Consider the following 72,089-nt stretch of genomic DNA (forward strand, 5'->3'; position numbering starts at 1 on the left):
AGTGAGCTTCTCAAGAAAAACATACTGCAGCTTTATGATGTCTGTTTGGCCACTCAGGCCTCCTCTTATTCACGGGGGTTTAGCCGTTAGTCTAGACTATGGTTAATAGGTAGATATCCCATTGTCTGTAAACAATGAAGACAGGGATCATGTGTTCTCTTCATCAGCAGCCAGAAATATCACAAGAGGGAGTGGGCAACATGGAAGAGTGTACTCCCTAAGAAAAACAATGGAAGTGCTCAAAACATATAGGTTTGACACAGTGTCGTGAAAGCATCACTGGCAGGATAAAAGGATCCTGAGATTTTAAAAGGAAGGGAAGAGAAAATTCGCCTGCTAAGGTTCTAAGAGTAGAATCAATGAAAAAGATGTACTTGGAAGATACCTGAAAGGGGGAAAGTAAACCCAAAAGCCTACCAAGGCATGAAGTGACTGTAGCAGGTCACAAACTATGAGAAGAAGTACAGGAAATGGTGTGGGGACTTGGACTCTTAAAACGTCAACATAAGGTATGTTTAAATTGTAACCTAGGCCAGAGAGTCATGAATAATCAGTTTGTCTTGGAGAATTCTGGAATTATAAACAAAAGGATACAAAACATTGCCCAAGGTAAATATTGACATGACTGAAGAGGAACTAGAAAAACTTTTAATGAAGCCAAAAATACTGCATCTGGGAAAGATGTTTCACATTCTTATAATAAACACTCGGATACAAGAAGTTTAAGGACGATGGGGAGGAATGATTGTCTGGTAGGTTGAAAAATTGAATTAGAAGAAAGGCTTTTTCCCATTTAAAACAGTAATACTATAAAAACATGAGCATTCATTTTTGTAACCATGTTATTTCTTAAAATAAAGATAATTTTCTCTGCCAGACACTTATTAGCCCAAAATACGAGAGGATTAGTATTCACGTCCTGAAAGAACCACCCAATCTATGGGTGGCAGATGTGCTGTGGCTTTTTCCTCGACTCCCAGCTGCCCCCTGGGATCAGGTGGGCTGGGAAGTCCCTCCTCACCAAGGCCCAGGACCCCACCCCAACACTGGCAAACCTTCTCCTCGGCCCATCCCCATCAAGGAGAGCAAGGGAAGGACTCCCCTCGTTCCTCCAGGTTCATACCTTCCTTCGTTCCAGAGGACGTTCAGGTGGGGTAACCTGAAACCTAGAATAAACAGAAGCCCATTATTGCTGCTTAGTGGGAGCCGGTGAAGGATCTTGTCAGCAGAACAGCACCATGGCAACCAAATCTTCAAAGCATTTTTTAAAAATACAAGTCAAATTTCATCTGGAAACATCCCAATTACCCAATTAGACTAAGCTGCGAAGTCTTTTTAGAATAATCTCAGATCATAAGTGAGTGAACAGCTCAAACCCAAACCATTGTTTTCTGATACTCAGAAAATGCAAGTTGTGGGTCCTGGATTCTGGGAGGAAGACAGTCCTTTATTAGCAGGAGAAATGAAGCCAGTCTGCATTTCCACGGGGTTCTCAATGCTAACGTAATATATAACTATATCCCGTTGGGAGCCATGAGCTTCTGGTTTTATTTTTCTCACCTTACAGATGGGAAAACTAAGGAACTCTAAATAGTCTCATCCCCAGTGGGACACAGAACAAGGCTGTGTTGGGGTCAATCTGTCATTCTCTTGCTGTGTGTGTGTGTGTGTGTGTGTGTGTGTGCAAGGAGTTGGGGGAATCAGGCCCCAAGTTCTGTAGGTTCCACCTCTGAGACGTCTCTACCCTTCATGCCTTCTCTCCACCACTTCCTGTGCTGGTCGGACGTTCAGTATTGATAGCCTGGACGGATGCAATCTTCTTGTGTTGCTCCTGGACGTGCCCACCAATGCCCAGGTCAGAACAAGGGCTCCCCAATACTCAAAGGATCTCAGCTTCCCTAGAGCCTATAAAAAAAAAAGTTCCCTGTGCTAAGGATGGCAGTCAAGGTCTCCTTGATGTCACAGATTAATAGAATTAAAAGAATGGTCCATTACACCCTCCCCCACCACCCAACACACCATGAGTCACCGACACTCTATTATTCCTCAGACGTTCTCTGTCAGCCTAGAATTAACTTACCTACCTTGGCTTCTTGGCTATCACTCAGCCCTCAAGACCCAGGCCCAGACCATGAAGTGTCTCCCTAATCCCTCATGAAGAGGAGTGTAGCTAAGACTTGAGAGATGCTTTTCATATGCCAGGCTCAGTGCAAAAGCATTTTCCACACACTGCCTCATTACATCCTCTCAGCAATCCTATAGGATGGATACTCCCGCTGATCTCATTTCATGGAGACAAAAGACAAGGTGGCTGTCATCGCAGCTAGTAAGTGGCCTCCTCACTCCAGAGCACCTGCCATCCCTTGGCTCTGTTCTCCCTCTTTGGGGGTAACGTTTGCTCTGCATTCCCACTCTACTGTGACCCTCGAAGGGAGCACGTTTATTTCGCTCTCCCCCCCTTTGAAAGGTGCAAGGCACTGTGTAGGCTGCTAAGCCTCTCCGGTCCCAGCTTCCTCATCTGAAAAATGGAGATAATAACTAACTATATGGTTATGTTTTCTAAAGTCCACACGAACTACTACATTACGAGGAAATGCTTGGAACTATGCCTGGCACACAGCAGGTACTGGATGCATGACAGGTATTAATTGATCAGACTCCTGGTTCTCCAAAAAGAATTTGGGCTCCTGCATCCAACTTATCTTGGTATCTCCAAACCTCTAAGCCGAATGGAGTGCTCTGCACGAGCTGGGCACTAAGTGAATAGCTGTTCAAATATTCATGGAATTTGTCACTGACAATGGATACAATGTATGGATCTACCTTTTTCCCATCACTCTTTTTTTAATAATTTTTTAAATTTTTTTATAAGCATATAATGTATTATTAGCCCCAGGCGTACATGTCTGTGAATCGCCAGGTTTACACACTTCAGAGCACTCACCATAGCACATACCCTCCCCAATGTCCATAACCCCGCCACCCCTCCCTACCACCCCCCCCACCCCCCCAACCCCGGCCACCCTCAGTTTGTTTCGTGACTTTAAGGGTCTCTTATGGTTTGTCTCCCTCCCGATCCCACCTTGTTTCATTTATTCTTTTCCTACTCCCCAAACCCTCCACACTGCATCTCCCCTTCCTCATATCAGAGAGATCATATGATCATTGTCTCTCCCCGATTGACTTATTTCGCTAAGCATGATACCCTCTAGCTCCATCCACGTCATCGCAATTTTCCCATCACTCTTAAAATGAAACCCAAGGTCTCCACCATGCCCTGCCTGGGGGTCTTCCCTGGGGCTCTTCCCACTGGCATCGAACTACTCGTCCCACCTCATTTCCTCCTTTTCCCCCTCTCCCTCCATCACTTCACGCATCCTGTGATCACCTCGCCCTTCCTCAAACACACCTAACACATTTCATTATCTCCTCATTAGAATGGCAGCTCCATGAGGGCGTCAGTTTTGTCGGTTCCACGGCTGTGTTCCTTGTGCCCAGACAGCGAGGGGCATGCAGCAGAAGTTCTGTAACGAATGGAAGACCCCACGGGTGAACAATTAAATCTCTGAACCCAACACTGTTGAAAGGTGCACACCATTTTACAGATTTTAAAAAAATATATAACTAAACTAAGATGCAGAGATATTAAGAAATTTTCCCAGAGGCACGCATTGAGTAAGAGGCAGAGCTTGAATTTTATCCACGTCTCTCTGATTCCAAAATTCGTTCCCGTGTCTCCTGATCTTAAGACACTCAGATGCCACCTTCAAGAGATTTGCCGCATTCCACACAACATCTGAACTAATATTTACCTTGCATTTTTATTTAAGTCACTTATAGCTTATGCAAATAATTTTATTTTAAAAGAAAAGCAATCATTCCCATGGAATAAATCACACTGAAATAGCGGTGTATCCATTAAAATTCAAAATATTCATCAGTGTATTTTGAAGCATGGATATGCCTGCTGCATTTGAAAACACAGACACTGTCTTCTTCTGGGTGCCCCTGGGGCTGATCCTGAACCTGACGGCCCAGGGGTCAGACTCCTCTACACCCCACAATCTGTATTCTCAGCTCTCCTTCACTCAGCTTCCTGCTCACAAATCATTCTTCTTTCATGGGACATTCCTCATTGAGAGAAAGACACCAAAAAAGCCTTTAAAGTGCACACACACACACACACACACCCCATGTGGGAAATTCAGAGAGCCCAGGAACACTCCAGCTCCCCAAATGAAAGCAAAAGCAAGATGCAGGAGGTGGGAAAAAAGAAATTAATTGAAAACTTGAGGTTGTCAAGCCATACTGAGGAAAAGCTCTGTGAGTTAAAGATCGGGGACATAATCAAGGAAAGTGGCTTCTATAAAAGCTTGATTGGTTGATCGAAATCTCCAGTCATCCTGAAAATAATTGCCTGGAAGAAAGCACCGAGTGACCTGTCTGCTTGGGAAGGAGCATCCGCGCCGACAGCAGCCGGCCTCCCTCCAGCCGTCCTCCCCTCCAGCCCATCGAGGCCCCGACCAGGATGCACGGAATCTGCTCGAGGAAGCGTAGCGCCTCATTATTTTCGGCTCTGACATGCATGCATATTTCTCATGGATGTTAATGCTCAACAACATAGAGGAAGTGTTTGTGCTCTTTGTTTCTGCAGCTTTTTCATCTCTCTGTCAGTGTTTTATAAATATTCAGTCTGTACTCCTCTTGGGGTAGGAAGAGGGAAAAGGAAGAGGGCCGCCTGAGGGCGAAGCTCCTGGAAACAGGCTGGTGCCGGGGACTTTCCTGAGTCCCCAGAAAGTACCCCCCGGAGGGGCTTTCTCTGCCTGTACACACTTCTCTCCCTTCTCCTTCCTGGCACCATGGTGCCGTCAAAAATGCAGACATGACCACAACTCCTTTTAAGCAAAAAGCCTTTGGCATGCTCTACAGCCAACGGAAGATACTTCGTGGTCCTCCATGTGGAGGTCAAGGCCTTTCAGGATCTAGCCCTGGGCTACCTCTTCTGAGCTCTTTTCCCAAATCATTCCTGTACGAACTCAAAGACCTTCTAGTTCTTTCACACCTCTGCACCTCCCTGGGTTGTTCCAACAAGGCCTACTTACCCCCTCTCCTCACACCTCTTGTCCACCTTGGAAACTCCTTTTCATCCTGTAAGACTCTGCTCTGTGAAGCCTTCTCTCAGCAGCCCCCTGCCCAAGTCCACTGACGTGCAGAAGAGAGATGCCCAGAGCCTTAGAGAAATGTCCCCACATTGGGGCTCCAGCCCTGCATCCAAGACCATCCAAGACCATCTCATACTCCACCCACTTCCTTAAGGAAGTCTTCCCTGATTTTTTTTTTTTTTTTACCCAGCCCACATAGATCTCCAACTTTTCTGAGTTTTTATGTGACTTAAATCTGTGACACACATCTGAATATTTTTCGTCTACCACAGATTTGAAGTCACGCCAAAAGTTCTGACCAAGTCATTCTCTTCCAGGAATCTGTCCCAAGGAAATAATCAAAAAGCTGATTAAAGATTCATGGACACAGAGGCTCATTGCATCATTTTTTATAATTACAAAAAAAAAAAAAAAAAGGAACAACCTAAGTGTGTAACAGTGGGAGGTGGTTATATAAAATATATCCATACGGCCATTAAAAATATTTTGAAACATATATAAAGGACATGGAAAAATACTCATGAAATAATGCTAACCATGGACTCCAGAACTTGGCTGCCTGCACAGGTTTCATCTTTTGGTCTTGGAAATATTACTTAGTCATTTTTTTTCTAAAGATTTTATTTATTTATTTGACAGACAGAGATCACAAGTAGGCAGAGAGGCAGGCAGAGAGAGAGGAGGAAGCAGGCTCCCTGCTGAGCAGAGAGCCCGATGTGGGGCTCAATCCCAGGACCCTGGGATCATGACCTGAGCCGAAGGCAGAGGCTTTAACCCACTGAGCCACCCAGGCGCCCCTTACTTAGCCATTCTTTCCTTCAGTTTCCTTTTCCACAACTTTGGGATAGTAATAACACCCTTCATGTAGGGTTACTGTGATGATTAAATTAGTTAATGTATGTGAAGTGGGTGAAATTGCTCTTGGCATATCACAGGTGCTATATACATGGCAGTCATCTTTGTTCTTAGCTGCTGAAAAAAATACCGCCTTCTCTGGATGATGGAATTATAGTGATTTTAATTTTTACCTTTACATTTCTCCTTCTCCCCTTCATCACCATGACTTTATAGTCATTTTTTAAAGATTTATTTATTTGAGAAGGAGAAAGAAAGAGAGAACAGAGCACAGAAACAGGGGGAAGGGCAAAGAGAGGAGCAGACTTCCCAGTGAACAAGGAACCTAACGCGGGGCTCCATCCCAGGACCCTGAAATCACGACCTGAGCTGAAGGCAGACATTTAACCAACTGGGCCACCAAGGTGCCCCAAGATTTATCTATTTTAGAGAGAGAGAGAGAGAGAGTGTGAGGTGCGGGGAGGGGTAGAGGGAAAGGGAGAGAATCTCCAGCCGACTGTCCACTGAGTAGAGTCTGATGTGGGGCTCTATCCCAGGATCTTGAGATTATGACCTCAGCTGAAATCAAGAGTCAGACACTTAGCCAACTGAGGCACCCCAGAGTCATTTTTCAATCTAAAAAATACAAGGTGTTTTTAAAGAATAAAGCTCCATTCAAAATCTGTTATTCTTGACTCAGCGTTCAGACACTGAATCTTTTCCTTCTCTCCTTCCTTCCTGCCTTCTTTCCTTTCTTCTTTCCTTAAGACATAGAGACAGGGGCACCTGGGTGGCTCAGCGGGTTAAGCCGCTGCCTTCGGCTTGGGTCATGATCTCAGAGTCCTAGGATCGAGTCCCGCATCGGGCTCTCTGCTCAGTGGGGAGCCTGCTTCTCTCTCTCTCTCTCTCTCTCTCTCTCTCTCTCTCTCTCTCTCTGCCTGCCTCTGCCTACTTGTGATCTCTGTCTGTCAAATAAATAAATAAAATCTTTAAAAAAAAAAAAAGATATAGAGACAGAATGTGCCGTCAACCAGTCTACATTGCCTAAACGTCTGTTCCCGGGAAAAACACAACCCCTCAGACTCAGGGAAGAAAGTTCAGCTATAGAATCCAGCTGCTGAGAACAAAAGCACTGGGGAGCAAAGAGAAAATGGTACTTCGTCACCTGGGCAAGTTGCAAACTTAAGTCTCAGACTTAAGTCTCAGATTTCTTATCTGCAAAATGGGGAAAAATAATTCCTGTAAAGTAGCTAGAGAAACACATAAGCTTGAATGGGCCTGGCCCATACTAGGGACTCAGGAAATGTTAGTCATCAGAGTCATGATCAAAACTTAAAATAGAGTTCCCCAATTGACACAAGTATAATGGAAGGAACAGCTTTGGGGACTTCACACTTGGGTGTGAACGAAGGCTTTAATCCTCTTACACTATGCATTCAAGGTCAAGGTCAAAATCAAGGTTTCTTTCATTCTGCACCTCCAATTATTCTCTATCTTAACACACTCTATCTTAAATATATATACATACACATACACACACACACATACACACACACATATACATACATAATCTCAGTGGGAAATAAATGATAAGTGCTCCAAAGGCTTTAAATTTAAGATTTTATTTATTTGAAAGACAAATACAATGAGCAAGTAAGAGAGAGAACATAAGAACATAAGCCAGGAGCAGAGGGAGAGGGAGAAGCAGGCTCCCTGCTGAGCAAGGAGTCCAACACGGGGCTTGATCCCAGGACACTGGAATCATGACCTGAGCCAAAGGCAGATGCTTAGCTGACTGAGCCACCCGGGCACGCTTCTCACTAATATATTCTTTGTTTAGTTATATTCTATCTATCCTCCCAATTAGGTTGCAAGCCCCAGAAAGGCAGGGATCAAGTGTATCACATTCAGTATGGAATCCCCAGGGCCTAGAGCAATTCCTAGAACAGGATAGCACTCTTTAAATTATTTTGTTGTAAAAGAATAAAGGGGCAAGTGAACAAATTAACTAGGGCAAGTTACTTTATTTGATTTTGCCTTTATGAAAACTAAATAACGGAAGGCAAACATGGTATCTAATATATACTAGGTGCTCTTTCAATATTAATTTCTTCTTTCCGGCTATTCACAAGGATAACTTTTATCAGACCCATACATTTTCTAAAATTGCTTTGACTGTCTGGACAAATGCTATTCGGACACATCTTAAACTATTATCCCTTGTGCCTGAACAATTGCTATCTGATAAAGGGAATTTTTCCCACAGAACAGAGCAAAAGAAGCTTTGAAACCAGAATTTTTATAGTTCACACCCCATGCATGCCAGACGCAAAAATCACTTTGAGGTGCTAATTGGTGACGTAAAAAATGAAAAATAAAAATGTAAAAAATGCAACAGTGGGTTTTAGCAGCAAGGCAAAGAGGTTCTTTTCAATCTAAAAATGGTTGTCATCTCAATTCTTACTGCCTTAATTCATTTCTTAAGCAGCAGGCAAAAAAAAAAAAATTGATGATTAAGATGTGTAATGGAAAATTTTTAGAGCAGAGTGAGGAGGTGACTAGAGACCATATGTTGCCCAAGAACGAAGCCTTCAGCAAACATTGGAGAAGAACGAATGTGCTGATTTGCATACTATTAGCGATTATGTCCTAGTGAAAGAATACATCCCATTAGTACTAATGGGCATTATATACACATATGATTAAAACACCATATAACCTTTCCTGAGACCAAAAGCAAAGGAAAAGCTGGTAATACATTGCTAGGGGAAGAAAAAAAAAAGAAGAAGAAGAAGAAGAAATAAAAATAAAAAATAAGCTGCTGGATAAGAATATTTCACACAGTCTACATTAGAAAAAAAATTTTTTGAACCAAATTCTTAATATTATCAAAGCAATGAGTCTCCTAGAATCCTATGTGAAATCATCCCCCTCTGTCAGAAATGCAGACTGCATCGTGGCTGTGGCAATGAACAAACCTACAAAATAAGGTATAATGGGCCTTGTCATTTACCTTGATTCTTGGAGGTCAACTCAAACAGTAAAACTTACATTAAATCATGCAGTAAATATAAGCTCAACACTCACTAGAATATTCAGCAAACAATACCAGCACAAAATGCCAGGCAAAGTTCAAGGCAATTCACCCAAGAGTGGTTTGGACAAAGTTTTGAGTGTCAGGAATAAAAATGTGGCCGTGTGCTTCCATCAGTCAGTGGTATAAATGCCAACAGTCCTGGGCCATAAATTCCACCCAAGCCAATGGTCAAAGTCTTTGGCAGTCAGAAGTTGAGAAGTCAAACCCAAAGTAAGTCAGGCCAAGGGCCACAGGGCGGCTGCCCTCCGTTATTTCTGAGACGAAGAGGGCAAATTCAGTGACACAGGTCACAATAAGTTGCAATCAGTACCTGAGGAAGGTGTCCCAAGATACATAGTGTGGAAACAGTTGGAACAAAGCTATGGCTATCCTTGGTCCTGGAGAAGGGCACTTCTGGCCTCAGGACAGTCGGCAATGAGCTGGCTCCATGATGTGGTTGTAAACATTTAAAACATTATGTCCAAAGGAAAGACTTGCTTGAGGACAGAGACCATCTTGTAGTTTTGAGTTTCCCATAGTGCCCATCATTCTACTTTGGTGAGATTAGGAAGCTTACTGTTCACCAAACACCTATCTCTTCTCAGCCATTGTCTATCCCCCGACAAGTGCCGAGTGCCTTTAAAAATGTCACTTAGAGTCACCACAAAAGCTTTAGGCCCAGTCAGATCCATGTTTAAATCTGATTCACTACTTAATAGTAGTAAACACATCTACTATGCCACACCTATTTCAGGCACTATTCTAAATTCTCATACATAATAACTCCTTTTATCGTCACAATAACCCAGAGGTAGATACTATTATTATCCCCATATATAGATGCAGAAACTAAGTTACAAAGGACAGATGTTAAGTATCTGGCCAAAGTCACAAAACCAGCATGCTGGAGCCTTAAACCCCAGCCTCAAACCCCAGCTGTAATACTAATTAACTATGTGACCTTGGACAAGTTACTTAACCTTGCTGAGCCCTATTTTTTCATTCAACAAATATGTATTGAATGCATACTATGTGTCAGGAACTATTCCTAGCACAAGGGATAAAGCAGTGAATAAAACAAAGTTGTAAAGACTTAGCAAAGACACAGGCAACATACAATAAATAGGATTATTTAACAAAAGACCAATGGAAAAAATAAAACAAGGTAATATGATAAAGTAGAGGGGGCAAGCCCTTAGTTAAGGTGGTTGAGAAAGTTCTCTCTGAGGCAAATAAGCTGAAATCTAAACAAAAATTCAGCAAACCTATTGGCCAAAGCCCAGGATTCCACAGTAAGACGGTACTTGGTTACTAGTGTTGGTTTGGGGATAGGTGCTCTGAGATGGGCATTAACATATCATACAAAGACCTTTATAGTTCCTGCCCCCTTTCTTAAGTCCCTCCATATGCTTCTTGCCCAAATCTTGTCCCCTGTCTTGGAATCTTGCTCCTTCCAGGCTTCTCTCTAACCACGCCAACCATTTGCCATGACTGAGTCTGTGCATATGTTTTCCATACAAGTTCTTACCTTGGGCCACTCATCCTTTTGCACAAAATAGCAGTCTTGTCTACCCCTGACACCCTGCCCATTGAGCGCATCTCCAACTGCTGTCTTTCTTGAGCAGGACTGTCATGCAGCAACAGCTTGTTTTTGGTTTCTACCCACGTATTGAGCAGACCCACATGTGAAACAAGCTCTGATCTTTCCTCCTCTGACAGTAATAACGAACCCTCCATGTGGACATATGTGTGCTGAAAGAGACTGATTGGGGCAAAAGTGAGGACGGTGCAAGGATCTGGCCACTCACTTGTAAGACTTGCTCCTGCCTTCTGACCCTGCCATGTCCAATGCCAGCTGATGATGTTGACAATGATGATGATGGATTGCTGATAGGTCCACCCAACCTTTGTGGATCTGAGAGAACCCAGCTTATGATGGGTCACTCTGGCCACAAGATCTCTTGATGGTACAGGGTCAGATGTTCTGTTCTCCCAAGGACAGGTATCATGTAAGGAGTCGCTTTCTGAATGCTATATAATCCTCTATGAATGGAATGACCTTGCTTTAGAATCCCAGGGGTCTACACTGTTATTTTCCTAGGAGAGAGTGCCATAAACTCCACATGGAGGTGTTTAGCATCACACATACTTCTATTATCATAGGGTCTGCCAAGCCTTATGGTGCAAGTGGCAGGGCTGCTTGCATTGTAGCGTGGATCTGTTACAGAGCCCTTTTGTGCTGTTGGCCCACACATAGTACAGAGACCGAAGCAGTATTCTCAAGTGTGGAATACACTGCAGCAGAACCCAGAAATGCCTACAAAACACAGTTCTTCTTTCTTAGTGGTGGGAAAAGAAAGATGGGATAATTTGTTTGTTTGTTTATTTTTTCTTTAGAGATGATGCCTTGGCATGACTTAAGACTTTTTTGGTCTTGAAAAGCTTCACAGATTTAATGTCTTACCTTCTTAAAGTTTGTCTCTCACCCTCTGGAGCACATAGATCTTATTCAAACGTCTACTTAGTTGCTGCTTTTGCTTATCTGATCCAATAAACATGACATCACCAAGGTAAGGGACCAATGTGATGGTCTATCTCTGTTGTAAAGATAGCCCAGAGCCCTTTAGATTACTTGGTGACAGTGAGAAGGAGAAATAACAAAGCCCTGGGACAAGAATGTCCATTCTCCAAAAATGAGAAATATTTCTAATCTTTCTTATTGATGAGGCTGGAACAAATACATTCATCACCGATGACCACACACTGGTCTACTCATCTGAGGTCATGGTAACCTGCCCTAGCAATGACATCATATCCAGCATCACACTGCCATTGAGACTACGGTTTGTCTACAGCTGTGTGGTCCACTGTTGACCACTGGAATCCATTCAGTTTTTGTTGGGGTTCGACTGGTAAACTGGGGGGGGGGGAGGTAGATACCACCAATCCTGTATCTTTTATATATTTAAGGATATTTAAGGATAACCCTAATTTCTGCCATCCCTCCAGGGTACAATGTTGGTTTTAATTCACAATTTTGAAGGGGACTAGGGAGGCAGTTCCAGGGGATTCCACTTGAAATTCTGCTCTAAGATAACTTTAGCTTCTAGACCAAAGAAACAAACGTGATGGTTCTGCCTACCACCAAGTACATCTGTTCCAGTTATATATTCAATATCCAGGGGAATGACCACGGGGTGGAACTAGCAGACCCACTATGGGTCACACAGAGATAAGATTCCATATATTACCTGCTCCCTAAACTCATGCTAATCCATGAAGCTACTTTTTTCTTCTGAGCCTAGATAAGAAACTTAGAATCCTTCTCCACAAAGTGCTCTGGGAAATCACTAGGAATTAAAGCTGATACTGAACATAAAACCTATAGACCACCTCTAGACTAAAAGTTCCCTTCTTGTAGCCACAAGCCATGACTGCTCAGAGCCACATATGGAGAATCACAAACCCACATTGACCCAGTGATTCTTAGGTATCACCAGCAGGACCATGAGGACAACTGCTCAGGCAGAAGTCACAAACTGTATCCCAATTTTTCCAATGCCTTCATCCTCTCTGCCTTTTGGCAGGCTAGGGCCAGGGTCCCAACCATAAACTTGGGCTCCAGCCCCATTTATCCCTAACCTGGCCTAATAAGTAACTCTTCGGTAGAGGTGGCCCTCAGGCATGCTAAGCAATCAGGCCGGTTGAAACTATCACATAGAAAACCAATTTTAGCACAAGTCATCATCTCAGTGCAAATGAGCTCTGATCTTTGCTTGTCCTTAATAGCCCTTTTGTTTTATAGGAATTAAGTCTTTTATTTCCACAAGCAACATAAAGACAAACCACCCTCAACCAACCTCTCGTGCCCTCACCATTTATCATGATCACTTCCCCTCTTCCCAACAAACACACACTAATAAGAAATCACCTGACCACTAAGGACAAGAGTAATAGTCCTCTTGCACAGCCCATCTGAGACTTTCCCTCCCAAAGCTCTCCCCTCCCCACATATCCCCTTATGCCACCTCCCTGTCTTTCAGTAGCTCGTTTTATATAATGAGGGTTTTGCAAGACCAACCCCATGGTTCTTAAAATAATCTACTGTCCTCATTAGGGTCTACCTTTTAAGGCCCTTTAACTGTTTTGAAATTCTTAACACTGTCCTTGTTCCCTGATTTGTCAGTAATGCTGCCAGATACAACATATCGTTCAATAAATCCTACTGCTTGTCAAAAATAGCAACTGAATTCTCCATATTGCCAACTCAGAGCTTGATCTCCTGAAGCCCAGACACAAAAATACATTAAGCTCCACCAGGTTCAAATTGCATTTGGAGATCTTTGGCTGAAGCTGCCCGTTCCCAGGACCCTAAGGCCTAAAGTCAAGCATTAGGTGAAAAGTATGCCAGAATATAGGACATCAGGTCTAGAAGAGACCTCAAAGATCATGTAGCCCAGCCCCCTTGTTTTACAAAAAGAGAAAGTATGCCCAGGAAGGTTAAGTGATTTACTCAGGGTCATCCAGCAACTTAGTGACGAGGTAAGAATTAGAACGCTTGCCTGGTGGGCACCCTACACACATGCTTGCACCTGCCTATCACCTTTTGTTATTCCAAATATTCACAGCACATTCTCTTCAGAGGGCCTAAGGGAAAAATGGGGCCAAATTTCCAATACCAACTCTCCTCTGGTAATGTTATAGGTTATATGCTAACATCCTACCCAATAAGCATTTCCATTCCACCTTATTTTCCCTTATCCTGAAAGAATAAGAAAATCCAGTTGGGGCAAATTTTGTTTGTTTGTTGTTGTTGTTGTTTTTAATTTAAGTATCAGGTTTTGTTAAGGTCATGGGCAGTGTAGAAGTTACAAGAATAAGGGACAGGCTGCTGAATTCATGTGGCTTGGGGCACCTACTGAAATATCTCCTTGGCTCAACATACTCCCAATTGCTGGCTATGGTGTCTACAGAAAAGATGCTTCAGGAACTAAGGAGTGTTAAGGGAGGACCTCCCTGACAAAGCAACAGTTGAACAGAGACCCAAAGGAGGTGAGGGGCCAGTAGGGTGGGTATCTGGAAGAAATGTTTGTTGCAGGCAGAAGGCATGGTATCTGCAAAGGGTATATGGCCAAACTGAGCAGAAGGAGCCAAAGGGAACATGGCGGTAAGAGTAGGATTGGGAAGGGTGGGGAGCAAATCACACAGGGCCTTAACAACCACTTGAAGAACTTTGGATTTTACTACGAGTGATGAGCCATCTGGGTACTTAGAAAAGGGAGGGGGCGTGACACGATTTGACTTACATGTGTAAGGAACATCTAAATAATGAGAGATCACTTCACACTCACTAGGATGGCTGGCTATAAGCAAAAAGTCAGATAAAACAAATGTTGGCAAGAATATGGAAAAAGTGTAACCTTCATACATTGCTGGTAGAAATGTGAAATGATGCAGTCACTTTGGAAAACAATCTGGCAGTTTTTCAAAAGGTTAAACAGAGAGTTACCATATGACTCAGCAATTCCACTCCTACTTATATACCCAAGAGACATGAAAACATATGCGCATGCCAAAGCTTGTACATAAATGTTCATAGCAGCATTATTCATAATAGCCCAAAGTGGAAACAACACAAATGTCCATTAACTGATGAACAGATGAATAGAATGTAATCTATCTATAGAATACAATATTACTTGGTAATAAAAAGAAATGAAACACTGATCCATGTTATAATATGAACCTCAAACACAGCAGGCTGGATGAGAAGAGCCAGTCACAGGGGATCACATACTGCATGATTCTGTTTATACAAAATATCCGAAATAAGAAAATTAATAAAGACAGAAATGAGATTAGTAGCTGCCTAGGGACTGGGGGTGGGCAGGGAAGGTGACAATGAAATAAGAAGCGGCCACGAAATGGTTTGGGGTTTCTTTGGGGGGGGTGGGCAATGACAATGTTCTAAACTTTATTGTGCTAACAGCTTCATGACTCTGTAAATAAACTAAAAGCCATGAAATTGTACATTTTAAATAGGTGAATTTCACAGAATAGGTGAAAATATTTCAATTAGGCTGTTATAAACAGCAAATCAATCTATCATTAGGATAAGGGTGGCTTGGGTTAAACAGAGTGTCACAGTCAGAAGTGCAGAAAACAATTAAGAAACAATCTCTGAAACAAGGTATTAGATGATTGTAGCTGGGACCAAGGTAAGAAGCAAAGGTGGGAGAAATCAGTAAGTATTATATACCTTCTGAAAGATGAGTCCATATCTTTCATTCTGATGGATTAAATATGAAATAGGAGTTAGAGGTAAGTGTCATTTTGGAGTCTAAGCAGATGATAGGGAGAGTTAGTATGGACTCTGAAGGGGTCACTGCTGGAGGAAAGCCTGGAAGGTCGGGGAGACCCATGAGACTGGAGTTTACTCTGGGCTCTGTTAGCTTTAAGATCCTATTAGACACCGAAGTGGAAGTGTTGAGTGGGCACCTGAATCTGACATCCGAGGAAGAGGTCAAAATTGGAAAAATAAGATAGGGATGGTCAGCATTTAGATATTATGAACGATGAGATGGAATATCACATGGAGCATGAGATCAATACAGAAGCTAAGAATTCTAAGGGCTGAGTCCTGGCACTACGCCAGCATTCAACAGTTTGGGAAATGAGGAGAAAGCCTCAAAGGATATGCAGAAGGAGTGACTATTGAGACAGGAGGAAATACAGATAAATAAGGAATCTTGGGGCCTAAGAAAGAACGTATCTCAATGAGAAGAACTGATCGTCATGTCAAGTACTTCTGAGAAGTCCAGGAAGTTGAGGACTGAGAATGGACCAATGGGCATAGCAGTTAGAGAACATGAGAGTGACCTTCGCAGAATTAGTTTCAGTGGCCTTAATCTGGAGGCAAAAAGACTGATCAGAGTAACTTCAAGAGAGAACAAAAAGAAGAAAAAAAGCATAAAGACAAGTTGTTCAACTAGTTTTTTCATAGAGAAGTTCTAAAAAATGAAGTGGCAGGTGGAAGAAGTGTGTGTCGGGAGAGTTTCTTTTTTTAAAATGTGAAAACTTACAGCATGTTTGTATGCTGATGGGAAGTATCCGGCAGATGAGTAAACAGGGAATGTTGGTGATATAGGACAAGAGGAGACTCCGTGACAAGAGTCAACTTCTCCCTAAACAAGAGAGAAAAGTGGAGGTCTGGCACCCATGATGGGGATCCATCATGGATCCAAGCCATGGATCCAAGAGCATGGGCTGCCCATCTACCGAGAAAAGAGGCCAGAGAAGGCAGCAGCCAGAGTTAGGTAGATGTAGAAACTGGAACGTGAAGACATCTTCTATTGATTGCATCTGTGAGACAAGAAGCAAGGTCATTAGCTGAGAGGGAAGAGGAGAGGTAGGGATACAGCATTTTGAGGAAGGAGAAGAGGGAAAAAATCTTCCTCTGGGAAGAGAGGGAATGACCATACCAGATATTTCAGTGGCTATGAATTAAAGTGTTACTGTTCATCATGTATGTTTTCACTGGCCACATGTAATTGTATGGGTACAATCAGAGAGTGGAACTTAATCAAGGCTGAGGTTTTCCAGAAGTACTCTCTCATTACTCTATGAGGAGGAAGAGGGTGAAGTCATTAATGGGATGTAAAAAAAAAGGATTATAATGATGGCCCAGGGACTCTAAGCTAGTAGAGTGAACTGAGGACATGGAGGAGATTGAGGGGCAGTGAAATGTTGGTGGGAAAATGGAGTGTAGGTCCCAGTGGGGAAGAAAAAATTTGGAAGCTTAAAGGAGGGAGAAACACATTAAGCCATTATCAGATATCACCACCTCTGCCTGAATTCATTGACAGGCACTTGTTAAATTAAATTAAACTTTAATGCATTAATACCATCGGCAATGTTACATGGTGTATTAGTTTCCTGGGGCTGCTTTAACTGGGTGGCGTAAACAACGGAAATTTATTGTCTCACAGATCTGGAAGCTAGAAATTCTAAATCAAGGTGTTGTCAGAATTGATTCCTTCATAGGGTTGTAAGGGAGAATCGGTTCCATGTCTTTCTTCTGGCTTCTGATAGCTGTAGGCATTCCTTGACTTATGGATGGTATACTCCCTGTGTCTTCAATAGTCTTCCCTTTGCATGTCTGTCTCTGTCCAAATGTCCCCTTTGTATAAGTACATGTCTTATTGGATTAGAGCCCATTCTCATGACCTCATTTTAACTTGATTACTGCTGGAAAGACCCTGATTCCAAGCAAGATCACATTCTGAGATGTGGGGGAGTTAGGACTCCAATGTATTTATTTGGGGGGACATAATTCAACCCTTAGGATACCCATTGGTATCCTAAGAAGTAATATACATAAAGAAAAAGAAGTAATATACATGTTGAGGACATACAAAGCAGGTGTATGTGCCAGCGGGATATTTTAAACTGAGAGTGGTCAAACTTGAACCTAAAAAAAAAAAAAGACAGTCTTTTCCAGTTGTTGGATGTTCATTTGAACAGGTACCAAGTCATCCATTACCATTTACCTCTACTGGTGGCAATAGGAGGGGAGGGTACAGAAGTGGGGAGTGATGGAATAGGGAAGCCAGAAAAATTATCTGGATAATGGTCCAAACAGAGGCCCTGGAGAAAAATCACACAGAGGCTTTTAGTCCCCAGCTAGGGACCCAAAAAACATTTCTCCACCAGAGTCTGAAGCTCCTTTTCCTTCCTCATCACTGTCTATGAAACAGGTTGGCCATTCTGTTCTACAGGCCCATGGATGGACTGGCATTCTCCCAGCCTTAGGAAATGTCATGCTCACCACTGAGTCACAGCAAACCACATAAGCCCTCAACACAAGGCACTCCTCTCTCTGAACTAAAGCACCTGGCAAAACAAATGCAGCCCCAGGGTGCCTGGGTGGCTCAGTGGATTAAGCTGCTGTCTTTGGCTCAGGTCATAATCTCAGTGTCCTGGGATCGAGCCCCACATTGGATTCTCTGCTCAGCAGGGAGCCTGCTTCCCCTTCTCTCTGCCTGACTCTCTGCCTACTTGTGATCTCTCTCTCTGTCAAATAAAATAAATAAAATCTTAAAAAAACAAAACCAAAAACAAATGCAGCCCCAGAAGTGACCAGTAGATTTCCAAAGACCTTGTTGAAAATATACAGGAAGCAGACACCCAGAGTCTGGACCCCTACTTGTGGAGGTATTTGCCAGAAAATCTACCTAAATTGGGATCTCATTGGAAAAAGTCAGGCAATCTGGTTCACCAGACTTCTAGAATTATGATTATCCAACTAAGACCAATGAGACCCATTGATCGGCTGCCATTTCAATGGAAGAAAACCGGTCCTGATTTAATTTATAGCCATACGGATTATTTATTACTATGTGGACTATTAGAGGTCACTAAATTTTAGTCTTCATAAATTAAAGTCAGCGCATTACAAGTGGATCGAGGATGCTAATTCATTGCTCTGCTAACAAGTTTGGCTCCCAGACAATGCTTGGCGACATTGCCAACTCCAACATAAGCCAGGCGCACACAGCTGGAATTCCCACAGGTTTCAGGAAGGATCCATTGTTGTCAATGTACTAGCAGTGCTGTTTTGGGTTGGTTGGTTGTGGTTTTCAAATTGTTGCTATTCTTGTTTTTTAATTACAGATTACTGTGGTTTCATTATATCATTATTAATTGTGTTTGTTGTCAGTTGTTTGGTAAACCCTACTGTATGTAATGGTGCACATTTGCACCAAGAGTATTTTAGGTCTATAATTATCCAATAACTAAACTTCAAGGCAAATATGAATCATCCAGACTATTGGATGAAATATTGGATGAAATATGAATCATCCATCCATTACTTCTATAGCAGATTATATACATACATATTTATAATATGTGTGTGTTTTATATATATACATGTATGAATACATACACATAAATATGTGCATATAAGCATACATATGTAATATATTTACATAATAAGTATTCCTTCCAAATTTGCTTGTACAGTGTCATTTTGTTGGTGATAAATATTTGTGCTTTTTATTTATATAACTTCCATTATTGGGTTATTTTTGTAGGTGTAGGGCTTTCTTTTATAATAAGGAATCATATATTTATGTATCTTATCTTCTCTTTTATGATAAACAGTAGGTTTTTAAGTTGTAAGGAATGGATTAGTGACACTTTCTTATTTTGTTCCTCATATAAGAGGATATAATGTCCTGCTTTTGTAGGTGTATTCCTTGCCAGGATTTATATCTGAGGCATCTGAGAGTTGGAAGCCTTGGCACTTGTGTGGGATGACAGGTTGGCAGAGTTATTGAGATGGATATGTACAATAAGGTGAAGCAGTTTAGAGCAAGGGCCAGATCAAATCCTGACCCTACATTCTAGTGATATGACCACAATAAACTTTTTCAATCTGAGTTCCAACTTCCTCATCTGCAAACTGAGGAAACAGATCTACTTCACAAGGTTGTTACCAAATTAAATGAGATGGAGCATGCAAAATCCTTAGCACAGGGCTTAGCTCCCCCAAATGGCAATATTTTTATTGCTGGGGTTATTACCATCATTAACATATCAGCCAGGATGGGCTAGTTTATACAGGCCTAACAAACAGCACACAGAGAAAAGCTCAGTGATTTCTAATAGCAAGATTTATCTCTTGAATTCACTCTGTATCCATTGCAGGTTCGCTGCGGCTTTGCTCCAACTCACGTGTGCTCGGGGACCCAAACTAGAACATTGCTAGATATTGTGGCAGAGGAAAAAGAAAAATGTTGCTGGCTCTTAAGGCTTTTGCCCAGGAGCCATGCATCACATTGGCCCATATTTCATTGGCAGATGCAAATCATATGGCCACTTGTACGTTTAACAAGGTGGAAACATGTAACTGCCCTGAAGGTCCAACAAGGAAAAGGGAATATTTGGGGAGCAGAGATATCATCAACCATACTATTACTAACTCAAAGACAAGGGGAGGCAGTTAAATAATGAAATGACCCATCGGAGGTTTATTCATGGAACCATGAGTGGAAATGAATGGTATCAAGTCTTGGTTACCGAGGGCATGATCCCCACTTCCTCAGTCTGGGAGTTGACCCAGGTTAACTGTTAGGGTCCAAACTCTCTGCCAGTGCAATACAAGCTATACTGAACAATCATCTGAAAGCAGACCCTACAATGAGGGCACCTCTCCAAATCTCTCTTATATTCAGATCTGCCTTCTGCTGCCATTTCACAAATGCTCAGAGCAGTGAGTTCCGGCTGTCCTCACCACTACTGCCTCACTTCAGCCAGGTTCTCCCCATGCCAGAGCTACTCCAACACCTTAACAAATGTAAAGTGCTCTCCCCCTCTCAGTTTCTCTCCTCCCCTGCTTCCTGAAGTGGCAGGTCTTGTTGAACCATAAATGTCCCCAAGGAATAAGTAACTAAATTATTTGTGTGGAAGAGGGAGGAGACACATAAAAAGGTAGTACAATTTCCTGAGAGCTGAACTTAGAGAAGCAAAATTATGTCCACTCTCAGGAGATTTGTTTCTACATCCATTATGGGCCTACCACGAGCTAGACTGGAAGCTAGACTGGGCATGTTCACATCTCAGTCAGCTCACAGTCTCAGAGTTAGTGGCCAGTAACTCAAAGGAAGGATTTAGGGATGGGAAAGCCAGGGGATGGGAAGCTGAGTCAGGAAGCAGACCTATACTTAGAGCAAATCAAAATTGGATCTTATGTCAGTTAGCAAACATAAAAAAACACACCCAACCATGATGACCCTTCCCCCAAAGCCACTCAGATGCAGGCCCATATTTAAAGACTGATACTTGGGGGTCTGACATTTCCTGGTCTCTCCTGAATGATGAGGATGAATAGATTAAATCCCCCCCAAATTCACAAGCCAACTTGGCAAACTGTCTAAAGAGTCACCTGGACAGCATAAGAGATCTAGTCTAGACCTCACTCCAGGAAGCCAAGATGGTATTTTTGTACCCCTTTAAAGTATGAAGTTGAGACCCATTGAGATAAAGACATGTAGAGAATGAGTGAGGCTCTGGCCTCCTGTCTCTATGCAGGAGCTTCCAACCATTCCTCTGCTACCTGCGGAAACCATGCCACAGCTATGTGCCACCTGCCGTATCATAACCTAATCCTTTTAATATTGAATTACTCTTTTTAAACCGAACTTAAATGTAATCTTTTCCTAAGCAGTAGTAGCTGTGAACTCACAGTTTTGATGTGCTAATGATTTTGCATGATATACTTGAAAATAAATAACTATTAAAATATTTTTTAAATGAGTCCATAAACCCCAGGCCCCACAGGTGATGTGCACACTAAGCTCAGAGGATGAACTCTGCAACCTGCTGCCCATGCAGAGTCCCACTGTGTGTCTCTGTGAGGCTGGCCATGCCTTTATTCTTTCTCCTATTCTTCCTTTATCCGTAACACAGACCCAAGCCAAGATTGAATGATTGATTGATTGATTTTTAAATTTATTTATATTTTACTCAGAGGTGCTTCAAGGAATGATTTTGACAACTTTGGCTTCTCTGGTAGACTCCTGAATTTCTTTTTGAATGTTTGGCTCACCTGAACACCAACATGTACGTTGGGGGATTCCACATCTTATCAGCCCCTCTCACCACAAAGTTGATACAAACTCTACTGGACTTCCTGCAGTGAGGGCACAATCATGTAGTTCAGACTCAGCTCATCTGATGATCTCACATGAGAATATGAATTCAAAATCTGGTCACACGAAGAAGTGCCACCAAGAGCCCATCTACAGAAGGTGGCAGACACCCCCATCCCTCTCCTCAACAAGTTCATGATCTAGAGCGTTCCAAACAGATGTCATTGGATAATTGTAATATACTTAAATAGCTATTCTAATTAGGACAGGGGCAGAGCACTCGATGCAGAGGTTATGGGAAAAATCACCAGGGAGGAGATGTTTGTGTTGACTCACGAAGGATGGGGTTTCCTAAGACAATAAGGAAAAAGGTAGCTCAATTCATGTTACCTATTATTATTACCATTCGTACAAGATTTGTGTCACACAGGCATGGATTCAAGTCACAACTCCAGTAGGAAGGTTACTTTCTTCATCTGTAATCTTGCCCTATTTGGTTCTGCAAAGAATAAGTAAGATGATTTAAGTAAAACACAAACTAAAATACTTGATACATAAGTTCTTCATAACTGTTCTTTCTCTTCCCAACTCTACTTTTGGTTTTGGTTTTGGTTGGTATTTTATTTTTTTGTTTTTTTCTTTATTGGAATACCTTTCTCCACTCCATTTCCAACCTAGAAAAAAATCTACCTATTATTCAAATTGTATTTGAAATACTGCTTCTTCTGTGAAGCGATTACTTACCAAGAAGACATAATCTTTCCTCCTTTGAAATTCCTTTAAAGTTCATCTTGACCTCCATAATGCTTTGTTTGTCGTTGGTACATGTTTGTTGAGATAAATTAAATTGCCCCCCATTCTGACTCCTATTCATAGTCTTAATGTCTGCTTAGTTGTTTTGTTCATTTGTTTGTTTTTTCAGTTCTTTCCATGTGCCCAGCTAGCATTATGGCCATGACAAGGCAAAACTGCTTTTTTAAAAATACTTGTCCAGCAGTTGGGATAACTAAACTACAATGTGTCTTTGATCCCAAGATTCTGCATGTCCCTCCACTCTTAGCCGGTCTTGTTCCAAACCTGTTTTCTTCTCTCCACATGATACATAGCTACTGCTCCTTCCACATACCAGAGAGGGTCATAGGCACTTGGGATATGTCAGTGAATAACACAGACCTTGTTCCTTGTCCGTGCTGTGAAGGAACTTATACTCCAGTGTGGGGAGAAGGTGAGCAATCAAATGATAACACAATGACAATGACAATGGTGCTACAATGGAAAAGTACAGACAGACTTGTTCTAGGCCCAGTCTGTCTCTTGTCTTGCTTCACCTAGCCACTCCACCATCTTTCCTTCCTCTCCACTCTCATCCCAGTATCTGTAGGTCTGAATTCTTATCTTTAAGGCTCAGCTCAGTGCCATCTTCTTCATGAATGTAGAGAAAAACATGTGCACCATGTAAGCATACAGAGAGCTTTTCATATGCAGCTTCTCACCCATACTACAAGCTCCTGAAGACAGGTCTTCACACAATTCATCTGGGTGCCAAGACCTCCCAACAGAAAGCCAAGAAAGAAGCACTCAGTAGCTCTTTATGAAATGAGCAAATGGTCCTCCCCTTGTCCTGCCACATTGTACCTAAGGAACGCCCCCATCCATACTCTTTGTAGGAAACCTGTTCTATTTCTGCCTCCATTCAGGAATATATTCTTTACAAAAGGTAAATAAACACTTGCCATCCAGAGATGCCAAGAACTTAGAACATTCTACATCATGATTTCCATGGTAACTGAAGTTGTGCGTAAAGAACTCTGCCATGACAGCATCTTAATCCAGAAAGGCTGAGCATTTTTCAAATTAATTCTGCTACTCTGGCCATAATGGTTACCTGGATTGCAAGCTACTGCATACATCAATACTCTGCATTTTTAAGCCCACATTCACCATTCCACTGCATAGCCACCACGAATGTTAAGTACTACTCACCAACAGATCATCTGAAGTTGTTATTGGGGCCCTGGACCATCAAGCCAACACTTATTGCCATTAGGAAAGAAACAGAAACTTATAGGACATTAGGCTAGGCTATACACACATTATTCCTCAGTTCCTACAGAGCTCACGACTTTTCACCATATATTTGATTTTTATCTTAGGTGCTATGCATAAACAGAACCATAGGCACTGCCATGAGAGCTGGTGAAGGTGCACGCCTCTGTTTATTTGGGAAATGTCAGAGCTGTAGGGTTTTAATTACCCTGAGCTGGTAGAGATCAATTTGAAAAACAAACATATTAGTAAAAAATCAAGTGCTCTTTTGCTGCCAGAGGATTACAATTGAAATCATAGCATCCTAGAGCTTTACAGCTAGAAGAAACAAAAACCAGGGGGAGCCAAGCCCTTCATTTTATGGGTTGGAAAACAGAACCCCAAAAGTTGAAATAGCATGAACCTTGTTTAAGATCTTGGATTCTACTATGAGATCTTGCTCAAATCCCAGGTCCATGACTTAGCAAATGACCTGGAAAGTCACTTGACCTTTCCGGGCCTCAGTGGCCTCATCTGAAAAATGGGAACAGTGATAGAGTTGTGAGGATTAAATGTGATAATGGATGTAAAGTGCTCAGCGTGGTACCTGACATAGTCAATAATCAAAACTATGAACTTGGAGGCTTAAGTGGGTAGAAGAAGAATAAATGAAACAAGATGGGATTGGGAGGGAGACAAACCATAAGTGACTCTTAATCTCACAAAACAAACTGAGGGTTTCTGGGGGGAGGGGGTTTGGGAGAAGGGGGTGGGATTATGGACATTGGGGAGGGTATGTGATTTGGTGAGTGCTGTGAAGTGTGTAAACCTGGTGTTTCACAGACCTGTACCCCTGGGGATAAAAATATATGTTTATAAAAAATAAAAAAATTAAAAAAAAAAAAAAAAACTATGAACTTGAGTCGTTATCATCATCATCATCAACATCAACATCAACATCATCATCATCGTCGTCGTCATCACCAAGGTCACAAGGCTTATTAGTAACATTGTTTTTGCCTGAACTAATATGTCCTTACACATACTGAGTTTGTTTTTATAAAGAGTAAGAAATAAAGATAAGTCTTATCCCAATAATCATACGGTCCAAATTAGTTTCCAAATCAACTTTTACAGTAATTCAGTGTTCTCCAGTGCTCACTGAATCTGCCAGTAATTGTACGTTCTACATTGTCACAGTTCTGGAAATACAGTTCACTCAGCATGAATATATTCTTGTCCTGAATGTGTAGCCACTCGATAACTATGATTTGCCAAGATGTTTTACTTTAAAGAGTACAAAATCTCAGTATATTTGGCTACAATTCTTTTACCCTTTCCAAAGGCCCCAACTTAACAAAACACGATGCTCTTTGTGGCTTGATCTAAATGGATAATCCGTGACTCAGAAAAAGATGATTTCAGAGCATGACATGCAAATGCAGAATTCATGGCTGTTTGTTTAAAATCTGGGCCCTTTTCCTTGACTGCATTTACTATAATTAGAAGACTAGCTGTTCTCACAAGGGGTTACAAACACACCATGGGCAATGTTATATGTGCGATGCCAGAAAAAAGATTAATACATTTATGCTGAAACCGTCAGCCCCCAACACAACTTGCTTATCTAAAAAAAGAGAAAGAAGGGCACCTGGGTGGCTCAGTCAGTTAAGTGTCGGCCCTCAGCTCAGGTCGTGATCTTGGGATCTCTGCTCAGCAGGGAGCCTGCTTCTCCCTCTCCCTCTGCCCAACCCCACTGCTTGTGCATGCTTGCTCTCTCTCAAACAAATAAATAAAATCTAAAAACATAAATAAAAATTTTTAAAAAAGAGAGATTCCAGAGAAGGAACACACTAGGAATTTGGATGAGATTAATAGCCAGCCAAGAGAAGAGAACTGTTTACTAGATTCTCCGTAGGATGGTGGGAGACAAGAATGGAAGGACTGGACTGTGTGATGATCCAGCCTAGAATAAAATCATGCTTTCAGTGGCAGATTTAAGTTTTGTGGGGTCCAAAGCTCACATAATTGAGGAGAGACTCTTTGAGTAAAATAATACCAAGTTATAAATAAAAACTACTGGGACCTCTCCCAGAATCTTACAAAGGGCCCTGGCAAGAGAAAGGGCCTGAAGCTTAAGCTTCATTACTAAATCTGGTAAATAGTAAATAGTAAAGTTGATACCATTTTCACATAGGTCAGATTTAGTAAATTGATTAACGGCTGTAGAAGTTGAGGAACTATGGTTTGACTCCTGGGTTGACCATTTATAGCTGTGTCTGTCACTTTAGGCAAATGTCTTCATGTCTCTGATCTTCATTTACCCCAACTAGCGTTGGTGGTATAGTGGTGAGCATAGCTGCCTTCCATTTACCCCAACTATAAAAAGAAAAAATAAAATCAACTTTGTATGGTTATGCAAATTTTTAAAATTCATGTAAAATACTGAAATAAGCATCTCACTAACATCTAGCAGGTGTTCCCAAAATAGTAATATTGTTTTTATTTTTTATTTCCTATATTCCTCATCTAGTTCACATATTAATCCTTTTGGTACACTTCTAGAAAATAAGGTTTTCCCCTTCATTGTCAACCTTTGATAATCTAGGGATTACAATTGTCTAAGCCTATATCTCTTGCTTCTCTCTTTTGATGCCTCACTTGTTCTCATGATTGTTTTACCCAAAAATGAGTAGGGAGCAGGGTGAGAAATGGAATTCGAATTAGCTAGTTAGGATCCTGGAAAAAAGAAAAAAAAAAAAGATACCTAGTGTCCCAAGTATTTAATCCCTTGGCCCCAGGCCAGTTGTTCTAGATCAGCCATTCCTTCCCTGTAATGGTCACAGACCTCGGGGAGCAGGGGTGGGATGCAGGTACACATGTGTGGGCTTCTGCATCTTGTTCCTTCCTTGGTCAGGTTGAGAAGATGGAACATGAGACTGAGAGGTTTTCCAACTCTATCCTTTCTCCTGGAGATACAGACAGTGTCTTCAAGTTTAGAAATAAGGACATGTCCCTACCTTTCCACAGTTTGCTATTGTTGACATTGCTGCCATAAACACTGGGGCAAACCATGTGAGACTCTTAACTCGAGGAAACAAAGTAAGGGTTGCCGGAGTCTAGGTGGATGGAGGGTCTGGGGTAATTGGATGATGGACATTAAGAAGGGCACTTGATGGAATGAGCACTGGGTGTTGTATGCAACTGATGAATCATTGAACTCTACCTCTGAAACTAATAATACACTTTATTATAATACTAAATATTACTAATAATAATACTAATAATACTGTTAATTACTTGAATTTAAATAAAACTTTTTTTAAAAGAAAGAAGGACACAAATTTTTCATTGAAAAAGAGCAGCCTTACTTCCTGGGGGTGTCAGTCTCACATTTCGGACTCCGCAGGTGGAGACAAACTTCACCTCTGCAAGGAGACACATCATGTAGATTTGAAGTCACGTTCCACTACTGACTGCTGGTGGGACCTTGGGCAAGTTAGTTTCAGGAGATGTAACAATCGCACCTACCTCCCAGGATTCTTTTATTTTTTTATTTTTTTTTATTTTTTATTTTTTATAAACATATAATATATTTTTATCCCCAGGGGTACAGGTCTGTGAATCGCCAGGTTTACACACTTCACAACACTCACCAAAGCACATACCCTCCCCAATGTCCATAATCCCACCCCCCTTCTCCTAACCCCCCTCCCCCCAGCAACCCTCCGTTTGTTTTGTGAGATTAAGAGTCACTTATGGTTTGTCTCCCTCCCAATCCCATCTTGTTTCATTTATTCTTCTCCGACCCCCTTAAGCCCCCATGTTGCATGACCACTTCCTCATATCAGGGAGATCATATGATAGTTGTCTTTCTCTGCTTGACTTTTTCACTAAGCATGATATGCTCTAGTTCCATCCACATTGTCGCAAATGGCAAGATTTCATTTCTTTTGATGGCTGCATAGTATTCCATTGTGTATATATACCACATCTTCTTGATCCATTCATCTGTTGATGGACATCTAGGTTCTTTCCATAGTTCGGCTATTGTGGACATTGCTGCTATAAACATTCGGGTGCACGTGTCCCTTCGGATCACTACGTTTGTATCTTTAGGGTAAATACCCAGTAGTGCTATTGCTGGGTCATAGGGTAGTTCTATTTTCAACATTTTGAGGAACCTCCATGTTGTTTTCCAGAGAGGTTGCACCAGCTTGCATTCCCACCAAAAGTGTATGAGGGTTCCCCTTTCTCCGCATCCTTACTAGCATCTGTCATTTCCTGACTTGTTACTTTTAGCCATTCTGACTGGTGTGAGGTCATATCTCCTTGTGGTTTTGATTTGTATTTCCCTGATGCCGAGTGATATGGAGCACTTTTTCATGTGTCTGTTGGCCATCTGGATGTCTTCTTTGCAGAAATGTCTGTTCATGTCCTCCATTTCTTGATTGGATTATTTGTTCTTTGGGGGTTGAGTTTGCTAAGTTCTTTATAGATTTTGGACACTAGCCCTTTATCTGATATGTCGTTTGCAACTATCTTCTCCCATTCTGTCAGTTGTCTTTTGGTTTTGTTAACTGTTTCTTTTGCTGTGCAAAAGCTTTTGATCTTGATAAAATCCCAATAGTTCATTTTTGCCCTTGCTTCCCTTGCCTTTGGCGGTGTTTCTAGGAAGATGTTGCTGCGGTTGAGGTTGACGAGGTTGCTGTCTCTTCAGAAAGCCTGAACAGACCCATAACCAGTAAGGAGATTGAAACAGTCATTAAAAATCTCCAAACAAACAAAAGCCCAGGGCCAGACGGCTTCCCGGGGGAATTCTACCAAACATTTAAAGAAGAACTAATTCCTATTCTCCTGAAACTGTTCCAAAAAATAGAAATGGAAAGAAAACTTCCAAACTCATTTTATGAGGCCAGCATCACCTTGACCCCAAAACCAGACAAAGATCCAATCAAAAAAGAGAGCTATAGACCAATATCCTTGATGAACACAGATGCGAAAATTCTCATCAAAATACTAGCCAATAGGATTCAACAGTACATTAAAAGGATTATTCACCACGACCAAGTAGGATTTATTCCAGGGCTGCAAGGTTGGTTCAACATCCGCAAATCAGTCAATGTGATACAATACATCAATAAAAGAAAGAACAAGAACCATATGATACTCTCAATAGATGCTGAAAAAGCATTTGACAAAGTACAGCATCCCTTCCTGATCAAAACTCTTCAAAGTGTAGGGATAGAGGGCACATACCTCAATATTATCAAAGCCATTTATGAAAAACCCACCGCAATATCATTCTCAATGGAGAAAAACTGAAAGCTCTTCCGCTAAGGTCCAGAACACGGCAGGGATGTCCATTATCACCACTGCTATTCAACATAGTACTAGATGTCCTAGCCTCAGCAATCAGACAAAAAAAGGAAATTAAAGGCATCCAAATCGGCAAAGAAGAAGTCAAACTATCACTCTTTGCAGATGATATGATACTATATGTGGAAAACCCAAAAGACTCCACTCCAAATCTGCTAGATCTTCTACAGGAATTCAGTAAAGTGTCAGGATATAAAATCAATGCACAGAAATCAGTTGCATTTCTCTACACCAACAACAAGACAGAAAAAAAGAGAAATTAAGGAGTCAATCCCATTTACAATTGCACCCAAAACCATAAGAAAGCTAGGAATAAACCTAACCAAAGAGGCTAAGAATCTATACTCAGAAAACTATAAAGTACTCATGAAAGAAATTGAGGAAGACATAAAGAAATGGAAAAATGTTCCATGCTCCTGGATTGGAAGAATAAATATTGTGAAAATGTCTATGTTACTTAAAGCAATCTACACATTTAATGCAATTCCTATCAAAGTACCATCCATCTTTTTCAAAGAAATGGAACAAATAATCCTAAAATTTATATGGAACCAGAAAAGACCTCGAATAGCCAAAGGAATATTGAAAAAGAAAGCCAAAGTTGGTGGCATCACAATTCCGGACTTCAAGCTCTATTACAAAGCTGTCATCATCAAGACAGCATGGTACTGGCACAAAAACAGACATGTATATCAATGGAACAGAATAGAAAGCCCAGAAATAGACCCTCAACTCTATGGTCAACTAATCTTCGACAAAGCAGGAAAGAATTTCCAATGGAAAAAAGACAGCCTCTTCAACAAATGGTGCTGGGAAAACTGGACAGCCAAATGCAGAAAAATGAAATTGGACCATTTCCTTATACCACACACGAAAATAGACTCAAAATGGATGAAGGACCTCAATGTGAGAAAGGACTCCATCAAAATCCTTGAGGAGAACCTCCCAGGATTCTTGCGAGGGTTCAATTACATATGTATGTAAAACCCACAGTATAGCTCAGGGCTAGAGGGGAGTGGGAGGGAGGGAGAGAGAGAGAGAGAGAGAAAGAATAAGAAAAAGTCCCAAAGAAATTCAAAGCATTCAGTTGTATCTCAAAGTATGAAGAACTAGGGCATGTCCCAACAGCTAAAGGGCCTTCACAGGGCAACCTCAATCTTCAGAACTAAGAAGACCTACCATTTATGTAAATATTAAATAGCTCTTCACAATAAATATGCCAGGAAATAACCTAAACAATAGGAATCTCTGTTGTTCTTACTATTGCTTTATTAGTTAGCTACTTGGACCTTCCAATTCCATTTAATCTCTGCAGCGCTCAGCAGTCTGTTAATTCTCTTTGGAGACAGAAACAACCACCACCACCTCCCTGATTTACAGATTTCTAAACATTTCAAGACAGATAGTGTTCATTCTAATTCTGCACTGTGGATCTCACCTGAGACTAACTTTGGTACATAATAGGTGCTCAATAAATACTTTTAATTAATTAATAAGATCTATTTTATGCCAGCTTCTTCATTCCAATAGACACTTCTGAAAGACAGATACGATCTATTACTCATTATTTGTTCCCTTGCCCCGTTCCCTCAAGTGATTGACATAGTATCCAGTGCATGGTAGGAGCTCTATAAATATTTGTTAAATGAATGAAGTATTAATGGCAGGACTGCCAACCCCCATAGCTTCAAATTCCTTCTGCTATCTCTTCAGGCCTCTTGCTACATAAATCTTTCATATCAGCGCATTAGAGTATTTGAGAATTTCCCATTCGAAAAGCTCACCAGAGAATGTTTCCCATAAAGAGGAATGGCCCCTCTATCACCTTATTACTCACTAAGTTCACCAGAAGTGCCATTTGTTGAATTCCCCCAAGCTACTTCCTTTTCTGTTTTTTACTTTCCCTGCCACCATCTGCCCGGTTCTCAGAGGCCCTGCTCATTCTCTTCGAGCCACAAGCAGTCACTGGGAGCCAAATGCCTTCTGGTCCCACTGTAGCAAATCTCATGAGCTTCCCTGCTGCACCTTGGGCTGGAGAAGTTTCCATTTACCGAATCCAGTAAGCACCTTTAGAGCTCGATGACTCAGCAACTCATTTCTAACACTCAATCAATGCATGCTATGTTTCTGTCATGTGTTGGTTAAGTTTAACTAAAGACAAAGATTTCTTCACACTCTTACTCCATTTTGCTTCCATTTCCAAGGCTATCTGTGTTTGTGCGGAAACGAAATGGGCTTTCCACAGGCAGATGGATACTGGTGTTGTATTCGATAGGTGTCTACCTACTACCTATCTATCTTCTCATCTTTCTAGTCTTGTTTCTTCTCTCTGCAGAAACTTGTCTTTGATTTGTTTCAGTTCATTTCATCTCATTTTATTGCACTCATCTTTGTTAGCTACTCAAATCTATTTGAATTAATGTGGTTTATACAACTCAATGAATGTATACATATGAATGTATACACACACACACTCACTCACTCACTTGAGGAACAGCACAAGAGAGTGAATGGCAGACAGCAGCAAGTATACACTAGTACACAGAAGGTTAATTTAAAGGCACATTCAAAATCATTGCTCTGAGGTTAGGGACACTGGCCTAAAGTCACATGACTGTTTAGTGGCAGAGTTAAAACAAGTTCTCAGGTCTTCTAACACCAAACCTCATGCTTCATCGCATCCTCCGTATCTTACCCAGTGCTTAGTGTTAAGGCAAATATATGCAGTAATCCTTCTGGGCAGGTGACTCAACAGATGAGAAATAATCTGTCATCATAGGGCAAACACCCTATGTCCTCTAACAATTACACAAGCAAATGTCTGCCCTTAGTCATAAAGTCTTTTTTAATATATTTCTTTAGTCTAATGGAACTTAGGGTACTATTTGATTGGCTGAAAAACTCTCTAATTCTGAATCAATTCAATTTAAATTTATGTTTTTGAAACACTCATTTCTCTTTAAGAAGTATTTGAAGGAGCTTATAGTAGAAAAAAGAAAATTAATAAAATAGGACCCAAAAGGGAGATTCAGTCTTGAAAACAGTTGGTAGTCAGTGACAATAGTTGTTATCTTTGCGCTTTAAACATGGCTCTGAGCTTCCTGGAAGTCCAATCAAAACAGAAAACACAATTAGTTGTGTGGTTCTCTTTAGGGAGAAACAGAATCATATTTTCTCAGAAGAGAAGAAATTTCCTTATGTTAAATTCTGAGATAATTTTCTCACAGGGAGCAATATTTGGGGGAATGTAATAAATGGTATTTTCAATGACAATTCTCAGCTACATCAAAATCCACACAACTTTTCTGCAGCAATTCCAGCAAAGAGACCAAGATGAAGTCTTAAATTATATGAGAAATATTCTGTGAGGGACCCAGCAGTCAACTCGATCAAAGGGGAAAATGTAGGTAATCTAGAGAAAAGGGCAAATTACATGAGCCTTAAATTATTCTTCTTCAACTTTTCTTTCTTCCAGGCTCTGAACAAGTTGTAGATGTGATACAGTTTCAGGGCCTTACTCTCTAGCAAGAACACAGAGTGCAGTTATCCAGAAGACTGCTAATTGTGGGGCAAAGTTAAAATTTTGACAACATGTAAGCAGGTGTTAAATTTGATACTGCCTCGGGCAAACCGTCAAGCCCAGGCCAACTTCCTGCCTGAGTAAAAGACCTCTACCCAGAGACAGGTTAAACTTCCTAGTCAGAAAAAAGTAAACAACTCCATGCTGCCTTACTCAGGGCTGCCTCAGTTTCCTCAACTGCAGGATGGGAATAAGAGTTGGCCAACTCACAAAGTTGTCAGTGGAGAGTGACAGTGATAACATGCAAACATCCTTGGCACCTAGTGGATTCCCAATAAAATGCTACATGCATGAAAAAGTAAGTTTCAGTTGATACTATAGACTTCCACTGGATATGAACTATTCATCACTCCAAAAGAGATCTCAAAACCAGCTTTAAAGGACCTGTGTGTTCTCCCTGCTTTTAATGTGTTGGTTGTATCATGGCTCCAGTCATCTAGAGCAGAAGTCACCAAACTACTGCCCTTAAACCTAATCCAGCCCACTGCTTGTTCTTGTAAATAAAGTCTTACTGAAGCACAGCCACGCCCGTTCATTTACATATTGGCTACCACCTGCTTTCCTGATGGACCAGCCGCTGAATAGTTAAGACAGAGACCCTGCGGCCCATAGAGTCTAAAATATTTCCTACCAGGCCCTTTACAAAAAATGTTTGCTGACCTCTGAACAGAGCAAATGTCCTCTTAGATGCTGCACAGCATTTCAAACACGGAACATTCCAAACTATGTTTTTCACCTGAGCGTGCCCGTGGATGAACATCCATGCCGACTTACCCTTCTCAACCTTAGATTCTGGTTCCTATCATGACGGCTCCCATCTTCTGAACCCAGTTAGTGAATCAAATCCTACCATCTTCTTTTCCCTTTAAAAACTCTCACAGTCTACAGCCTTTCCATTCTACTCCCAAGGTGGTAGCCAGAGGGCAACTAGACCCGCCCTTTATTCTCCTCCCCTCCCCTCCCTCTCCTTCTTCTCCCCTCCCCCTCCCTTCCTCTCCCCACCATGACCCCCACACACACTCTGCTGACAGACCCTGCAATTCATCCTCCATACACCTGCCTGAGCCAGTGGCCTAAAATGCCATTTTTACCCTATTCCAAATCTGGCTCAAGAGTCTACAGTGGCTCCCACCTACCCTTTACACCAAGTCTGACTTCACTATCTTGGCTTTCATAGCAGTTTACAGCCTGGCTCCACAGCACATGTATAAGTCAAAGTCCCATTCCTTCCCCATCCACACGCAGCACTGTTGTCTGGCCCATTTCCATCAGCACCCACCTTGCTAAAAATCTCACCGCCGTTCTTCATTCCTACCACAGCCTCTGTTCTGGATTGCATTGAGTCCTCCAAATTCCATATGTTGAAGTCTGGACCCCTAGTACCTCAGAATATGACTCTACTTGGATTTAGGGTCATTGTGGATGTGATTAGTTAATAATGGAGTAAGATGGGCCTTATAAGTGTTTTTATTAAAAGAAAAAAAAAAAAGGAGAAATTTGGAACCAGAGACAGAGGGAAAATACCACGTGAACATCCAGATCAGGGGGATGTAAACGTAAGCCAAGAAATGCCAGAGGCGGCCAGCAAGCCACCAGAAGCTGGGACAGGGGCCTGGAACAGATTCTCCCTCATGGCTCTCAAAAGGGTCCAAATCTGCCAACACCTTGCTCCTGGACTTTTGGACAGAACTGTAGGACAATAAATTTCCACACTCTAAGCCCCATCTTTGGTACTTTGTTAAGCAGCCCTGGCAAGCTAATACAGCCTCCTACATGCCCCAGGCTCAGAGGCTTCCTGGAATAAGATGGCCCTGAAGGCCCTGTGATATGTGGCCACAGAGAGGTGACAGGTAGAGAGGTCTGTGAACAGCAAGGGAGCAAATAGGGAACCCAGCCGACTGGGCCCTCCCTTCCCAAAGGAAACTCGGCCTGCTTCCTCACAAGCCTGCATGCTTTCCCAGATGTCACCTCATTCCTACCGGGTCAGAGGTTGAGCAGGATTGAGGAAAGCCCAGATCCGGAAATGCATTCCAGGGATCTGCCTTCCTCGCCTTGCTCCTAAATGTCCACTCTTCCCCTCCCTTCCTTTCCTCACTGAAGACTTAAGTCACAAGTTTTGTAAAAAGCAAGTTCTGAGCCAAGCAAATCCACTTCAGGAGTCCAGTGCCCGCCCTCGCCCTGCTTCTGTCCTGGAAGTCTGGACATCGAACTGGAGATGGCCGCAGTCCTTGAACGAAGGCCACCCGTGAGAGGCTGCCAAGACTCCAGCGTTGTCCAGGAACTTCAGGGAGCTAAATTGGGACCTATCAACTCATTAAGGAGACTTCTTGCAGGGAATGTGACCCTGGGGAATGAAGAGAGGCAGAGTGGAGCTCTGTGGCCCTGTTTTGCTCTTCTATGCAAGCCCACATGACGCTGGCTGGTTGCTGGTGAGAAAACAAAACCCCCTCCAAGTCACTTGACTCCAGGAGGCCAAAGGCCAAGCCAACCGTTCAGCTACCAAGTCATCACAGACTGTGTGTCTGAAAGTATATTATCCTCTTCCCCCAGGGACATCTGGTAAGTTCAAATGGCTTGGTAAACTTCTTATCTCAAAGGATATAGAGCGAGCAGTGATCAGATTTTCTTAATTCCAGAGAAGAAAGAAAGACACTCACTTAAGTGAGGACATGGCTGATAAGGTGGAGGGAGAAGCAGTACCAGATTCATGGGTATGGAGTATGTGCACAGGAGCCATGCATTTTTATTTTGCTCTGAATCCTAAAAATTATGTAAACAGTTCTGGGGAAAAGTGTGTGTGTGTGTGTGTGTGTGTGTGTGTGTGTGTGTGTGTGTTTAGCCAGGAGGTGGGAGTTGATGATGAGTGATGAGTAGAGAAAGAATGGTCCAAATTCAACCTGGGAGTAAAGAATAATGAGAAGGCCAGTCTGTTCTGAGTATTTATATTTACTCAGGTTCAATAAAGTTGCCACAACACTGAATTCATGAACACTGAACAATGCATCGCTCCTAGGGGAAATACAAGGATAGGTTCCTGTGAGCCTCTGGTCCCAACATTTCATCAATTTATCCACATACAACCTACTTTTGTATGTGTTTCTGTTTAAAGACACCTTATTAAACATACATTATTGGTTCGTTAACATAAAACTCGCAGCCCACAGCTCTATAACTCAAGCGGGAACAAAGCTTATCTAACCCCTTTTCTCTACAAAACACACTGCAGCTGGTTTGCACTTGGGGGTACCAGACAGCACTTCAGCACAGTGTTCAGGGGCCACTTTAAAGAGTGAAATCACCAGCAAAAAGCACAAAAGTGTGAAAACACGACACTACACTTACTGTGAAAAGGACACGTGTTTACACCCTGAGAGAGGAAATAAGGCAGATGTTGCCTCGTTTGCCCTCTGCTGGGAACATACCTGCCCAGTGACTCAATTCACCACTCTTCACGGGCCCACTAAATCTGCAAAACTGTCCCAAGTATTGGTTGGGAGTTACAAATAATTCGCAAGCCTGGAATCCACAAATAAGGAGGATTGAAGGTGTCTTCAATCAGGACGGGGGGCCTGACAATTTCTGCTCCATTACTGCTGCATGACCTTCAGCAAGTGATTTATCCTCTCCGTTGCTTTCCTCTTCTTCATCACTTGAATTTCTATTCAAACTTCAAGACACAAGAAGCACCATTTCCTTCATGAGGATTGTCCAACAACCTCAGTAGAAAATGAATTGTTTCTTTTTTTGTGGTCCCAAGTCACTATTTTTCCATGACATCTGCCCCGCATCTATTACTGTGCCTCAGATGATAGCCATGTTGTTGGAGCATGGGGCAGCTTTATCTACACACACTACACCGCTCCATCTTCCACCTCACCACCTTTAGTTCCACTGACCGCTACCTCCTGGCTCTCATGGCCAATGACTATCGCGTGGCTGTGCGCCAATCCCTGCTTTATGTCACCATCACAACAAGAAATCCCACTTGGGTTTTGTGCTTGGCACTTGTGTTTTTGGCGTGCCTTTGTGATGAATTGTTCCTTTATCCTCAATATTCCTCATCTGTGCCCCTTCTGCCATTATAAAGATGATTTAATTATGCTTTAGTGCAATTCATTGTTGATCTTCTCTTATTCCAGTAAGTAGATTATAAAATCTGTTAGGAGAGGGATTATATCTTATTCACCTTTATAGCCACAACACTAGTGAGCCACTTTCCACAATACAGGTGTTGAATAGGGATTTATTAATTTGAAATAAAAATAATAATCCTGGCTTTATCTATTATCATTTTTTAAATTGTAGTAAAACACCCTTGGCATAAAATTTATCATTAGGAGCATTTAGTACTTACAATGATGTACAACCATCACAGAATATTTCAACACCCCCCCAAAAATACAACAATCCCGTACAATAGTCATTCCCTAATGTCCCTGGCAAGTACTAATCTGCTCTCTGTCTCTATGGGTTTGCCTCTTCTGGACATTTCAAGTAAATGGAATCATATAATATGTGGCATTTGTGTCTGGCTTCTTTCACTTCACGTGATGATTTGGGAGTTCCATCATGTATCATTACCAATACTTCATTCCTTTTTTATGGCTGAATAATATTCCATTGTGTGAATATTATTTTGTTTATTTCATTCATCAATCGATGGGCAATTGGGTTGTTTCTACTTTTGGCTTTTATGAGGAGTCTGCCATAATATTTTAATACTATGATTCACTATAGAAATGTTAGTGATAATGACTATTTTTGTTACACATAGGGACTGCCTGTTTACCAGTCCCCTACCACACCCCCTCTAGACTATAAGGTCCTGAGGGCAAGGACTTTATCTTGCTCCCAATGGATTCCCTAGGGTCTTGGCTAATTCTGGTGCAGAGTACATGCCTCAATAAATCTGCTGACTGATGAATGGTTTCTGCTTAGAGGTTTGACTGCCCTATCACAATAAATACAAGACATAGCCAAAGCCCACTCTCCTAAAATCATAGAATATTAGATCCTGAAGAAAAAACCATTTGGTCCAAAATTGCCCTTGAATATTCTTGGCACCATCACTTTCTAGTTGTGTGACCTTGCATAAGTTTCTTAATCTGTTATTCAGATTCCTTATCTATAAAATAGAGGTAACAACTTAATCTACCCTCTAAAGCTCTTTTGATGATTAAGTGACTTAATACATATTCAATGCTGGTTATTAGGAATGAGGAATTAAGATCAAAAAGGGTAAGCAAATTATCCACCATTGCATAGCTAGTTAGAGGCAGAGCTGAGATTAGAACCCATATCTCTTAGCTTTCCCATCTCCCATGTGGTTGTTTGAAGGCTACTCAGAACCCATGGGGAACAGAGCTTTCCCCTATACTGGGATCAGTACTACTTCCACAATTATATTCTCTGGGGCAAATATCACCTTCCTTGAACAGGTGGCTTCCAAGCACAGTGGGCTTTTTTTTGTTTGGTTTGGTTTGGTTTGGTTTGGTTTGGGGGCTTGCTTTTTGTTGTTATTGGCTTTGTTTTTATTTGGGTTTTTTTTTTTTTTTTGCTTTTGCCTCCTTCCACATTCCAAATCTAAGTTTTTGCCTACCTCAGGAAAATAGGACATCTCTTGGAAAGGGGCAATACAAACGAGCACATTAAGTCTACTAAGAAGTTCTAAGAAGCTCTACATCTAGATCCCTGCTCACCCAGCAGTTCCAGAGCATAAGGAAATAAGAAATCTTTTCTCAGCAGAGAATCTTACCATACTTGGAATGCCAAAACAAACCTAGTGTTTTTGCAAACACTGGCCTCAGTTGTCACCCTTGACATCAAATGAAAGAATTTTGTCTAGCTTATTCACTAGAACAGTACCTGGCAACAAATGCTTTTTGTTGAAGAAATGAATAATTTTAATGAAAATAGCTACTTGGAATTTGAGGTATTGGCCACTGGTGGAGAAGAAGCCCACACATCAGCTGCTGGGTCTTCACTCTAATTGTCCCCAAGCAGAATACACCCTGTTGAGTTGGCTTTCTCACAAGAAGACTCCCATCCACCAGGCTACTGGCCTCTTGCTTTCCAAGATGGCGAGTCTTTGTCAGAGCAACTCAAGAATGTAACTCCAGTCACTGCGACCTGGTTCACTAGACACCTTCCCCAGGTTACCAATGTTTCCAAAGGCAACAGTCTTCATGACTTCCACATAAAAATCAGGTCCCCTTATAGATCTGATTTGAGTCAACAGCTTAAATGAGTCTAACCTGAACACCCATCAGTGAATGAACTCCCTTTCACTGGGACCTGCCAGTCCTTCTGGGCTTATCTAGGCAGTAGCCAAGAGCTCTAGGGAAAGGGAAGGCTGCTTCAACTTTTCCTGGCAAAGGGGCCTTCCTTTTTAGAAACTTTAGCTCAGCTAAGTGGAGACACCTGGTGTTTGTTGTTGCAACTTCAAGAACAATACATCAAAGGCTCCAGGCAGAAAGTCAGGCTCCTCCTAAAAATTGCATCATCACAAAGACCATTGGAGAAGAGGAAATGCAAATGGCTGGCCATCTCACGCCTAGGAGACTTTCTTCCTTCTCGTATTTTCTAGAGTCTCTGGTTTTCCTCCATACTTTTATCTTTAAAACATAGGGGAAAACGCAATTACAGGGCACCCAAATTTTGTGAGCCGCCAGGCAGGAGGAGAAAGCCTCCTTCCTGATTGTTTCTTTTTGTCAGGTGTCGTATCAGAGCGCTAACTTCTGAGCGCTAACTGGCAATACTTAATAAGTAGCCGGAGTACCAGAGTCTCCCGCCCCACCCCCAATTTTTTAAGTCTATACAAGGCCAAAAGAATATTAAAGTTTCACTGTGGAAGAAATATGGCCACTGCCAAGAACTGATTAGTCATAAAATCCACAGCATTATCATCATCCATCACTGCCTTTCTTTTAATGACTGAATAAAGAGAGAAGACATCAAAGTTTTCAAAATAAGGTTATAAAAACGCTGTACACAGATGAGGCCTCCAAATATTTTGATAGAACCTGAACAAAAAAAATACAGAAAAATCATTGAAACAAATCACAAAACATATGTTGTTATGTTTTGCTCTAAAAACCATGAAGTTTATCCAGAACCCTATTATGGTAACTGCTTAGCTTTTCATGCATTCCTAAATTACCATGTAATCTAAAACCTTGTTTTCAGCTGCCCTATATTGGAAAGTCCCTTAAAATAATCAGGATGATTACAGGCTAGTATTCAGAAAGAAACTTGCTTTTATTATAGTAAATGAAAGTGTTATTTATCAGGCAGGCTCCTTTAAAAAAAAAAAAAAAAAACTACCTCAGAAACACAATGTATTCAGGAAATACCTAAACCAAGGATTGCATTTTGGGCTCTCTACATTTTTAAACACATGGATAGTTGGTGTAAAAATATGTTCTTTTCCTGCAGGGACTTGACTGTAATTAGTGTATGCCAAAACTCTCTCACAGAGATTTCATTGTCTTATCTACTTACATCATCTTAATGCGATTTTATTTTACTTTGTCAAAGTCATATTAATGTAAATGTGTTCTTGATAGCAAACAGAGTTCTTTTTTATGCAAAACAGGATTCAGCTGACTAATAAAACAGCTTGCAGTCTATTAGACTATAACAGTAATGTGCTTATTTTGTTTCTCAAATCAAGACTGTGTCAGAAAGCTATAGACAGAGATTTGTCTTGTTTTTCACAATAATTGCTAGGGTGGGGTTACATTATGATCTTTAAATGAATAGTATCGCTTAGAACAAACACTTCATATATCTTTTATCTTTCCCTGCATACAGTTCTGAGTTTTCTTTGAAAATGCTGCGCTACTTTTCCACATAAGTCATCAGAATGTTTCCAAAGAATTTTAACTGCCAGATTAATTATATCTTGCAAACAAAGATAGATTGCTTACATTCTTTATTCAGAATTCCTGCCAGTATGGAGCAACTGGCAACAAATTAATTTCTTTTGCAACCATGCAAAATGTTTTGCTATGAAAAGCTCTGGAAGGTAAATGGATCCTTTAAAAAAAAAAAAAAAAAAAAAGGCAGGTTGCTCATTCTGAAAGGCTAATCTGTAAGCAAAGAACAGAGGATTAAATGAACTTCATGCTCTCCACCCCGCCCTTTTTAGCATCTATGTTATAGCCTTCCGTTAATGTATTCAGTTAATTAAGTATTGCTGTGACCTGGTGGCAATTTTTGAAATCCAGGGAATTTTTCCCCCTCTAAATTCTGCCTCCCCCACAGAGCAGAATATAATCTGTTTCCAGTCAGTCTGTTTATGTCAGCTGTGCCTCTACTACAAGCCTCTAAAATGTTTTAATAAATTTATCAACCAAAAAATATTACAAACATTTCATTTCCTTTGATTCAGACACACACACATACACACACACACACACACACACACACGCAGGCCTCTGCCTTCATTGCAAATTCTTGCTGGTATGAATCATTCTAAGTAATATTTGCTTTAACTTTCGTGTGGTTCTACAAACAACCTTTATATGGCTGGACTTCAAAGCTAGGAGAAATAAAGGTTAGAAATGTGATAGGAGTAATCTATTATTAGGCATGAAACATTAAACCACTTTTAGCTATAAGTCTTAAAACCTGAATAATCTAGGTTTTTAATGTAGTGCATATTTATGGTGCTTTCCTTACACAGGCATTTATCACAGGGAAGTGTTTGGAGGAGAAATATTTTCCATTGCACTATGCGTCACAATTTGGTTTAATTTTTCCTAATATTTAATTTAGAAAAACGGTAATATTATAACAGGGTTCTCATGTTTCCTTGCCAAAATGCTTGGTGTTCCTCACAGAGTAAAATTAATGCTACCAGCCTGCTGACCTGTAAGTCAGGTTTCAGTAAAGTAGGCACAGAGCCGGGAGAGGAGAGGAAGGGGGTGAGTTAGGGTGGGTAGGGAGATAAGATCTCTTTCTTTGACTAGAAGGAATAAAAAAGGGGGGGCTAGAGGAATGTCTCAACCCACCCATGCCATCAAATGACAGAAAATAAGCTGAACGTGTATTTGAGCTGGGGAGTGTTTGAAAACATTTATTAGCTCCATCCAGAACGACTTGCACTACAGGAATGTTAATTGTTAAAATCTGTACTGCAGTGATTTCTTGAAGCCGGGGGGCTGCATGGGGTGGAAATTCAGCTCCTTGTTTCTCTTTTTCCTCCACGTATATTTGCTCTTAAAACAAAACAAAACAAAAAAACTCATGTTATGAAATAAGTCGATGTCAGATGGGGAGCTTCCTAGCACAAGGGAATGCAAAACAGTGTTAAGGATATATGCATATGCAGGAACAAAAAAACAACATTGGTAACATTTTGTTCTTGATTTAATTTGTGCTCCTAATACAGTAGATTAAAAATAAGTCCAAATGTTAAACACATTAGTATTCAGTCACTACCCATGTGCCAGGAAAGCAGCTATCACTTTGGACCTGGCCCGACTCTCTCTGGAATTTTGAGGAGACAGGAAATCTGACCCCCAGGAAATCTGAGTCCCCAAGTCCATCAATGACCCTACAGTTTGAGGATTCCTCATTTTCATCTGCTGATTAAATCCCAGAAGCTACTTCACATCTTCTCACACTGTGTCAAAACTGGGGTCTCTCAACAAAGCTGAAAGAGAGTATTGGCTTGGAAAGAGGGAGGGAAAAAATGGCTAACAAGCAGCCACAAGCAAGATACTTTTCAAAGAAAATTCAAGTTAAATTGTAGTCTATTCGACAATTATTTTTGAGATTTATGTCCTTTAAGAAGGTTGGTGTAAGTCCCACCTCCCACTCCCCTAGAATTTTATGACTGGGGCTAAAGATAGGATTGAATCCCTATATGCCTGAACTAGAAGACATTCCAGAGATCACAGCACTCTCTTCTTCCGTGGGTGATGCCCAGGGAGATTAAACACAGGGCATGACCAACATCCTACGTGAATCTGGCCCTTTTACTAGACATGAAACCCAAGCTCTGGTTCCCCCAACCCTGTCTGTTGTGTGATACATACCACACTGCCCTTTCACTTTGTTCAACAACAAAACAAAACAAGGCAAAACAAAACAAAAAAATGAAGTTAAACCCATGGGTAAGAAAAATAATATATTTCTTGAGGTAATTACAGCAATGGCTCTTTACCTAATCTGTGTGTTATTCCACCTGTATTTTTTTTTTTTTTAAAGATCTGTTTATTTTACAGAAAGAGAGTAAGCTGGGGGAGGAGCAGAGGGAGAGGCAGAATATTAAGCAAACTCCCCACTGAGCTTGGAGCCCTGATGTAGGGCTCCATCTCAGGACCCCGAGATCATGACCTCAGTCAAGATCAACAGTCAGATGCTTAACTGACTGAGCCATCCATGAGTCCTACACCTCTGTGTTTTTTTAAGAATAAGCATAGCTTCTTTTTTTTTTTTTTAAACAAAAATAGCAACTCTACAGTTCTTACCCCTCCTGCCCTCACACACATCCTCCTCCCCCAACTTCCCCTGCTCCCTCTCCAGTGTACTTTTTTGTGGTCTTTGGTCAATCTGGTTTAATAGGTTACCTGTTGCTGTTACTCTCGCTTCACACAGAAATGAAGCTCTCTGCTGCGATGTGCTTTCTGGAAGCAGAAGCATATGAGGCTGTGACATTTGTAAATCTAGGAAGTAATCGCTCCCAAAAAGCAATGCGGAGAGCTGCAGATCTTGCCGGAAAGGAAAAGAGTTAATTGAAACTATTTGGGGCATGCAGTATTGAACAAGGAGACGGTTTCTGAGCAACACATATCTAAACGTGGCTTGCCAAAGACCTGCACACTTTTAATTTGCTCTACAAATTTGGTTAGCCCTATAAAGTGCAAATATCAAACACTGGTCATGGAGAGCATTAAACATTAACCAACTGAGACCTTAAAGACTGGGGTAGGACATTATAAAATTAGAGAAGAAAGATAGACCAGGCAACTCTGGGAAATTAGGTTAAAACTCCAAAAAAGAATGTTTGTTGGCAGAGTAAAAATAAAGTAAAAACTATTTTGAGACTGGTAACCATTTGTCTCTGTAGACAGGCCATTTCCCCCTCTGAGATTATATTTTTAAAATCAGGCAAATCTACCAAAGTCTATTTGATTTTCTGATTATTCTTTAAGATGCAATGTCTTACTAACCAAATGAACCCTGAAGAGGGATATTTCAATTGCCCTTCCCAGACCCATTACCTTACCTGGAACTGTGCATTTTATCCATTCGTGTGTTGATGTGGTTTCCATGTTGCTTTGTTGGGGGTTCAAATTCTGTAGAGGTTCGATAAACTCTTGTCAAGCAGCAAAATAAAAATGCTCTTTAACGCAGTAAGAATGGCTCCCAGGTTCACCCATTCAGATTGTTAGATAAACCCTAACACAAAAACCTGCTTGAGTCCCAGATGTACTATCTTCTCCACAAGGGGAATAAGCACTTCCTTTGAAATAGTAGGATTCAGAAAAAGGAGAATAATACCATATTTAAGTACCTTTTTCTCTGAGTATCCTTTGGCCCTGCAGGCCTCACAAAGTAAATCCCTGCACAGTAAGAACAGTTTTCTCTCAGGAGAAATTTGGTACAGTATTTCTTTGATATCTATTAAGTGTCTAGGATAAAGTAGGTGTCAGCTCTCAATAGCCCCACATAAGACATGGGAAGGCTGAAGTAAAAATAAGTTAAACCACTACTAGACCAAGAATTAACTCCTAAGACAATTTAAATATGGCTGTTTATCTTCATAAGATTAAAAATACCTACTCACAACAGAACAAAAGAATCCTTAGGAGCCCTGTCTTAACTCGGGTTGCCTGAAAAGTAGCCCCTGAGAAAAGGATTTGAGTGAAGACATTGATTTGGGAGGCAAAAGAAAAACCAGTCAAGAACAAGGGAAATGAGATTGGATAGGGAAGCCAGCCAATACGAGATGTACTGACGAGCCAACTACCACCGTGGACAACGGGTGCAAACTCTGAGAGCCAGTGCAGAATACACATGTCGGTGTTATCCCACCACAGAGGGGGCAGCCGGGGTATTTAGAGACCAGCTGCCATCAGTCTTCAGAGGAAGTTGTTACTGAGAGGCACTCACTCGGGGACATAGAAGAGCTGGCCACGCAGGCCGACAAAGCCGGTTTTAACGGTGACCAAAGGAAGCTCTCAAGCAAGGAAATGCAGGAGATGGCAATTATTACACAAGGCACCAGGATGAGAGACTATGGGCAGGGTCCTCAAAGGCCCCTTTGGTGGACTTTAAGTATCAGCCCTAACTTCCAAGAAGTTCAACAGTCACTCTTTGTTGTGTTTAAGAGAACAGCTAACACAACGGAGGGACTTAATCAATATTTGTCAAATATTGGAAGGACAGAATAAAATATCAGTTAATGATTTTTTTTTAATGATTCACATAAATACCTTATGCTCTATTCAGTATTGAATATTTTTTTCCTAAAGAAGCTATATAATATGAGCTCAGGCTTGGTATCAGACAGGCCAGAGTTTAAACCTCATTTCTGTCCCTTTCAAGCTGTGAGAGCATGAGCACACTACTCTTCTTCTAGTCTTGGTTACTCCATTGGCAAGGTGCCTATTTCATAGTATCAAATGATACGAGGTTAGAAAAGTAAGAGATACAAGGATTGGTACAGTAACGGATGCATACTTAGTACTCAATGCTACTCTAAGGACTCAAGAGTCAGTTCTCTGACTTCAAATCCCACTTGGGCCACCAACGACCCATCTATCTTCAAGCAAGTCTTCCAGCCTTCTGACGCAAACTTCCCCATCTTAAAAGTGGAGACGGAAGTTGTCTGCTGCTCATTCCCCAGAGACTGAGGCCCTGAGCAGATATCATGACAGGGATAAGTCACATTGATGAAGCATGTCATAGGTTACACAAACCTTATATATACGTGTCATCTCATTTCCAAACAGGAAAGGATTCTGGATTTACATATCATTCTTCCAATTTAAGGGAGTGTTTCTCCATTTCTCCAAATGTCCCCCCCCCCCACCGGTTCTAATTTGTGCTTAGATTATGTCATAGACCATGAAATGATCCAAGGACCTAGACGAAATCCACACAGGTACCCTGAGGAAATGCGGTTTGACTCCTCTCCTCAGTGCTTGGGGAGGCTGACCGTGTGGGGAGACTGGTATTCAGCAGGGGCATGCCCAAGTGGATTTTATAAGTCTATGTCAGGATTGAGTGTTAATAAAGATTCCAAATGAGTCAAGAGTAGAATTCATACCAGCAGTCACTGAACCAATGAAGTCATGGGGCAGGGGGTCTGAGTGGGCTTGTCTGCGATGGGCAGGTAAGGTAGGCCTCATGCACACAAAACCCGAAGACAGAAGCTTAAAACTTTGCCTGAGGATGATCCCAACAGAATGTCTGAGCCGTTGTTATGTGTCGGGTATGGTAAAGGATACACAGATGAACCTCCTTTTATTTCTATTTCCCAGTTGATAAAATGGAGGCTTAGAAGAGGAAGTTATTTGCCTTGGTTATGCAAAACCATGGGCCGGCACAGCCTGATGCCAAAGAGAGGTTGATTTGAGAGAGAAAGAGAGAGCAGGCATGGTGGCCGGGGCAGGGGAAACACTGGCTTTCTACAACATTGTAGAATTGATAACATTCAAAATAAAACTATAATAGTAAACACCAAATAAAGAAAATCTATTTGATAATATATATTTATTAACTTTCAATATCCTGAGGGAAAAAAGCATTTTACAACAAATGAATGGAATGAACATTTGAATCAAGAGTACACTCCACAAGAGAAAACAAAGTCATGGCCACAGCTCTCCAAACGCCATTGTTCCAAGTCATTGCTAAGGTTTGCGCAAGAAATTAGCCAGGTTAACACAAATAAATTTAAATAATTAGTCCAGTTTCCTTCATAGTATCTCAATGAGCTCACTTTAATATAAGGGGAATCTAATAATTGCTCACTTACTATTCATTTGCTGAGCACTTACTTCGTGGTAGGGCACTGACTCAGTGCCCTACCTAGCTTGTCCCCTGTATTCCTCACCACATCCTTCTGGGGTAGGGGTTCTGAGTTTCTCCTTTTACAGATGTGAAACTGAAGCTCTGAAAGGTTGAAGAACTTCTCCAAGGTACCATTAAACCTAATGAATGGAAGCTTTGAGATCCAAATCCCGACTCCCTGGTTGTAGGACCAATACGCGCCTTATCCAGAGTGCTTGGCTATCTCTGGAACCTTGAATTCTAGTGATGGAAAAGTACCCACTTTTATTTAGGCATTCCCTATTACATGGGACAAATATGGGCTTTTAAGTATTATAAACAACTTCTTTTTTTCAATGTACTTGAGCAAACTCAGTTCCTAGGAATTCTTGAGAACAGAGTTTACGTTCCAAAACAAAACAATGCTTCCTAAAATGAGCCTGTTCATGACATAATTGTATAAAGAAGTCCAATATACAATTGCATACAATATATGATCCCAATTTCATACACATTTTTTAAACTTTTGATAAATATATATTTGTAAAACTATACCTTCAAAAATCACCCTATTTCATATGCAAGTTTATAATCTTGACACTTAACCTTATTTTATGAGTATACAATCTCCATAAAATTCAGCATGGAATAAAACTCTAGAAATACAGTACAACTCAAAACATGATCTCTATTTCCTCTTATCTAAAAGAACAATTATTATACTATTACCAGGGAAAAAAATGAGCATTAGTATTTTCTTTTTCACCATTATCAGGGATAGAGCTGGGCTTTTCTCATCTATTATCTCAACTAATATCCACAACAAGCTTGTGATGTAGCTATTGTTTTGCCCATTTTATTAATAAGGAAGCAAGATTCAGAAAAATTAGGTGGCTGTCCCAGAGTCATATGACTACAACCTGGCAGAAACATGATTCCTACTCTTTCTTATTCCAGGCTGAGAGCTCTCTGCACTACAATATGACCATCTTAAAAATTATTTTTCTTGGCATCTATACATGTCTCCATGACAAGATGATTTCCTGAGATACTAATTTATGCTATGTTCCTGATTTTATAGGATACTGGAAGGAAGAGGCATTTTCTCCACCCTAAATCAAAACTGTGGAGAGGAATCATCCCAAGACAGGAGAGATTCCTAGGGCAGAGGTGACCTACAAGTGGAAAGGGACAGACAGGGTGTTGGGGTCGTTGAAGGTATGGATGGGATACCGGCTCTCCAGGGAGGCTGCCTACGAGGCCCCCAATCCAGTCATTTTGCCCAAAGATCCTGATGCTTCAGCTTAGCCCATGGCAAATAAGGCTGCCCACCTCTGAAACAAAGAATCCCAGGATTGCTCAGAGCATAACTAGAAAACCTTCATCCTGAAGAATTCAATGACTGGAACTTTCTCCTCTGTCAGGTCAGGGCTCAGACTTTGTAGCAATGCGTTTACTCAAACACAGGCACGAAGCCCATTTCACCAGGGTCTCTGAGGTGTTGAACTCATGGGCACCATACCAGGAAATTCATCCTCGTTGGCGAGACAGCATGAGGAGCAAACTGTGGTGAATACGCCCATAGTCCCCTGCTCCTGTTTCTTTCAAAAGTTTCTCCTGGGGCAATAGGGTTGCCATTTGGACTGGCCGGAGCCCACCAACCAGCAGAAAGGAGCTGATTTCCGGTAGCCTGTGGGCCACGTGCGCCATGCCCTCCCCACAGAAGCCACGTTTCAGCCCCATCAGCTCCTCCTCTAGCTTTGCCCCCAACTCCGCACCACGTGGGCTCCACGTCGATCATTTAGCAATAAATAGAAAATGCAAGAAAACTCCTCCCGGAAGTCTCCTTTTCATTTACAACATGGAGATTTCATTGCTTGTGCCATGGCTAATAGCAGGCCACGAAGTGGCACGGCAGTTGCCCGAGTCCATTCTGTGCGCAGGCGCGTCACCCTCGGGAGCGGGGCTGGTCTGTGGTGCGCGCATGTGTTTTGAGGCTGTTTTATGGCACATGGTCAGGAACTCAGGTGCAGGGCCTCTTTAACTCCAGCTTTCAGCAGCTGCCTTGGCACTTCCCTTTCACATAATTAAACACCCTATGCTACTTAACAGAGTTATAAGTAGCACATCAATAAAGCAATAAATAATTGTATTCAGGAACACTCCAGAGCCATCACGCATTAACCAGCAGCTGTGAGCAATAGTTTTGATTAATCAATAAAGTTATATAATAGGAAAGCAAAAGTCAGGCCGGGCCCAGGGAGGAAGCAGCCAGACTCCGCAGCCGTGAAGGAGTCTTATCTCTGAGGTAACTTGCAGGCAGAATATCAATTGGAAGCACTAGCCCAGGGACTAAGTGCAGCAGCAGGAATCCCCACCTCCAGAAACTAGTTAAAAATGCTAGTTAAAAACAAAGAAGCGGGACAATTCAGCTCTAAGGCAGGAGGGCTGCCTACTGAGAATATGGAGGGAGGGCCCCATAAAAGCAAAGTGCTTCAACCTCAGAAAACAAATCCTGGCAGCTGAGCAAGAGGCGGAGCAAGGAGCAAGGAGGGGGATCATGACGGGCCTGCATCCCCGTGAACGTGCCCACCGTGAACTTGCCCACCGTGAGCGCGCCCACCATGAACGTGCCCACCGTGAACGCGCCCACCGTGAACGTGTCCAGGTGCCTGTGGGAAGGTACTCAGCCTCCTGCCAACAGGGCGGCGCTATGGGACATGATCAGACCACCGCTCTGAGGGCTGAGGCCAGGACAGGGCCAGGGAAATCATTTGGGGAACTGCTCATAGCCCTCAGAATTGGCTGTGAAGTTCTGGGTTGCAGTGGCTTCCCTGGGCCCGGGGCCTGCAAGAAGGACCCAGGAAGCCATATTTTTAACACACTTTCAGGTTGTACTGCAGTACGTCCCATGGGGAGACCCTCAGGTTTAGAGACCCCCATGGACTTCGTGGGCTGGGTCAGCCTTGCCACACGGGAGGCAGGAGGTGGTCCATGTCCTTGGCTTGCCAAGCAAAACCCATTTCTGTCATTTCTAGTTTTGTGAATGAGGCAAGAGCTTACTTGTTTGCACCCATAGTGCAGGGCCCATGCTGCAGAAAATCTCAGGGGCTCCTGTCCAAGCCTCTGAGATATAGGATGTTCTTCCAGTGATTCTGATGGAACTAGCCTAATACCACTTGTGCTGAGAAACATGCATTGATTCCACAAAATACCGAGGACCATCTACGTGCCAGGCACTGTTCTAAACTCAGGATTCTTCGGGATGAAAAGTAGTAATGATCCCTGCTCTCAGGGAGCTTTGTTCTAGTGGTGCCCCAGAGGATGTCCACGTCTCAGTGCGTGCGAGGGTGGGGACTGAGCCAGTGGACCTCACCCACCCAAACACCAGTGTAGCCAGACAGCCATGTTTTAATGGCAGAACCATAAAAGTACACAGAAAAGTAGATGGGTGGTATAGTGAACCCCCATAGACCTCCAACCTATTTCCACAACTCTAAACTCATGGGTAATCTTCCACACTCGCTGTCACCCCTAACACCCAGGTTTTTCTGAAGCAGCCCCAGAGAGCATATCATTTCATCTGTAAGCATTGTCAGCATGCATCTCCAGGACACAGATAACATTAAAAAAATAATAATAATGACTTCTTTTCTTACCTAAAAAGTTTACATTAATTTTTTAATATCATTAGATTTACAGTCAGTGTTAACCATTCTCCCAACTGTCTCATATTTTTTAAGTGTATGTATGCAAATCAGAATCAAAATAAGGTCCAAACATGGAAATTAGTTGATACATCTCTGAAGTCTCTTTGGCTCTAAAACATTTCCTTCCTCTCTCTCTCTCTCTCCCCCGCCACTCTCTATTGAAATTTGCTGGAGTAACCATGTCCTCTGTCCTGTGTATTTCCTGTAATGTGCTAGTTACAGCCAGACATTTGCTGGGAGTTGCTTCCGACTTTTCGGCAAAAGTATTTCAGAGGTATGTCAGGAGGCTTTTCATATCTGGTTGATGTTTAGCTTTTTGTGAAGTCAGCAGCCTTGTACAGTCATCACCTAGATCCCTTATTTCATTAGGGGTTCATGAAATAATTTGTGAATCATTAAGAGAATTCATCAGAATTATTACATTAGATCCCTTATTCAGTTACTGATATTCTAATTTGGATAACTTAATTTATCAGCTGAATACTTTTATGACGAAAATTTCTCATCAGCTTTCTGGTTACTCTGAGGGACAGGAAAAACAGGACAATGTTCGATTTCTTTATTATCAGTTTTCAAAATTAGTTGTTTCTTATCACCAATCAAAGGTTTTTATAAGTATCAGTATAAATTCATGGGTCCAAACAATTTGATGTGTTTTGCTTCATGCAGTTAAAGTCCTTCTGAGCCTCATGTTTTCACACCTTTGTCCAGTGGAGCTAACTTAGATTGGCTTCTGGGTCCTTGCCGTGTGACTCAGTGTAGTCTTTAATGTATGCTAAGATGTTCTGGTATGCAAAGATGTTCTAGGTGCTTCTTGTACCTGTCCTGCCTCTGGTCTGGAATTAGCCATTTTCCCAAAGAACCCTGCTATATCTTTAATGAGAAATGGTATTTAAAGACCATATTCTGCAGTCCCACTTTTATCAGTTGTATTTACTGGGCTTTGGCATGAGATCCCATAGAATAAAAGGGTTTTGCTACTTAAGCATTTCTTTGACAGTCTCTTGTCTTGGGAAGAAAAAGTTAACAAAGGGTTAATGTGGAATCTATCATGAGTTCCTGACAATTAACTTAAAATATAAATAACTCAATGGAAATATAAGCAAAAAATTTCAATAGGCAATTAAGAAAAAAATACAAAAGTACAGGAAACACAGAAAAATGTTCAAGCTTCGAGCTGTCAGGGAATTACAAACTAAATCACTAATGAGGTAGTGGTTTTCAGCCTTCGATTTGGAAAGATTTGAGCGTTACATTTTAAGTGGTGCCAGAGGTAACAGACATAGACACTCTCATACACCAATGTTGGGACTATTAATTGACCCAACTTTTTCTGGAAAGTAAAATTTTTAATATGTATAGCCTCTGACCCTGTAATCTCATTTCTAGGAATTGAGGCTATGGAAAGAAAGTGCACATAGCATATATTTGGATTTTGTCACAGCATTGTTTACAACAAAATTGAAGGGAAAAAATATGTAAAGTCCACTAGGAGGGCACTCGCTGAAATGATGACACATGCTATGGAATGTTATGCAGCAATTTTTTAAATGTTATATATTTATATTTACCAATATGTAAACATATCCATAATATACCTATAGTTCCACACTAATAGATGTAGAATAATCCTATGTGTATATGGATGGAGATATATATATGGATCTATGTTTATATACATATGCACATACAATAGATAGATGGTAGTTAGATAGAAAGACAGCAAAATGACTCAGAGAAGATGGACAGCAGAATGTTGAGTAGTTACCTTTGGTAGGCAGAATGGGATGAGAATGACATTTTCAATGCTCAATGCTTAATTTCGATTATTGTTAAAAAGTGATGACAAAGTGAGTAGTTCTCTCTCTCTCTCTTTTTTTTTTTTTTTGGTATAACACCCCTAACCAAAATAAAACAAAATAAAACACAACCCACCACATTAGCTCCAGTTAAGACAATATCATTTATCAAAGAGTTTGACATGGGTAATCAAATTCTATCTTCATAAATCCATGACAGATACTTACAGAAGAATATGGTGGTCAAGGGTAATTTGCTGCTCACTTTGACCTTGGTATTTGCACCATGATTTGGTTTTTATGCCCTCCAAGCTTCTGTGATCGTGGTAGGATGAGATGTTTCTTCAAGGCACCCCTTTTCTTGCACTGAGTTAGCTTTCTGTGCTATTGCTTCTTTCTGTTCAGGTGTCTGGGTAACTGTTCCCAATAAAACTGTTGCCTCTGACAACTGTGGAAGCTTCAGAGGGTGGGACGCTGAGTGCTGCTGCTGAACTGTAAATCTATAAACCTGGGACTGTCCCCATGACACATTACCACTGATCCCCATGGACTAGTCAAATGAAGTTTTTACCAAGGTGTGGCAGAAATTAAGAAGAATATAAAATGTAATCGAATGCATAAGGAAGGCTCATGGGTGGCATTAAGTTTAAGGCTCTCCAGCGGGTGCATGATAGCCTGTCCTGGCTTCCTCTCTAAGTCCTATAAGTTTACTGCAACAGAAGATGGCTGTATGGCTCACCTCGTTTGAATGTGTATGGAGCCCTTGGTCATCGTAGATGAGGTTTATCAACCCAACACCCCAAGGACACAGATCACTGTCAAAATCTCAGTGTAGAACCCTAAATGCTATACTGCAGGTTAAGCCACTTCCCTGAGTCCTACAACATTCCCTTATGTGGACACTCCTACCAATATTGTAGTTCTTCTTGACATCCCCAGGTCAGTCAGTCCTCAGACACTCTTTCTGGCCTTATCTTTAGGGTCATCATCTCATTAACAGTTACGTCTCTTTGAGTTCCAAGTCAAAGAGATTTCCATTTACAAAATCCCATTTATATAATACCAACCACTTGCAAATTGAGACACCTGCCCATGCCCATGCCATTGCAGTGCGTTTCATGGGACCCCACGACTGGCCTCCAGCTCTTACAGGAAAGGCCATGAATTCATTCCTTTAAATTTCCACCACATTCCAGGTGCTGTCTCTGTTCAATCTCCCTCACCTTATAGGACATTGGGCATTTGGGATCTAGAAGGAAGCTTGATAACAAGCTTATTCCGCCCCTTTTTAAACTCCTGAGCGAGTAGTTAGGTGGTCATGACTTACAATATATCATAAAATCATTTCATGGCAGCCAGGGCTAGCAACGCACCTTAACATGTGGATCTCCTGGCTTGGTCTAAGCACATATTTTCCTTCAGCATGTAAATTCAATGGCTCCTCTAGCCTTTCCTTTCATTTAAATGTTTTCAGGTCTTCTCCAACCTCTTGATTCAGACTTAGCTGCAATATTTCCTTCCTTCCTACAAGCATTCTTGAAATCCAATTTTTCCCAGCAAAACTCATTTTAGGCTCATCATTTCTTGTATGATGATATGACTGAGGGGGATTCTAAATAACAGGAAAAGTGACTCCTTCGGATGTCTTTCCTTTTGCATATCTGGAAAATAGCAAATTCCTAGTTACCCTTCAATACCTTACCAAGTATAATGCCTCCTCTTAGCCTTCCCTGCTACACCCTTTATCCTCTGCTGGGTAGAAGTATTGCCCTCCATTTGTACTGGAGTGATTGACAACATGCTGGTCTTTCCTGCTAGACTATGAACTCCCTACACAAGTGACCGCATTCCTATATCACCCCTGGGGCTCAGTACAGTGTCTGGCACACGAAAAGTGTTTAGTAAATGCCTGTTGAAACAAAATAAAATGGATATCTATCATCCCTCCTAATGTACCCCTCATTCCTTCCCAGTATTTATTTTTTAATCTATTTAATTTATACTCTCTCTATAGCATGGAATAGTTTCTGCTTTTAAATGCTACATGCCACCTACATGTAGCTGGGGCTGACAACATTTCTAATTATACAGTATCATCAAAGAATGGGATGTTTCACATAATAAATTTTTCAGTCTTTTTTTCAGGATTAATATATCCTTCTTTTAATTAATTTTTGGTGACCTTTGTAAAAAGTATTATAAACTTCCCAGAGTTCTTAAACAGAGGACAATGATTATAACATATTGTTTTCCTGATGAGTCAAGCAACCATAGGCACACCAGTTACTGATATCACATAATGAAGCCCTCAGGGATTATTAAGGAAAGTAGATTTGCCGCCCCCCCCGCCCCCCCCACCAACTCAAGACCCTAAGGTTCAGGGTTATTACTGCTTGAGTCTCATTTTAGAGCTTTCTGTTTCCTTATTCAAAGTGCCATTGTCACTCTGTTAGCATCAAAATGTGAGACTTGCCTCTCCTAATTCATACTGTGTTTTCAATAAGTCATTGTTGACTGTGATGAATTGGTTAAAAAGCAAGGACTTGTTGACAGCTACTCAGCTCTTGTTCCTACTCTTCAAGTAAGAGGGACATTACTAATGTGAGGACAGCCAGGCAGCCACAGAAAAGGAAAAATGTTACATAAGGATTGGGTGCAGGGCTCATGAGATGAGCAGAATCAGAGACATGAGAGAAAAACAGCAATATTCTACAGTGTCCCAAGGGGTTCAAAATAGGTAGAATTAGCAAATGAACTGCACCAATGTTTTTATTCACTGAATTCTGGGGTCCCCCACTCCTCATTTCCCAATTCTTACACCATGGTACACATCACCAAGTCCTCTGGTCTTTTTTTCTTATTGGAGAAGGTCTTAGAATCTTTCTGAGCTTTGGTCTCCAGAAAGCCACCATTGGTCCATCTTCAACTATGGAATAGAATACTTTCCAATAGTCAATCTGGTAAGTAGTTCTCTCTACGTGAACAATGAATCATGGAACACTACATCAAAAAAATAATGACGGGGACGCCTGGGTGGCTCAGTCGGTTAAGCCGCTGCCTTCGGCTCAGGTCATGATCCCAGGGTCCTAGGATCGAGTCCCACATCGGGCTCCTTGCTCGGAAAGAAGACTGCTTCTCTCTCTGCCTCTGCCTGCTTGTGCATGCTGTCTCTCTCTCTCTCTCCCTGACAAATAAATAAATAAATAAAATCTTTAAAAAAAGAAATAATGATGTATGGTGTATAGTGACTAACATAATAAATAAAAAACAAAACAAACAAATGAAAGAACTATTATGTATTAGGTGGGGGCATGTGCTAAGCAAAGTCACTATATATCACTTAAAGTCTGCAATTACTCTATGATATAAGCAACAGTATTTCCCCATTTCACAGATGAGGAAACTAAGGCCCGTGGAAGTGATGTAACTTCCAAAAAAGGCAGAGTTTGCAAGCAGGAGCACTGGTCTTTGAACCCTGGGTCTTCCTCACTCCAAAGTCCATGGTCTCAAACAAACCCTATCCTGTATCTCTTTTACAGGGAACTGCATTTCTTATCACTGAAGATATTCAAACACATACTGAGTGCCTACTTGGCAGGGATACTGTTGAAGGCAATTAAGTATCATATGAGGTTAAACCAAATGACCATTTAAATCCCTGGCAATTCTGACAGTCTTATATTTCCATTTGCTCCTTGATAATAGAATTACTTACATGAGACAAATCTCATAAATCCCAATTATCACTAGATAATTTCAAAGGTTTCTGTGTTTGCAGTTTTAAGATAATACATAGGAGGACATTGTTAATGACGTTTATCTAAGAGAAGCCCACATTTATTGAATTCTTTTCCAGTGGAATATAATGAGTTAAAGCAGGTAATTAACCAGGAGCTAGAGTTGAACATTCTGTAAAGCTGGCTGGGTTGAAGTGGAAACACAGAAATGCCAAGTTGGGCTGCAAAAGACCTCAGAATCTTTGAGTGGCTGACCAACATCTGTTTCTCTCCTTTATGAGACAAGTACTTATTCCGTGGCTATTATGACTGGGCTAAGGGGGTTCAGTAGAGGTTCAGGTAGACAAAACTCTCTCTCAGAAAGTGGCAGTCAGCTGGAGACAGCCTCCTCTGCATCAAGACACTGAGGTAAGCTACGAGTCCTGGCTTCCCTTTTGAGGAACCCCTGGAATATATCTGCTGTCTCATCTAGTAGATAGCCACGCGTCATCTACTAGAAGTCAACTGTAATATCTCCTTCAGGTCTTATTTTGGGGGGCTAAGCACTCCTGATGTGTCAACCATCTCTCATACCATGTGGTTTCCAGCTGCCTGCCATCCTGAAGCCCCCGCCCTGGATCCATGTTAACAAATGGATTTAGAACTATCATATTCCAATTGTACTTTGACCAATAAAAAAGATGCTAGGCTTGCCTTCTCCCTCATTAGTTTTCCTATTTCTCTTATGGACCCAAGAAAAAAAAAAATAGTCAAGATAGCAGGCAACATCCTAGGAATAAAAACTACTATCTGTTGAGTACCTACCCTGTGCCAGGCACAATGTTAAGAATTTTCCTTGCAGTAATTCATTCACTCTCAAATATTTTTCCACTTTAAACATGAAGAAAGGAGAGTGTAAGAGGCTGTAACTTCTTCAAAGTGACATTGCTAGTAAGGACTGAAACTGGAATTCAGAACGGGAAACCAGAGTTTGCTGTCTCCCAAGGTCACGACCTATGGTCTGCATCAGGTGCATCACACCTTCTCTGTCCTGACATCTGGAAGGTGGAAAACTTCCGTGAATCACCGCTAAGGTAGAAATGCCCTCAACCCCCTGCAGTGCACAGTTGCCCTTCCCAAACCTCCTATACCCAAACAGCAAATGGGGCTTATTCTCTCACTAATTTATTTCCCAAATATTTACCTAGCAAATACTATGTAACAGGTACCATTCTAGGTTCTGGGCCATCAAAGGATTAGCGGGACAGACTAGATTCCTACTCTCTAGGACATACATACCTATGTGAATGATAAACATAGGAACAACACCCTGAGGGTAGTAATAAGTACTCTAGAGAAAAGTAAAGGAAAGGAAGGAAAGAGAGGACAAGTGTTGGTGTTTCAAAATGTACTTGGGATTTTGGTTTTCTTTAGGTATGGTGAGGCAAACAGATTAGGAGACAGTTGCCATTGAAAGAATAGTTACTCACAGTTCCCACTAGGAGGGGGCCCACCTGGTCAGGCCAGGCCACACAGGGAAGCACCAGCATCAGTCGGAAGGCACAGCGAGCGAAGGGGAAGAGGAGGCAAAAGCCCCTGTTATGGTTTTAAAGGAAAAGAATAGGTGAGTCAAAGCAAGCAGTTGAGCTGTGGGCTCTGGGCTATAGGGTGGTCTCCACTACCTGGCTCTGAGTGATTTATTGCAAAGGGACAGCTATCTGTGACGACTGGAGCTTGGTAAAGGAGATGGCGGTGGGGGGAATAAACCTCAGGATTGGTTGGTTTACATATCAAAGTCAGGCTCCTACTCCAAGGCAAGTGGTTTGCTCTCCCTAGGAATTAACCAGCCCTGGGAGGGGCAGTCTCCCCCAAGGTCCTGAAGGTCCTGAGATGCCAAAGCCTCTTAAAGTCAAGAAACAGAACAAAAACAAACAAAACATGTTTAATGTAATGAGGTTTAGGGAAAGACAATAGTCTATCTATTTGTCAGGGACAAAGGAGGATTTGAGCAGAAACCTAGAGAAGATTTGGCTGGGGAGAATCCTCAAGGGCAGAGGAAACCCTAAAGCCTTCTGGAAGAACAGGGTCTTTACCTGAATAGCAGTAAGAGGGCCAGTGTGGGGCAAGTGGAATGCACAAGGAACAGGACTGTAGGAGCCAGACCTCTCAGAGCTCTGGAGGCCATTCTAAAGTTGAGCTGACTTCTCAATATAAACAGAAGACACTGGAGGGAATTTGGGGTTTGCTTGTTTGCAAGTTGACTTATTATAGAAAATTTCAAACATTTACCAAACTGGAGAAAAATAGTATCACACATGCCCATATTCTTACCACCCTGCTACAGTTGTCAATTCAGATGGCCTAATTCCATCGAAGCCCATAGTATGATTTCAAAAGAGATCCTAGGCATCATGTCATTTTATATGTTAGCATATATCTCTAAAAAATGATTCTTTATTTAAAAACATGACCAGTGTATCATAATCAGACCTAAAATATAACTAAATAAAATAATACCTGAATATCATCAAATATTTAATCATGTCCCCACCACCCACACAAACACAATTTTTATTTAAGTAAGACCTAAATAAAGTCCAACTGTCTGTGTCTTAGGCTTCTTTTATTAATCTGTGGGATCCTCCTCCCACCCCCACCCCCGCCCCCACTACCACTGCTAAGGATGACCAACCCTTCAGGTTTGTGTGGAAACCCTTCAGTGGGTTTCCAGAATGCTGGACTTTTCAAGTAAGTCTTGGGAAAACAGGTACAATTGGTCCCTTCTTTGCTTTGCTCCCCTTGGTATTTCTTTTTTGACCTGGCCGAGTTATTTGTCCTGTAGCAGGTCCCACATTCTAGATTTTGCTAAGTGGATTCCTATTGTCTCACTTATTAAATAGACCTCTCTCCTTGCATTTCCTATACATTGACAATTGGATGTAGAAGCTAGGCCAGATTTGGATTTAATATTTTTTTTTAAGATTTTATTTATTTGACAGAGACAGAGATCACAAGTAGGCAGAGAGGCAGGCAGAGAGAGAGGGGAAAGCAGACTCCCTGCTGAGCAGAGAGCCTAATGTGGGACTCGATCCCTGGACCCTGAGACCATGACCTGAGCCGAAAGCAGAGGCTTTAACCTACTGAGCCACCCAGGTGTCCCTGGATTTAATACTTTGACAGGAAAACTTTGTAGGTGGTGGAATATACATCCACACATGATGTCAGGTTATCTCTTTTTTCTGCCTAATCTTAGCAGCCACCACTGTTAGCTAGGTATGCTTTTTTCACTAGATAGTTTTCAAATGGTGGTTTTCTTATTCTATCATTTTTTTCCTTCTTTATTAGCAGAAATACTTTTATAAAGAGAAACTTTTTCTCATCCATTCTTGGTTACTGTGAGATACAGTCACTGAAGGATTCTGAGAGGAGAAATGATAAACATCTCTGGATGTTTTTCTAAACATCACTCTGCTGCTGTGTGAACCACCGATTGTGGGAACTTAAGAATAGAATCAAGAATGGGGCGCCTGAGCACAGTCGGTTAAACATGCAACTCTTGATTTTGGCTCAGGACATGATCTCAGGTTCATGGGATAGAGCCCCAGTGTTGGACTCTGTGTTCAGTAGGGAGTCTGCTTGAGATTCTCTCTCGTCCTTTCCCTCTGTTCCTCCCCCTACTTGCTCTCCAAATAACTAAATAAATAAATACATAAATAGTCTTTAAAAAGAGAGACAGAATAGAATCGAGAAAACTCTTTGGAGATTAACCCAATGTTCTAAGAAAGAGATGATAGAACCAGTGGAGGTAAGAAAAAGAGGTCAGACTTGGGATGGCGAGTCAGTGCTGAGGGCTGGAAGCAGAGTATGAAGGAAAGTAGAGGAGACAAGAATGACTCTAAGGTTCTGAGTAACTGAGTAGGCAACAGGACAGTTACTAAGATGGAAAGAACTTGGGGAGAAACAGATTTGAGCTCAGGAGAGATAGAAAATGGTACAATGAAACAAAATCTCGAAGCCTAAAATGCATCAAGAGATTTGAAACCTTTCCAGAGGATCCTAATAATATCACATTCAAGTGATAGTCCACTAAAGATATGTGTCTTCTTTTTTAATTTGTGGTTTCTGCATCAAATAGTTAACTCTTCTAAATATTTAGAAGTTGTTCTATTTCCAGTCAACCACTAAGGCTACATCGCCAATGCCATTTATTAGAGCTATGATGTCCATGTAAACCCCCAACGGTGAGCCGTGCAGTACAAACATCACGTTCATACATCTGTGTAAAGCAGCCAAAGCTGTAACAGCAAATTTACTTATTCCAGAGGCTAAACTAATATTTCATGAAGGCCAAGAGCAGCCACTTTTCTCGCTGCTGACACAGCCTTCCTTTCCAGGGCCATTGTGGATGGTTGCGCAGATTCAACTCTAGGGAATACCCTTCCCACTGCTATCCGTGTTCTTCCGTCCCCATGAAACCTCACTTCCTCAGGAAAATCCCGAAGAGAAAGAGAAAGGCAACTCACCTCAGTAGAGATGGTGGCTGTTTTGTGGGTAGCCAGAGAAGCCCTGGGCAGCTACTCTTCCCAAATTTGCTCTCCCAGCATCGCCGGCCTTCAGTCGTGCTTTGTGGGCATGCTTTTTCAGATGAAACACCACCACGTGTACATTAATACACTTAAAGAATGCTGTTCAGCCAGAGCTCATCTACAGGTGTCACTCCCCTCCTGCCTTTTGTTCAGCATCACATGACATTTTGAATTTTACAATCTCTGGCCCTTTATACCAAATATAAAGTTTAACCTAGCTGATATCATTGGGGAAAAGAAGAAAAAGCAAACACACTTCTCCATATTTGTCAGGAGGGATACATGACACACTATCATTGTTGGTATAGGGAGTGAGGGAAGAATGTGGGTGAGCACATGCATAGGTTTATTTGTCAATGTATTGGCCCTGAATGAGCCTACAAGTTTCCCACCATGGAGTGGGAAGCCATTTTGGAGAGAGGCAGTGGTGATGAGCTATAAACTATTACAAGACAAAAGTAAGTAATAGCTCAGAGATGGGTAACACTTGACTGAAAGGAGAACTGTTCACATCATCTCTCGAGACCTGTCAAACTCACCTTGTGAGTTAGGCAGAGCATGTCGTATTCACCCCATTCTCGAAATGAGAAAAAAATAGGTTGGGGGAAGATAAGGGATTTGCATGATCCCACTGCTTATAAAACAACTGAGCAAATGTGCACTTCACATCTGAATTTAGAGCCTTTGGGTCTGGGGGAACCTCTGGCTTGCCCAGTTGGAATTAGTGGACTTCAGGCTTCAGTGAGGTAGATGCTTCAAGTGTTAGTCTTCTCCAGAGCCCCTCCTCAAAACCTGTGATATGAATAACTATTCTCACCCTAATGCATGAGGCCACATGGACACTCCTTCCCCACACTCTAGACATAAGCCCAAGACCCAGTTACCATCTTCACCGGGATGCTTTATCCTGGAAGGTCGATATCTATCGAAAACGCTATTTTGGTTTTCTTCTATAATGTACCATATATTTTCTTCTAATTTTAAGAAGTGTTACAAGTTCATTGTTTTTAAAAGGGAAAATGCAGAAATGTTCTCTCATTTCAGGGATAAAAATAATATTATGCTGTAATTCAACTGGAATTATATAATACAGATGTTTCTTTAATTATATGTACTCAAGTCATAATGCTATTCTATTTTATAGCCTGTTTTTCCCCCTTTCTATATCATGAGCATATATACCAACCATTAAATATTTTACCAAACTATTATTTTTAACTTCTGCAGAGTAATTTTAGCTTACCATATGGAAGAACTGTTATGCACTCAACCATCTCTTTTTTTGATGGACTTGTTTGTCTAGTTTCAGTTTTCTTTTCCTTTTACCTTTTATCATAGGAAACAGGTGCATATGTACCCCAGTATTTGCCATACACTTGAGTCCTCTCTATCCCTAACTTCATACATCTGACCAATCACTGACTGCCGCTGCCTCAACTCCTGCCTTCTTGCCCTCTGTCTTTCCTCCTCCACATCTGCTACCAGTGCTCCAGTCCGAGCCTTTCCACAACTCTCTCTTAGACTGGGTTCCCTAAAATCCATCTGGGCCCACCCCTCTCCGTTTTCCAACTCCAGCTTGAATGGTCTAGTTGGACTATATTGCCCCCCTGCTTATAAGCCATTTTATGACCTCCCGTAAGCTAAGGGTAATGCCCAGTGTCCATTACCTAGACTATGAGGCCCTTGACGGTCAGGCCCCTAGAAGCATGTTTTCAAGTACCATGTCCGGCCCTCTCAGTCTCCAGCTCCCCACACCAAATGTAACAAATGGCCCCCAGCAACCACTCCTGCCCTCTCAAGAGTCATACTGTGCATTTTCTAGATCTACCGTCTCTACCTATGCCGTTTTACGGTTCCTATAAAGCTCTCTCCTCGCCACATTTCCTCACCTGGAAAGCTCTTTTTAGTTGTTCAAAACTCTGATCAAGAACTTTTCCTCAGGAGAAAAGTCTCCCCCACTTAATGCCTCCCGTCATCGCTTCACCTACCTGCAAGCCTGTGCTAGTAGCCCTTCCCTCTTGGGTTCCCACTGGCCCCTGGGCACATATTCATCAAATGCTACCACACATTGCTTGCAAGGATGTGTACACCTGTATGTATTCCTTGTTAGACGATAAAATAATCCAGGGCCAAGACCAACTCTTTTTTACATTTCAACACCCATAGGCCTATATACAACACTTGGCACAGCACTGATGCTAAAGAAATTGTTAGTGAATTCAACCAATTTATTCCAAGGGAGTGAGGCTCGTTGTGTGCTTAATCTTAAGCTTGTCCCACCTACGTTGCTTCTGAGTCTCATTTCTTGAGATTGACTTAATCTGATTGTCTATTTTTGGTGGTTTACTAATTATCTACATGCTCTGCATTTCACACACATGACCTAAATTTAATCTTACCACAAACTGGCGGATGTAGACAGCTGGTATTTCTGCCTCCTTCTAGAATTCACTCTTCTTTCATCTTATAAACTTACTCCAAATTTTCTCTGCAGAGCAATCCATCTCCTACTCCAGAACCAAGTGATTTTGTTGGAGTGAGTGATGTTAGCAGCACACACAGTGAGTGGGCAGGTGACTAAGGCCAACGCCAAATAGCATAGCGCATTGTCCTAGCCACAGCGATTGTTTCAGAGATGAGCACGTGATCGAAGGAGCCAGTGAGAGGCAAGAAATGCAGTTGGGCTGTTAATGATAAATGTACATTCTCTTTCCCAGAAACGATGCCAGAACTGCTATAGCCATCGTGCCCCCACCTCAGCCTCCAAATGACACCAACGAAGAGAAAGGCCGAGCCAAGAAAGGGGAGACATCGTTGTGATGATATTGAATAAGCCCTAGACGAACGTGGGTTGAAAGCCACCCATGACCTGAACTTGTCACTTGCTCGAGCGTATGAACTCCTTTTATCTACATAAGTTGATTGGAATTAGGTTTCCTATAATTCACAAACCAAAAGAGTCTTAATCCATATGCCCATGAAAGAATTCGTATGCCTATCATTACTGGAAATAATTATTGTAAATTAAGACTCTGGAACATCACTATAGGCAAATTATAGCTAATAAACAGCACTGCTAAGATTCAAATTCAGGATTTTGTAACTTTATACTTTGCTGTTCTCAGTTGTATGATGGAAAACCAACACAATGTAGAAAAGAGAAAGCACACACACGCGCACACACACACATATATACAAACACACAATCTCTACACCCTACCATGAGGGTATGACCTCTGTGAGTCATTCTGTTCTTCTCTCCAATTAAGACATATAGTACGTTAAACAACTGGGAAGGTCCACCTCACACATTACAGAAAAATATTTCCAAAAATGTGGGTACTCATTATTTTTTATTAGTCAGACTTTATTGTATAGAAATATTCTTTATTTAAAGGGATTTAATGGCAATCCTTCTGCAAAGTGAAGAATCTTAATGTTGAGAAGAAAATGAGTGCCATAATTTAAATCTGGGCATTGATCAATCAGGATCACTTAAAATAAGTCTGATTTACAATTTAAAGAGAAAGGGAATCCTGACAGCATGCAGGTCATGTGTAAAAGTCAGAGCATATCCTACCTTGCATTTCAAAGTTTTGGACAAATAGATCATTCAAAATGTCCAAATTACTTCCAAAGTCCTCCCAGGGTAGAGATCCTCAACTGTGTAAGGAAAATTTGATTTAAAGCAAAATAAAACAAAACCAAAAAAAAAAAAAAACCAAGAAAACAAACAAATAAAATAACTTTTGTTGGAATAGTTGGTTTATCTAGCAAGCATTAATTTAAAAAGAAATTTTGGAGGGGAACATCCTGAATTCCAAAGATTGTGCTAGGTGCCTGGGATATGACATTAAGAAAAAACAAGAAAGCCTGTTCTCTCAGAGGTTATAGTATAAAATGTGCATTCTGTATGCTGTACTAGAAATTGAATATACAGAGATTAAAAAGTGATACTATCCCTGCTCTCACAGAGCTTCGTCAAGTATAATAACTCTAACCTATCTTTTTTATTTTTATTTTTATTTATTTATTTATTTGACAGAGAGAGAGATCACAAGTAGGCAAAGAGGCAGGCAGAGATAGAGAGGGAAGCAAGCTCCCGGCTGAGCAGGGAGCCCGACGTGGGGCTTGATCCTAAGACTCTGGGATCATGACCTGAGCCAAAGGCAGTGGCTTAACCCACTGAGCCACCCAGGCGCCCCCTCTCTAACCTGTCTTGATTGTTTCACCCCATTATTACAAAGACTCTTGAACAAGCATCCCTCGTGAATGTATATTTACTTGTTTAAGTATTTTAGCTTTATTCTAATTTCAAGTATGTGTCACATAATATATATACATCAAAACCAACTAATAGAAAGCAAGAAAGATCAGACCAAAATCTAATATAGAGTCCTACTATTTCCTTCCTACACCCCTCATTGGAGAGCACTGGTCTAGTAGACTGGGTGTCCAAAGGCCAAGCTTTGTCCTGATGGAATTATAGCTCCCTACAGGCAGAGTCGATGACTGACCTGCACTCTAGGGCTGGGGCTGGGCTGAATTATTTCTTACTTCGGTCCAGAAAACCACCAGTCAGTACCTGGCCACTGTCTGTGATCCTGTCTGGGATTCACAGACACTTAAAACCACTCTTCAAAACAGGGCAACCATGGTCAATCAGTTGGATTTTTATTTTCCAACCTTGGCTTTGGCATGGGGTAGATACTCTGCTTGCACGAATATTCCTCACAAAATATCTCACTTATACACCAAGAAGAGCTGGCTTATCTGGCCAAGCTGCAAAAGTCACAGACTAAGTCTCCGGTGCATTCTCTCCAGAACTGCATTACTTGGACACAGCTGGCTGCATAGTCCAACCAGGCCTTCAGTTACAAAGCACCAGTATTCTTGGCATCCTCTACTTTTAAGACCAACACGTGGAGCCCATAAGCTACATGAAAACAGTGTTTCCTTCCACAAATTTCTACTCCTATTGCTGTAAATCAATTCAACCAACACTTATCAAGTGCCTACCTTGAACGAAACACAACAAATAAAATCTTATTTTTGCCAAATGATTTGAGCCAACATAGATATGTGGGTGAAGAGCCTCAGCTATAGGCAGAGCTCTCACTTTAAGAAAATTAGTTCCAAAAAAAAATGAATGCTAAGTAGAGTTTTCATGCCCATCGCCTGGCCTCATCGTGAGCATACATTAGCAACCAATAGCATGCTTCATTCCCACATACGCTAATGAAAAATGATTGCTTGTCTTTCTAAAACCAAACCAATTATTCTTGTTTTTGTTGAATGGAAATTTAGCTTGTGTTTAGTGACAGAATAACTAAATCAGTCTTATTTGGAACCCAAGCGTCAACGTGTATCCTGTCACTTTACTGACAGGAACTGTAACCCAGATAGCTTATTTGATAAAACGGGGCTATTTTGGCTTTGAAACAAACAAACAAACAAAAAAACTCCACTCTTCTGACTTCACAACGTATGAACCATGTGCCCTCACCTCCATCTCTCGCTTTCCGTGGCGCCTGTCCTCACGCAGCCCATAACGAGGCAACATTTTACATAACCCACAATATCTGCTCCGAGCGGGTATACAAACGCCTACCTGATGGAATATCACCGTTTCAGAAGTGCTGCCTAATCACATTTTTCAGGCTGTGTGAGCAAAATAATGTTTCTTTAATTACGTGAACTCTTTATTTTTGATATTTTAATGACATTTTAAAAGATAGAACGGCCACTTCTCTTAGATCGGGTGGTATTAATCAGGTGTGACAGCTAGTTATTTGATACATTTTTAAATCCCACTTGTATTTTCACACGAGTAATCTGGGACTTGATTTCTCAGTCTTGGGCCTGTAATGGCAACTTGTGTTTCTGCCCATAATGAGCAAAATAATTGAACCAAATTAGCACTATCGATAATTCAGTGGTAGCTTAGAGGCCTTATTTTATTCTACTTTTTTTAAATGAAATTAAAAAGCACTCTCCACCCCCCATCACCACCCTGCCCCAGGATAAATGTTAATAAATAAAGGTCAGTGAGATCTACATTCTTCATCGCAGCGGTTCAACATACGTTTTCCCCGGGGCTGTGCCCAGTGGCTAGGCTAGAAACACGGCCAGTCCATTTCTTCACTGAACGTGTTTTGTGCTGGAAAACTGCTCAGACACACATAGGGGCTCCTTGACCCGGGTCAGGATGCTGGGGACCATTTAGTGCCTCTTAGACATTGTTTGGAGATCACAGAGGATTAGCATGGGATATGACCTAGGCACGCATTTGTCATAAGTGCAATAATTGTTAATTTCTTTGTCTCTCTGGTATCCTGAACCAAGAGGTCCCAGAGGACAGGCCTGGGTTGCCTCTGCCTCGTCGGACTTCAGAGCCTCAGCACCCAGCGTTGTGTTACAAGCACTTGCCTGGAGACCACACCACTAGTAAGTGTTTTTGTAGAAGATAAAGTATAAATATTGCTTGGGCCTCTAGTCTGACAGAGAGAGATGAGGAGGCCCAGAATAGACTTGATCAAGTCATAAAGCCCATGTACTTGAATTCCATTCACAAGTCCCAGGCCAGTCTCCCATTTGCTATACTGACCATCTACATAAAGCTGAGAGTCCAAACATCCAGCTTCTGAGAGCAGGGACACCTGGGTGGCTCAGTCAGTTAAGTGCCTGACTCATGATTTCCGCTCAGGTCATGAGATCAAGCCCTGAGTCAGGCTCCACTCTCGGTGTGAAGTCTGTTTAAATTCTCTCTCCTTCTCTCTCTCTCCTTTTGGCCCTCCCTGCTATCACGATCTCCATAAATAAATAAATAAATAAATATCTTAAAAATAATAATAATAATAAGAGCAACAGAACAGTCTTTTGCAAATGCTAATGGGCATACGAATCCCCTGGGGAGCCTGTTAAAAGGCAGCTTCGGATTCAGTAGTCCAAGGCGGGACCCGAGATGCTGCCTGTCTAACAAGCTCGAGGTGACCCCAGGACTGCCCTTCTGTAGACCATACTTGGAGTAACCAGGCCAGAGAATAGAGCGATTAATCCCACAGTCTCTGGGGTTAGGCTGGGAAAGGCTCAAATCCTGACTCTGCTACTTTCTGTGTGTTACTCTAGGCCAAGCACAGTGCTGCTCCTATATGACTGACCCTACTCTGTAAAGTCTACGCAAGACAGATAAACAAAGCAGGCAGTAGGGACTGGGGAGAACTGAGGCAAACTGGAACGTTCATGTGTTTTCTGGGTAGTAGCTGCGGTTTATCTTCATTTGATTATTACATCATGGGAACAAAAGTCCTTGCAGAGAAAAATCTGCATCATTGATTTCATATTTGGGGAAGAAAAAGACGAAGACAGATAGACAGACAGACAGGAAGACAGTTCGGTGATATCTCTTAATTTTTAAAAGTTGGCAACTACCCCGAACATTTCAAAACACCTTGCAAGCCTCCCGTGGGCTGGGTCCTGCCTCTATCTTGTTACTTCTTTACAAACATGTTCTCATTTAATCTTCAAAACAACCCCAGGAGGTGAGTATTTTTATGACTACCATTTATCATCATGGAAACTGGCCTACAGCCATTCGGGAGCTCCCTCTCCCTGCATGCTTAGATAAAGGCAGAGCCAGGATGTGAGCTGGGAATGACTGATTCCAAAGCCCGATGACTACACAGCAGTGCCAATCGTCACCAAGTCCTGTCCGAATCTCTGTTTCCCAAATACCCCCTGGGCCGTGGCTGATGTGCCATGTTCCAGAAAAAGGGAGCAAACACCAATGACCATTATAAGGAGTTTGCAAGCCCAGCTGGCCTGAAAGATCAAACTTGTGACCTAGGCCTCCTGAGCACTGTGCTATCTTGTTTCTACCACAGGCTCTGTCCTTATACAGGTGAAGGTTAACAGATCGAAATACCTAAAAACACCACCTTGAGTCTTGAACTGCGAGCCATATAATGTCTGTAGCCCTCAATATGCCATGATGCCTACCTCGTTGGGCTAGTGTGAGAATTAAATGAGCGCTGAGCTCATGGAGCAACTAAACCAGGCATATAATCATGTTCAGTAAATAGCCACCATATGTATACACAGTTCCCGTAATCTCCAGGGCATCTCCCCTGGGACCCGAACCCAGAACAGGAATGTTCCTTGTATGTCAGGAGATCTGATTCACAGTGCACCTTTCTCAGTAGCTAATCAAGAGGAAATCTCAGGCCACTTGAACAGTGCCTACCTCCCAGGGTAATCACTTCTTGTCTCCCTCTTTTGTCTTCCTTGCCCCCACCAACCCACCACTACAAAAAAAGCCTATGCTCAGGAGACAAGACAACCTGGTCTAGATCCTATTATGCCCCTGCCTTCCGCTCAGTCACATCACAGGGGCTACTAAGAGACTCAATGATCCCAATTGAGAATGTACAATAATCTCTATCTCCTAAATTTTCTTCTGTTTTTTGCAGGAATTAGATTAGATGATGTATGTAAAATGCCTGATACATAGTAGGCACTTTGCAAATTTGAGTTCCAATATCCACCCCCAACCACCACAACCCCCCCCCCCACCAGCTCCCAGGGCCAACCTTATCCCAGAATGTCACCGGGTAAAGAGTGAGCAGATTATACCAAACCTACACACATTCTCTCTCCATGCTGTGAAAAAAAAGCCTGTAGAGGAGGCAAAATTATACCACATTCAGCCCTGGACTGGGAATGGAGAACTTAGATGTTTGTTTATAAACAAACAAAAAATGCGAACTGTCATTAACCCCATTTTAAGGGCAGGGAAACGGAGGTTTAGAGAGGCTAGGTCACTCACACTCTGCTATCAAGGAAGACTGTGAGTCTCATTCCTGCACGGGTACACGCCAAGACAAGTCATTTTATTTCATCCGTCAAATAAAGATCTCAGCAATATGCAAGCATTTCAGAAATTCATAGTTTTGTCCTGGCTTCTGAGGAGTCTTCCCCATCAGATTCTTCACTGAGACTAGACCAGGATGCAGCCCCTGTTGAAAAGGAGCCTAAGGCCCGTGGCTCGCCCTCAAACACACTGTTCTGTCCTGTTAAAGGCAAGTCATGTTTGGTGATCTGCCCCAGTCTCCTTTCAAGCTGGCCTGTGTGGACAGTTGGGTAGTCTCTCTCTTGGATCTAAACTATTTTCAAGTGGCTCAGATCTCCAGGATGGAAAGGATCCTTTTGATACAGATCAAGTTCAGCTTTGATCATTAAACCATTCCCTACTTCCCTGTGAATTTTCACCAAAGTGGGAAACTGAGCCAATGCATGGACGTCGTCTCAGAGGGTGGGTGCAGGGATCAAGGCGGGACGGAGGTAGGGGCACAGCTGTCTCCTCTAAGCTGCATGAAGACACCCCGTCAGGACTGCAAGCCAGGGTGAAAAGAGGCCCTTTAAATAGAAATCAAATACTGCTACCCTGTCTTTCTCGCTCTCCACTCTCTTGCAAACAAACGCACAAGGTTTATGATTGGATAACCTTTTGGTTTCATTCCAAGTGTAGAAATGGGTTTAGAAGACTTCAGTTTCCTGTCTCCTAACTTTCCTGACCACAAATATTTTTTATTGTAAGCCATGAAAGCAAAGGGTTATTTAATAAATTAACACTTCAAATGTCTTTGGTTCAGCTCTCAGTTAGTCCTAAACTCAATTATTGGCCTTCTATTCATTTAGCTCAGGCACTTAGACCTGCCTCGCCTGTCTCTTAATTCCTTCACCTAGAAAGCTTTAGCTCCTATCCTTGCTAGATTCTTCGGGTTTACAATACTTTATTCAATTGCTGTATTGTAATATTTCTGCCCTCCTCCCCCATCCCAAATAGTCCTTTATGAGGAAGTGTAGACACAGCCTGGAATGCAGTGAGGTAAGCCCAGCAGTCTTTAGAGCGTTTCCCAAATTACTCTTGGCCTCAGAAATCACAAAATAATCACATTAAACACACACATATACACACACACACAATAACAACAACAACCTAACCCTTTGCCTGCAGGACAATGAAAGCTTTTTTTATTAAAAGAGGAATTTAAATTCCTTCTGTGCACAGACTGTTTTAACTAGAAAGACTTAGAAAATTAATTTTTGCCTATAATCTCTTATAGATAATGCTATAAAAATAGTTCCTCTTTAAGAAGCATATTTCATGCAAATATCAAAAAGCCTTTTATCTGTGTTCAAGATTTCTTGTTCTATTTCTGTCCCTTGTTTTCTTCTCATAGGAGAAGATCAGATTTCGGGGGCCCTGGATCCCAGAACTCGGTGCTGGGAGGCACAGTGCAGGGAGCCGGCCGCAGGTCAAGCACAGAACCCCAGGTCCCCGCAGAACTTCCTGCTCTGTGCTGGATCCCTGGACATGCACTGGGGCCACGGTGGGGGGTAGATTCAAAAGATGAGAAAGGCAGTGCTGCAGCTGGAAAGATTGCAAAGGTCTGGTGCTGAGGTGCCCGTCTAGAAAGAGAGGGAAGGGTAGGAAATAGCATATTGGAAGCAGTGTTACCCAAACCACTATCACTCGCAAACCACCTTCAGGGCTTCCGCACATCCTCATACTGCCTGTATTATTATTTATTTAATATTTTGTTCAGATGATTCCCTTTTTTCCTTTAGGTCAGCCTCATTCTAAGCAATTGGATTCAGTGAATGTCACTGTTTAATGAGCTGCTCTATGTGTGTTTTTAATATACATTAAAAGAAGGACAAGCCATTAAAATGAAATGTTTATCCAGGTGTCCCAGAAATGGCCTCAGGTATACCACCAGGCACCCCCACGACACATTTTGGGAAACCCTACAGTTACAGACTGAATATTTGTGTTCCCCCACCCCTACCTCAAATCCATATGTTTAAATCCTATGCTCTAATGGGGTGGTAATAGGAGGTTAAGACTTTAGGAGATAATTATGTATTGAGGGTGGAGCCCTTGTAAATGGGATTAGTGCCCCTAAAGTCACAAGGGCTGGCTCTGAGTCTCTGCCCTCTACTCTGTGAGGGCACAGAGAGAATGCAACGCAACGGTCTGTGAACCGGGAATCAGGCCCTCACCAGGCACTGAATCTTCTGACACCTTGATCTTGGACTTCCCAGCCTTTACAACTATAAGAAAAGTAAGTTTGTTACTTAAGCCCCCCAATCTATGATACGCTTGTTGTAACCACCTGCATGGATGAAGATATAGAGGAAGACACCAGAAAGGAGAAAAAAATAGCAGGAAGGAGAAAAAAATAGCTAGGACTCAGCATTTGCAGGCAAAGAGTTTCTGAACCGTGTTGGGTGGTGGGGAGACGCCTCACCTGTTCACACGCTCCCCCGAGGAAGCCCTGAAATCGAATGCTTGAGATGCTTTCTGTTCTTCTGTCCCCAGAGCCCCAGGAGACGCAAGACCCTGCAAACTCATACTGTTTGACAGGTGGTTGGGCCTGGAGAAATCTGCCCAAATCTATCCCGACCACTAAAACACCCCATCGGAGCACACCTCCTATCACTGTAGCCCATAGGATAAGCTCTCACTGGGGAAAGACCGTGCTTGGTGATACGCTCATC

The 72,089-nt window shown here is 41.7% G+C and overlaps 1 long non-coding RNA gene across 1 annotated transcript; it reads right to left on the reverse strand.

Annotated features, from left to right (window-relative positions):
* Positions 1-1,740: 1,740 nt before the first annotated feature.
* On the reverse strand, positions 1,741-43,429 carry LOC309856559. Its single transcript, XR_014307269.1, has 3 exons — positions 43,287-43,429; positions 22,129-22,224; positions 1,741-1,905 (listed from the first exon to the last, which is right to left on the reverse strand). It is a non-coding gene; the product is annotated as an uncharacterized lncRNA (long non-coding RNA).
* Between the last annotated feature and the right edge of the window lie 28,660 nt (positions 43,430-72,089).

This window comes from Mustela nivalis, assembly GCF_964662115.1.
Source record: "Mustela nivalis genome assembly, chromosome: 2".
In the NCBI taxonomy this organism is placed as follows: domain Eukaryota; kingdom Metazoa; phylum Chordata; class Mammalia; order Carnivora; family Mustelidae; genus Mustela; species Mustela nivalis.